The 72,089-nt window shown below is 41.7% G+C and overlaps 2 protein-coding genes across 7 annotated transcripts in view; one reads left to right on the forward strand and one right to left on the reverse strand.

The window, feature by feature from the left end:
* The first annotated feature begins 7,476 nt into the window (after nt 1–7,476).
* On the forward strand, nt 7,477–37,439 carry zgc:158270 (uncharacterized protein LOC791213 homolog). 6 transcript variants are annotated; one of them, XM_017721639.1, is made up of 14 exons: nt 7,477–7,561; nt 19,822–20,105; nt 27,400–27,534; nt 28,846–28,950; nt 29,059–29,109; nt 30,442–30,498; nt 30,707–30,799; nt 31,413–31,551; nt 31,872–31,999; nt 32,085–32,141; nt 32,234–32,305; nt 34,058–34,489; nt 36,958–36,972; nt 37,073–37,439. In XM_017721639.1, the coding sequence occupies exons 1-14, from the start codon at nt 7,501–7,503 to the stop codon at nt 37,181–37,183; spliced, it is 1,740 nt and encodes a 579-aa protein (XP_017577128.1). In that variant the 5' UTR covers nt 7,477–7,500; the 3' UTR covers nt 37,184–37,439. The 6 variants fall into 6 exon arrangements, with proteins under 6 accessions (XP_017577128.1, XP_017577130.1, XP_017577131.1 ...); XM_017721641.1 differs by having other exon boundaries at nt 19,825–20,105; XM_017721643.2 differs by lacking the exon at nt 7,477–7,561 and adding an exon at nt 9,625–9,776.
* A 7,676-nt stretch (nt 37,440–45,115) lies between these two features.
* LOC108441889 (lysyl oxidase homolog 4) overlaps nt 45,116–72,089 on the reverse strand; it is a 60,512-nt gene continuing 33,538 nt past the window's right edge. Inside the window, exons 8-15 of the mRNA XM_017721638.2 lie at nt 65,990–66,144; nt 64,134–64,301; nt 59,662–59,824; nt 59,332–59,575; nt 55,602–55,717; nt 53,878–54,014; nt 47,300–47,411; nt 45,116–45,860 (exon numbers count right to left, since the gene is read on the reverse strand). Of these exons, the coding sequence (XP_017577127.1) occupies nt 45,790–45,860; nt 47,300–47,411; nt 53,878–54,014; nt 55,602–55,717; nt 59,332–59,575; nt 59,662–59,824; nt 64,134–64,301; nt 65,990–66,144 (1,166 nt within the window). The 3' untranslated portion in view covers nt 45,116–45,789. The remainder of the gene's footprint in view (nt 45,861–47,299; nt 47,412–53,877; nt 54,015–55,601; nt 55,718–59,331; nt 59,576–59,661; nt 59,825–64,133; nt 64,302–65,989; nt 66,145–72,089) is intronic.

Consider the following 72,089-nt stretch of genomic DNA (forward strand, 5'->3'; position numbering starts at 1 on the left):
AACCATAAATGGATTTATCTCAGTCCTGAAAAACATTGTATGTGATAATTCACACTGTACGTTTAAAAGGATCCAGATACTCTCTCTACTTCAGAAATTCAGCTACTTTGAGTGCACTCATTGCTGACTCAGGCTAATACAACGGAACACTCTGGGGACACTCTAAGGCCACAATGAGCCTAAGGCCAGCTTGCTTCATGCCAAGCAGTGGTTAGAGTCAGACTTTGCTGCGATGTGAAAAAAAATCCTCCATGGTGTAATATCTCTCAACCCATGGCCCAGTCAAGCTACTCCACTATGGTGTAAAATCTCTCAACCTGTGGCCCAGTCAAACTCCTCCACGTAATGCAAAGCCTCTCAACCCATGGCATAGTCAAACTCCTCCACCATGGTGTAAAGTCTCTCAACACATGGCCCAGTGAAACTCCTCCACCATGGTGTGAAGTTTCTCAAGCTTTGGCCCAGTCAAATTCCTCCACCAAGCTGTGAAATCTATCAACTTGTGGCCCAGTCAAACTTCACCTAGTGCAAAGTTTCTCATCCCATGGCCCAGTGATACTCCTCCATCATAGTGTAAAGTCTTGCAACTCATGGCCCAGTTAAACTCCTCTATCATAGTGTAAAGTCTCTCGACTCATGGCCCAGTCAAATTCCTCCATCATAGTGTAAAGTCTTGCAACTCATGGCCCAGTCAAACCCCTCCACCACTGTATTATTCCTCTTGGTCAAATGGCTCAGTCAAACTCCTCCAGCATAGTGTGAATTCTTTCTTCAAATCTTTTGGTTCACAGCTCTGTCAAACTCTACCACTGCAGTGCAACATTGTCTTGATCCATGGCTGATTCAATCTCCTGTGCCATGGTGTAAAGTCTCTCAGGGAGTAGCCCAGTCAAACTCCTCCACCATGGCGTAAAGTCTCTCAGGGAGTAGCCCAGTCAAACTCCTCCACCATGGCGTAAATTCTCTCAGGGAGTAGCCCAGTCAAACTCCTCCACCATGGCGTAAAGTCTCTCAGGGAGTAGCCCAGTCAAACTCCTCCACCATGGCGTAAATTCTCTCAGGGAGTAGCCCAGTCAAACTCCTCCACCATGGCGTAAAGTCTCTCAGGGAGTAGCCCAGTCAAACTCCTCCACCATGGCGTAAAGTCTCTCAGGGAGTAGCCCAGTCAAACTCCTCCACCATGGCGTAAAGTCTCTCAGGGAGTAGCCCAGTCAAACTCCTCCACCATGGCGTAAAGTCTCTCAGGGAGTAGCCCAGTCAAACTCCTGTGCCGTGGTGTAAAGTCTCTCAGGGAGTAGCCCAGTCAAACTCCTGTGCCGTGGTGTAAAGTCTCTCAGGGAGTAGCCCAGTCAAACTCCTCCACCATGGCGTAAAGTCTCTCAGGGAGTAGCCCAGTCAAACTCCTCCACCATGGCGTAAAGTCTCTCAGGGAGTAGCCCAGTCAAACTCCTCCACCATGGCGTAAAGTCTCTCAGGGAGTAGCCCAGTCAAACTCCTGTGCCGTGGTGTAAAGTCTCTCAGGGAGTAGCCCAGTCAAACTCCTGTGCCGTGGTGTAAAGTCTCTCAGGGAGTAGCCCAGTCAAACTCCTCCACCATGGCGTAGCGTCTCTCAGGGAGTAGCCCAGTCAAACTCCTCCACCATGGCGTAAAGTCTCTCAGGGAGTAGCCCAGTCAAACTCCTCCACCATGGCGTAAAGTCTCTCAGGGAGTAGCCCAGTCAAACTCCTCCACCATGGCGTAACGTCTCTCAGGGAGAAGCCCAGTCAAACTCCTCCACCATGGCGTAGCGTCTCTCAGGGAGTAGCCTGGGTAGCAAGGAAAGTTTAAAACCCATCACAAACACCCCACAAACAATACAAAACAAAAGCCTGGTAAAAAATGGGCAGCTAAATGTGCACACAACACATGACCCCACACACAACAGTGTATTCAGCCACTAAAGAAGTATAAACAGTCACCTGGGTCTATAACTTTTTTTGAAGCTCTTGCCTCTGCCAAATGCAAATTTGGGCAATGATTGAAGGCAGTGTTCCTGCCATACGTGAGTGGTCATAAATGTGGGTTTAATCTTTATTTATTGGTTTCCTCTGAATTTCTTATGTCAGTATGTGTGAGGCAGAAAGTGCTCCAGGCCACTTAGCATTTCACAGTTTGATTGAATCTTCCATTTTACCCAATTCAGGCTGAGTCACATGATTCACATGGCTTAGTATCCTACATCCCCCAACAAGCACACACCATTGCCACCACTGAGATGGAAAAAAACCAAGCTGGCCAACTCAGCATCAGGTCAAATGGCCCCTTCCAGCATTTCTCTTTCCACAAAAAAGCCTGTAAAACACTGCACTCTTTTCTCGTGCTCTGAGCCTAAATAATGAAAAGCTAATAAGGTTGAAAAGAGACTAAAATGTTAAACACAACAGGCCAGTTTTAAAATGAGGTTAAGTTTAGTCTTGGACTGCAAAGGCCCACATCTTACCTATATCACCTTTAGTATATCTAACAAAATATCCTGTTTATTTCTAAGAAAAAGGGTCATGTTAAAATGAATGAAGGACAATAATAATGTAGGTCATGCATTATCAAGGTTCATAATAGATGATCAACGGATGCTCAAACCGTTTACAAACTATCTGGTTAAACTCAATAGTGTTAGCCATGGGATTAAGGGTTAAAGTTTTGGTTGGAAGATTTTATGTATTTATTTATTTTAGGTCAGATTTAAAGCCCCAGGAAAATAAGAATTAGTAGGTTAATATTGCTCTTGTGGGCACACATTATAAGGATGTCCTGTGAATGACTTTCCAGTGTCCACTAAATAGCTGATGTATTTTGCCCAAATTCTCCTCTTTCCATGTAAAACTGCACTGTCCTAATCTTGTGAAGGGCTTATACAAGCAATGTCCTCTCCAGTCACAAGGCTTAGAAGGTTTGTCCTGTTTTTCTACAGGATGATTCTGGAGCAATACCAGCCCGATTGCTGTGAAAATGTGTAGACAACATTGATATGGAAATACAAGATGACCAAGAGCGTGATCTGCTTTAAGAAACTATATTAAATGACCTTAAAACATTTTATCCCATGTTAGTTTGTGCCTTAAATCTGTTTAGACAATACCATAACCTCTGTTAAATTCTGTTCTGTCACTGTACATCGATCAAGCATAACATTCTGACCTCCTCCTTGTTTCTACGCTCGTTGTCCATCTGATCAGCTCCACTTACTGTATAGCTGCACTCTGTAGTTCTACAGTTACAGACTGTAGTCCATCTGTTTCTCTGATACTCTGTTACCCTGTTCTTCAGAGGACAGGACCCCCATGGACCCTCACAGAGCAGGTACTATTTGGGTGGTGGATCATTCTCAGCACTGCAGTAATACTGATGTGACAAATGACATTTTTGAGCAAAAAAAATATATATTTGTTTTCTGGGGGCCTTCATGCTTTATATGAAGTACTAGGACCTTAAAGTAAAAGACTGCGACCCCCTGGCCTAAACCTCACAGAGCCTTTGTTGGAGGAATACGTTTTAAATAACATGTTTAATCACACACACACACACACACACACACACACACACGTCGTTTAAACCACTTCTCCTCCTGGGTTACGGGGGGTGCTCGAGCCTGTCCCAGTGGTCATCTGACAGAAGGCAGGATACACCTTTGACAGGTCGCCAGTCCATCGCAGGGGAACATGATTAATAGATCCTTAAATATCATTCATGTATTTATTCTGTATTCTTAAATATGTCTTATATATATATATATATATATATATATACACCTTGTATCTCCAAAATTGTAACTAAACCTACTTTACTTTTAATGTAAGCCAGTGGAACCAAACTTTTTTCCAACTAATTCTGGGCCGTTTCTTTTGGTCCATTCATCATGAAATTTACAAACAATGTAAAGGCCAATGGGTATTTTTAACGGAGATACAAGGTTTTGTTGCGACAGCAGCGAAATTTGAACCAATCATTAAATTCTATGTTTAATCCATTCAGTGCTCCAATGCAAGACTAAAATGGCGAACTTCAGACACCAAACATGTCTTGGCTAATTAACTATGTTTGGTGATGAAGGACAACATGGTGTACATTCCATTTTTTGGTGCACCACTCCTTTAAAGAGCACTGGACAGCTTTCGGTAGGAGTCCAGACCTGTTTTGCAAGCACTTTTCATGAGGTCGCTACTTTCCATACAATCAAATGAACTATTACTAAACAGTCCAGACGCTGACCCCAGAGGAGAGGACCATTGAGGGGCAGTGTTGCTGAGCTGGAGGCCTGAAAAACAAGTTACAGCTCAGCTTGCTCTGCACCTCTCAGTGTGATCCGACTCAACAGATGTGATTACTGCGCTTGGATCAATAGCCTAAGCTGAGCAGGGTTGCACAGTTACAGAGTTAAAGGCAAAAACAGGGCGAACTGCAGTTCTCCTGGGCTCGGCTGGGCTGGGCCGGGCCTGTCTGCGTGCTCCGAGGAGCACTGAGGAGGAAACATGTTCTTTTAGATATTCGTGGTTTCTTGGTTTCTGTGCTTATATCACCATATGAAATATTCATGTGAAGTGTGAGTTGGAGACGTACAGAATAACATGCAGTCTAAAGCCTGAAAAAGTGCCCTGTCTTGCTTCACTTTCTCCTCCAACTACGTCTCTGCTTCATTCCCCAGAACATTATCCTCCCGCATAAACATCCTCCCCACGTCACTCTGCTGTACATTTTTAATGCACACATTGCAAAATGTCCAAAAGTTTGTAGACACCAGCTCATCCAAAGTTTCTTGTGAAATCAAGGGTTTTAAATATTGTACATTATGTTTGTGTATATATATATATATATATATATATATATATATATATATATATACATATATATATATATATATATATATATATATATATCAGATTTTCTTGTGATATTTGTGTGGATTTGTAGATGTCATCATTTTTGTTTCCATGACCATTTTCCAACCTCTTTTTGTCCCTAAGAATTAAGCAGGCTGCCTTTAAAGCTGAGAGTACTGATATCTGTTTACAGATCCCTTGTCCAATCAGTACTGATTTGTAATAGTACGTCCTGGTATAACCAAGAGTGAGTGCAGGATAGAGCGATCTGTCAACCAGGCAAGCAAAATAACTGGCACAAGGCAAACGCCGCTATGAGAACTGTTTAGAGTGGCTCTCAAGAGGAAAGAGGATGCTATAATACAGGATCCCACATCCCCTTTACTGCCCCTGTCAGTCAGTCCCATCAGGCCGTTGCTATAAATTTCCTCTGCACTCTAAAAAAAAAAGATGGTTCTTCAAGGGTTCTTTAGCAAAGAAAATGGTTCTATATAGAACCATGAACACTCAAAGAACCCTTTGCATGATTAAAGGGTTCTTTACATCAGGAAAGGTTTCTTCAGGTTGATGGAGAATGTGTTGTAGATGCTTCTAGCACCACAAAGGGTTCTTCTATTGTTACGATGTGAAGCTTCTTACAACACTTTTTGGCGCTATATAGAACCATATTCAAAAGGTTCTATGTGATATGGTTTTCCAGTTTTTGATAATATAATACATAATTTGAAAATACCCATTGGCCTTTACGTTGGGTGTAAATTTCATGATGAATGGACCAAAAGAAACGGCCCAGAAGGACGTGGGAAAAAATCTGGTTCCATTGACTCACATTAAAAGTAAAGTGGGTTTTTTTCCTTCTCCTGTAAAGTTACAACAACGATATACAACCATATATAACGTTCATCTGAACATCAATCTGAAGAACCGTTTCACAACGCAAAGAACTCTTTAATCAAACAAAGGTTTCTTTGAGTGTCCATAGGTACCATTTTCCTTACTAAAGAACCCTTGGAGAACCAGATTTTGGGAAGTTGTTTAATCCCAGTGGCTGCAAATCTTAATCAGTAAATAATGCACCACTATAAGTCAATACACATGGACTAATGCACACATTGTGCATGAAAACTTATGATGTGAAGGATATCACTGATTTTAGAGTATATGTTTTAGTATGCCACTGCATATCGCTGCTGTCGGATCAAAACCTTGTATCTCCAAAATGGTCACTTTACAAGAGAAGGAAAAAACCTACTTTACTTTTAATGTAAGTCAATGGAACCAGAATTTTTCCCAAGCCATTCTGGGTGATTTCTTTTGCTCCCTTCATTATGAAATTTACACACAATGTGAAGGGCGACAGGTAATTTCAAATTATGCCTAAAACTGAAAAACGTCAAAAATGGAGATACAAGGTTTTGTCCTGACAACAGCGATATGCACTTCTAAAGGAAGTTAAATCATCCTATTGCGCTCAGTGGATGGATAAGTGGATGAGTGCTGTGTGCATTGTTAGAAATGAAGGTTCCGTGCTGGTACATTTCTCTCATTCATCAAGGTATAAACAGTGTAAATGTTCCCTCAAAGGTTCCAAAACGCTCTTCATGTTCTTCATATCTTTCATATTCCATAAGCTCCATTCAGAAGCTGGGCGTCGTGTGAGGCTGTAGCTCTTCTCTCCAGTCTAATAGACGGTCATTTTAAACCCTTATAATAAAAGAAGCTGAACTTTGTTTTTCTACTGAAAGTCGACCCGTTTTTCCCCAAATCTGGGCTCTAAACTATAAACAGACGGCGTCTCTTCAGTGATCTGCTCTGGAAACATCACTTTTAGAAAATAACACAAAGAGCGGCGGAGATTTTTGGGCTTTCAGCAGTGAATTGTAAGCATGTAGGAATACGTGTAGATCATAAAACACAGTCTGTTTATTTGAGGGAGCTTTTACAAAATAAAATAAAATAAAAATGTACATTTATTTCATGCAGTTACTGACATAACCTGACTTTGGGGCAGTCGTGGGCTGGAGGTCAGGGAACCAGCCTAATGACTGGAAGGTCGCCGGTTTGATCCCCAGAGCCGAGAGAACATGACTGAGGTGTCCTTGAGCAAGACACCTAACCCCCAACTGCTCCCCGGGCGCTGCGGATTGGGCTGCCCACCTCTCTGGGCAAGTGTGCTCACTGCCCCCTAGTGTGTGTGTATTCACTAGAGTGCATGTGGTGTTTCACTTCACGGATGAGTTAAACGCGGAGGTGAAATTTCTCCGTTGGGGGACTAATAAGGGTCACTTAATCTTAATCTTATGATTTGGTCACGTGGATTCAGATGGAATGGACAAAGCCAAAAGACCAAAACGTACCCTGGAGATGTTACTGTAGTATGAGTCTCCTTCTGAGTTGATTGCTGCGGGTCTTTGAGTTATTGTTATTGTTCTAAGCTCTGAACTGTGAGCTTGTTTTATACGGTATAGAACAGTAAACAGTAGAAATCGCGCGGCTGTTATTTTGACTGCTGTTATGACCTGTCCGCTGCGCTGTCGGGCTTTAGGGCCGCGCGGAGCTCGACTCCGCCCCTCCACTGCATAAAGTGGCGTTGGTGGAACCGGAGCCGCCGTGACGTCAGTGCGGGGGGCGGGGAGCGAGAGACATGGCGGAGCGGCGCGCGCTGCAGCGGGACCAGGGCGAAAGGAGCTGCGGCACGAGCGACGGTGAGGGGCGTGAGGACGCAGGCAGGATAGCGGGGTTTTCATGGCGCAGACGGAGGCGAGCGCGTCGCGTTGTGCCGCAGTTTGTGCGGGAGCTGCCCTGATGATGCTCGCTAGCCCGGCTATTACCTAACGCTGAGCTAACGCTAAGCTAATGCTAAGCTAACGCTAGCTCCGCCACTGTTTCGGCTCTGCGGGCGAGCCTAGCGAAGGTCCGAACGGGCGTCCTAGGCGAGCGCAAGCGAGAACAGACGCTGGTTTGCGCGCAGTACGCGGACAGGCGAGGGGCAGGCTTAGCCGAGCCGAGCTACTGATTCACGAGTCGGGCTTTTCTGGAGTCGACTCTGACCTTCTACTCCTGACGCTGGAATGGAGGGAGTCGACTCTTCGACTCCGCTTCATTTCAGACCAGCACCGCTCCAGAGCTGGAGATCAGAGACAGAGCAGATACTAAACCACCCTGAACGTAGCTTGTCTGTTTTTCAGTGGCTGCAGACTATAGTGATATAAACCTTTGTATAGCCCAACTAATATAAGGTACACTGGTTCTTCCAGGAAAAGTCAGTGGTTCTACATAGAACCCACTGACGCTCAAAGAATCATGTGTATGGTGAAATGGTTCTTCAGATTGAGGGAGAGTCTTTGGTGAATGGGTCTGCTCAGACTCCTTTTGAAAATGCTTCTATGTAGCACCAAAAAAGGGAGTTCTTCTGTTGGTGTGATGGCAAGCTTGTAACAACAACAGAACCGTTTTCAAAAGGCTTCTGTATAGAACCATATATGCCATTCTTCATCAGTCCGAAGACCCATTTTCACTGGACCATTTAGCATGCAGATGGTTCTTTGAATGTTCAAGTCTCTATATAGAACCAGTGTCTGTACTAAAGAACCCTTGAAGAACCGTGTCTTAAAGGTGTAGCTTAACATATGATGACTGACTCCTTCAACGCATCTTCCTCAGAATTCAGGTTTCACGTGGTAACGCCGCTGAAGGAACGTTCGACCCGGAAACCCTGGAGTGATGTACTGAGAAGCTCCTCAACCTACAGCAGCCACGCCTCTGTTAAAATATACACCACTATTAGCCGCTTAATCCAAATTTCCATGGCAGAGTCTGAGTGCGGTCCGGCCCGTTGTAGAGTAGGGGTGGACAAGATGATATTGTCCCAATAATTATTGCAGTATGCCTTTCTGAGCAGGTCTGATCTCTTCAGTTCCTTAAAGAATACTGACCAACTGTATATTTCATTAGAGTGAGCATAATTAGATTTAGAGCTGTGCAGTTTGTAAGAGACTGAATAAAGATCACTACAGTTGGAGGCTTAATGTTGTTATTATTGTTGTTATAGTAGTTTTATAGGTTAAATTATTTTCTATTGTCATTTCCAACGTATTGAATTTCAGAAAAACTGAATATCGTCAAACGTGTGGCGTATCCTGGGAATGCTTTGAAGTGTCGTGATTTAATATTCTTCCCATGTCATCCACCCCGACTGTAGAGGCAGACGTTTGTCAGTGCCTGGTGGGTAGTGCTGGATTGTCTTGGTTGTTAAACACCTTAGCAACCACCTGGGACACCATAGCAAGCAGCTAAAATACCATAGCAACTGCTTGGACACACACTCGCAACAAAATCTGGGAATTAAGTTGTGCCGTCACTGCATTTTCTCCAGATAATTGACTTTTCTAGTTGGTGATCGTGGACTACAAAGCAATACTACTACTTAATAATAATAATAATAATAATAATAATAATAATAATGACGTGACACTACAGGTTCTAACTTTAAGTGTCAGGAAAAATATCGTGATGTGTCTCGGTCGTTTCTATCAGTGGCTGGTGATCATCATCAGTGATGGATCATCATAAAGGTTGTAAACAGACTCGCTGCTCAAACTCTCGACAGGCTTCCATCAGAATATCTCCTGAGCCGATTACAGGTCAAAGAATCGACTCCTAGCATTTTGGCTCTCTGAGTCGCTGGCCGCGAGTCCGCCCTGACTCCCAGACGTGCTGGAGTCAAAGATCCGACTCTTTGAATCGACTCCCCCATCTCTAAGCTAAGCCGAGCTACCCTGCGAGTGGCTAGCGCTAGCGCCACCGTTAGCTGGCGTTTGATCCGCTCCGGTCTACCTTAATAGTCTAACTGTTGTTCTGCTAACATGGACAGTGTTTCGTTCATTCCGGACGCTGGGCAGTGACAACGTTTGGCCTCCGGTGAGCGTAAATGTGAGGTGTGTTGACATCGCTGTGCTACCGCGCTAGCGCCGAGTCCGTTACGGTGACGATGCGTCAAACGGCGGTTCGGGATCTGCGTTGACTCGCGGTTTTGTTTATAGTCTGAAATGTGTGTTGGATTAAGCCTCGCCGCTGAGAATCAGTGCCGATGTCTGCTGTTTAGCGCTGATGGTCAAAGGCCAGGGCGAGGCGGCGGACGCGCACCTGTGTGGTCATTCGAGCTTGGGGGGCTTCATCATCGCTGCTGTTTATATGGTGCCTTTTCCTCGCGCAGGGGCGATTTACATCCCGAGAACACGAGCAGGTTAAGCAGAAAGCGTTAGTAGCAGAAGGAACTCACAGGTAGAACATTTCAGTACATAAGGAACAGCGAAGGCTTACGAGCAGCCTTTGGGAGAGTATGCCGTAATTAGGGGGCTGCTACATTAAATGAACGACCACCTATGGAGGTCCTTGGAACGTTGAGAGCCTAAATCGTGCAGTCTTAAGGTCTGGGGTGGGACGTATAGACGAAGCTCGACCAGGTGGTGAGGAGCCAGGCTGAGCCGAGTATTGTAGGCTGCGTTCACATTGCCAGGCTGAAGTGGCCCAAATCCGATTTCTCTGCCCTCATGTGACTCGGATCTGGTGTTTTCTGGGCCGTGTGGACGCAAATCTGATCCGACCTGAGCCACTTTCATATGTGGTCCTAGATCGGATGCGTGACCTTAATGCGAAGCTCAGATCGGAATTCGCATGCAGCATCGTTCAGCGTTACCGTGGCAACAGCGACGAACAGACGCCAAAGCCTGTGAACGGTGGAAAAGCAGCTCGTCTCACCTTTTTTGTCCGTCGTCTGGCTCCAGTGACGAAGCCGAGAGCCGATCAGAGTTGATCTTCTCAGCGAAGCTCGTTCTGCTCGTTAGTTTGGGCTGATGATGCAGTGATTCAGTCACGTGACGTTACCGAGCAGGATGAGCTCATGTGGGTCATTTCAGGAGGCCGGTTCGTTCGCGTTAACGACTGATTTGAATCGCTTACCTAGACGAGTGTGAACCGTCCCGGATTTGAGCCACGAGGCCTGCGGTGTGGATGTAGCTCTATGTAATAAGAACCTTGTACTGAAAGGGGCGTCATAGGTGACCAGTGAAGACCCGAGGAGCAGAGCGATATGATCAGCCTTCTTGGAGTAGGAGAGGCTTCTGGCAGCGGCGCTCTGTGCATACTGTAACCTACTGAGGGCTTTGATAGGGAGGCCAGATAGAAGTGTTCCTACGTCTGCTAGGCTGAGCGATCGTTAATATTATGTGAGTAGTATTAAGAACTGACACTAGTCATCGTCATCATGTTGAATTACATCAGTGTTTCACCGCATGCTTTTCTGAGCATGTTGTGAATAATGTCAGTACTTGGAAAGCACTTCCAGCTGCAGGATTTATTAAAGAGTGTAATTAGCCATGATTAAGTGGCTTTAGTGCAGCACGATGCATGAAATGATGATTAAAAACTTGTTTGGTAGTTTGTTTTTTCTCTTTGTCTGTTTTAACTAATCAGAGATCAGATAGATTTTGCTATATCGCCCGTGTCTGTTGTTCATATGCATCTTTTTTTTTTTTCTCCAGTTTTTTTTAACTCACTCATTCAGGATGGTTCTTAATCGTTAGATAAACGTAAATACACCTCTTTAAGCAGATGAGCGTGCTCATGTTAATGTAAGATGGAGTCTGACTTAAGCGCCTTTTTAAAACCTGATGTTTAGAGGCTCCTCAGACGTCTGGTTCCCATCACGACCACTGTGAACAGTTCCGCCTCGGGTTCTGTAGAGCGGAGCGTTTCACACCAAGCCGCGCTGAATGACTTCGTTTCCGTCTTACCTGTTTAATTCAAACATCTGTGGAATCCCTCTTTCAGTGATGGCCAGGCTGGACTGTTCCTCTAAACTTGTATCCAGCTTTGCTGAGATTTACAGGCTGTTCTGATTTTTCTTAGTTATTTTTAACGCATTTTTACTCTGGCGAGATTCTTCTGATTAGAAACTGCTTTGTAAGGCCAGTCAACCTCTCTTCTTACTCCATCCTACCCACCCAGAGAGCGAGACCAGTTGTCACCAGGGATCGAACTCGCCATCTCCTGATGATGGAGCCAACATTTAGATGGTTGCGCCCCTCAGGATTGCAGTGTTTTAAAAAAATAGAAAACATTTCCTTATTAGAGGCATTTTTCTGTGATCATTGCTGTAGTTTTATAGCCCCAAATCAACAGTTGGCAACATGCGGCTCTTTTACTGTCCTGTCGTGGCTCCACAGCTGAATCAGATCAGTAGGTAATAATAAAATAATCCTCCTCTACAGTAAAATAAAGCTCTGCTGATCCTTCAACACAGTTTAACAGTAAATGGTCTTAAACGCTGGAGTTAATGTAGAACTGCTGATTCACCCTTTAACCCTGAAGATCAGCGCAGACGGCTGGTCACCATAGCAACACAGACAACAGTATCGCCCAGCTAGTAACTAACGAAACAGCAAAGAGAGAGATTTAAGACGAACATCGATAATTTGGAGACGAATTGACTTGTTTGTGTTTAGTCACTCCAGCTGGTTTAATGATGCGTTTAATCTGCAACGAGAAGCTGACAAACACTAAAACGTCATGAGGCTGAAGTCGCTTCTCATTAGAACTGTCCCGTTCCGCCTTAAATGGTGCAGCGATTTAAAACCTGGTGCCTCAGGCACTATTTAAGGTGGAATGAGAAAATTGGACCAGAAACTGGCGAAAGAACGACTTGAGCCTAAAAAGTCAAATGTTTTGCAAGAAACTGTTTTACTTTTGAGGGAAAGTTTCCTGCCAGAGATGCGAGAAAAGTAGCTGAGCTAAAGATTAAGATTATATGTTTTAAGCTCTTATTAGCACATTAGCACATACTGAGACATATTTACAGCCACGGTGGCAAAATGAACAGAAAACATGGCCCTCACTTTTATTGAAAGGACAGAATGACTCGTCACATTTGAGATTGAGCTGAAATTGAGATTTTTTTCCAGTTGGCGAAACCACAGTGTGTTGTGGTCGCTTGTTCTTAGGAAGCTTATCTTCAGCATTTTTGGCATAACCTTAAAACACGTCTGTCACACGTATACAGAGCCGACCTTATAAAGAGTAACATGATATCCTCTTTCAGTATTCCTTCTCTTTTGTGTTCTGGAAGTCCCAGGTACAGACTCTACTCGAGTCGTGTTGGGTTTCCTGTTGTTCTGTTAGTCCTGGGTGATGGTTTTGAACGAGGATTTTGCGTTTTATTTCACTAATATTTGATTGGTAAAGTGCTTTATCGCCATGATTTGATGACCAAAAAAAGGTTGTTGCTCTTGCCAAGTGGCTTGTTTTTAGCGTTTTAATTCTGATTTGTGTGCTTTGCTCGTGGTGCCCAGGCCCTGACAGTCAACCGAGGGGTGTCGTACACTGAGTGCTTTGGATTAGAAGTTTATAACCTGTGACAATTGACTTTAAATAGCATGCTCCATGCTTTCCATGTGCTTAGATGTTGTAGAAGGCTTCATTTGGTCTAATTTAAAGAGAAGAAAACAACGAAGCAGACCAGTCAAAACAGGCTATGTCGAGTTTCTAAGCTTGGAGTAGCAGCACTGAGGAAACCCGGCTTCATTAACTTTATATCATGCTGCCTTAAGTGTAGTTTGTGTGGTTTGCTGAAAATGTAGTGCTTTAATCTGATCAGTTTCACTCAGCGTTGTCAGCTGGCGCTGCAGTTCCTCAGGCATTTAGCTCTCTGTACGTGTTCAGGTCGTGCCCTGTGCCTTGGACCTTGACCAAAGTCTGCATGAGCTGTAAGTAAAGGAGATTGGCACGGTCAGTCAAGACCTGTTTAAACTGAAACTAGATGGTTTTGCTTTTTTTTTAAAAATATTTTTGCTTGAATTTTTTTTGTATGTAGTTGCGTTGTTGGCTTTTGCTCTGAGAGCTCCTTTCTTGGTGAAGTTGTCACGCTCCTTTGAAGCACATAGAGAGGAACGTTGATTACATTCAAGAAGATGAGCGTAAAAAGAAGCTCAGACTTATTTCCTCTGTTATGGTTTGTTAACAGGAAACAAGCTTTTTGGGTTTTACCACTGCGGAGGCGCTCCTGCGTCCACGTGCTTCACCCTGCGTTGTCTGCTGGTTTAAAGCGAGCCTTTATGTCAGATCAGCATGCCCTTTAGACATGCTGACATCTTCCCTATTTGGGTTGCGTTTATCACCGTCATTATTGCGTTCTGGCTGATATCCAGCAGTGGTTGGAGTCTGATGACTTGACCATTCGCTGACGAAGCCTCTCAATTATGGCACATCACTAACCACGTTTAAAGCAGCCTGATAATCCGTTAATAATCCGACTGATGGCTCAATCGGAATAGAATATGTCCATGTAAACACCTCAATCAGAATAGACTAATCCGATTGAGGCCAATCGGAATATAATTTCCATCGGATTGAACGAGGTGGGTAAACCTCTAAATAATCAGTTAAATAGATGAATAATAGCCGTGTAAACGCCTGAATCTGATTACACTCCAACTTTCTGCGCATGCACGTCGCGTCACAGCGAAAGGTTTATAACTGGTCTGCAGAGGAGACGAGGTTTATACTCTGAGCTTTAAAAGACGGCGGTGGGACGGACGTCCAGCTTGTGTGCATCAGAGCACGACGTCTTCCTTTAAGTGCGCGTGAAGGTCGTTTTTCTGAGTCTGACGTCAGTTTAAAGCCATTAAAAACTCAAGCACTGCTCACTGCTGCTCATCTCACTCTGACTGGACCTCATGTGATGTTTGTTGTCATGGTAACGTTCACCATCAGCGCTGCTCCACGCATCCACGTCATTCCACATCGGATGACTTGTAGCGAGCATGTCATCGAAGATTTTCGGCAGATTGTTGAGTAGAGTGAGCATAAACACCTCAGTCTGAATCTGGAATCCCATTGTATTCAATCGGATTGGCAGAAATCTTTGCATGTGAACACAGCCAATGATGGAAGGTGTAACTTTACAAGAGCTGGAAAAGTCTTTTGGCATCGAAGGTGTTTTTGTCTGTTCATCATTAAATATTTGCACAGGTGGCATTCAGATTAATGCATTCATTATCTTTTTTTTAATAATCAGACGATGTAAAGGGCGTTTTCTGCTGTTCCTTTCTGAAGGAGTCTAGTTTCGGTTCCCAACCCCCAAACTGGTGCTTATCTGCTGTCTTTGACTTCATTGACTTTCATAGTGACTGTGCCATCTGTGCCACCTGTGCCACTGCGCCTGATGCCCCACCTTCCTCGTACAGATAGGGGCTTTTTAACTTTTGTGTTCGTTACATAATGAAACGTTACTGGTTGGTCTTCAGATGTGAAAAGATTCATCAGGTGTTTCTTCACGGTCTTAAAGATGCCACTTCAAGGGTTCTTTAGTATCTCTGTAGACCGATCTGCACCATGGACCACCATGGAATTTCATTTCGTGCAAACCTCATGTTTTCCTTTCCGGTGTCGACCAGAGGAGGATGGGTTTCCCCTTCTGAGTCTTGGTTCCTCGCAAGGTTTCTTCCTTTTGCTCTTAGGGAGTTTTTAATGGGGGCTTGGACCCTGATTTTTCTGTGAAGCTACATAAATGAACTTTGACTTGACTGAAGAAAGTGGTTCTACATGGAACCGTGGACACTCAAGGAACCCTTTGCGTGAATAAAGCGTTCTTCGCATGATTTGTGTTATTCAGATTGATGGAGAATGTGCTGTAGGTGGTTTTATAAAGCACTGAAAGGTGCCAAGCTTGACATCGTAATAATAGAGGAACCTGTATAGATTTGGTACTGTATAGAACCCTTTTCTGAATGGTTCTATATAGAACCATCTACAGTTTCCATCAGTCTGATGAACCCTTTCACCATGCAAAGAACTCTTTAATCATGTTCTTTGAGTTCTAAACAGAAACATTTTCTTTACCAAAGAACCGTTGAAGAGCCTTCTTTAAGAGAGAACGGTGGCAGAACTTGGGTGGTGCTTTTCCTTTTGGAAAATGGTTCTATATAGCACCCAAAAGGGTTCTTCTGTTGTTACGGTATCAAGCTTGTAACAATAAAGGAACCCTTTTTTGTGCCATTATAGAACCATTTTCCAAAAGGTTCTACATGGTACAGGCTGTAAGGAGTTTCATGCACATTTTACCTCTGTCTGAAGAACACTTTCATGATGCAACGAGCCCTTTGATGGGCAAAGGGTTCTTTTGGTGTTTCTGGTTGTATATAGAACCATTTTCTTTACTAAAGCATCCTTGAAGCACCGTGTTTTTTTAAGAATGCACCATCTGGTTATTTGAATATATTCAGCTATTTGTTTAACACTGTATACAATTACCAGTGACCAGAGTACATTATCCAGCGTTATCCATACTGATGTAATGTTTACTGTTTACACAGCGAGCTCGGTCTGATCCCAGAGTTGGACCCTGGACAAATGTACTTCTTCCTTGCTTGTGGTTCTCCGCAGGATGCCTCTGAAAGCTGGAATACTTTGCACAGGGAACATTTTCTCCACGTAAAATCTGATGAACCTGTTTAACTTGATCTGTTGTGCTTCCTATGTAATGTGTGAGTGTAATATCGTAGTGTCATCGTTTGCCCCTACAGGCGTAACTTCATATCTGTGCATCACTAACAAAGTAGGTTTTCCTTTTGGTTCTGTTTAAAGGTTTCCTGTCCTACGACTGAATTGGTGAAGAAATACTAAAGGTGTGCTGGTTATGAAGTTTCAACCAGTTCTAATTTCTTTCTAGTCAGATGTTCAGACTCTCTTGATGCATCAAAAACCAAATTCTTGGCCAAAACCAGAAAAACCTATTAAAATCATTACAGCTGGTTACAGAATGCGCCATGAAGTCCAGCATGTTGGCCGGCATCTGTTCACAATTCCCTTATCGGAGCATCCTCGGTAATTGGCCTGTATGTAACAGGACATGTGGTGTTCTTCTGATGTTTAAATGGTCCAACCATCAGGAATTCATATCAAGACTGTACCTCCTTTTGTTTTAGTCATTGGCCACAGACATCAGAGTAAATGCAGCAGATCTGTATTTAGCTCACTTCGTTTACGTTACAAAATTGACCAAAAATTAAGACTTTATCAGCAGTTCAAGTATCAGGAGCAGCTGATCCTGACTGATTTCGATCAAGCACACCCAGGAAGCAGCGCAAGAAGCCTTACGCGGTCACGTGAAGATCAGCTGAAGTGGTGCATCTCTCTCTGGGTGTTTTCACACATAACTGAGTTCTGTTAAAGTGAACCTGAAAAGGAACCGACTGCAGACGACCTCAGTTCTTTGTGTTCACAACCAGAGGTGGACGAAGTACACAAACCATGTACTGGAGTTAAAGTAGAGACACCCAAGGTAAAATATCACCCCAGTAAAAGTAGAAGTTCCTCCCTTTAGACCTCCACTTGAGTAAAAGTACTAAAGTATTTACCTTCAAATGTACTTAAGTATAAAGTAAAAGTACTAAAAGAGTAATTCTGGCTCTGATGCCCTGTTATCATTTTTATAACCAGACTGGCTTCATGAACTCATTTCAGGTGAAAGTCCTCCAGCGTCTCTCTTGGTAAACCAGTCTTTTAATAGAACGTCATTAATTAGTGACGCTGACGTCTATTAAAATGATCAGAAGCACAAAACACTGAAGGTAAACAGTTTCCATCAGGGAGAACCGAGTGGCTCTGAAATCACTTTTTACACACAAGCAAAGTTTCAGTTTCAGATTTATTTACAACTTAGTTCCAAGTTTAAGTTGAATGAAAACTGGCTTTAAACTCAGGATCACAGATGAATACTCAGACTTACTTTGCCCTCACGGTGTGCGCGGTGCTCATAAAGTGGGCAGCGTTCTCTGATAAATCTGACCTTTCAGGTGGTGAGAGGGGCTCCCAGGCCCTGCTGCTGCTCTCCTATTGGCCGCGTTGAAACAATTGGCCGACGTGCATCACGCAAAACTGGTAAAATCACCAGCTTCGGGCCGCGGTGGGCTCCGTTTTCGGCCGTGCTCCTCACTGAGCTCCAAATCCGCGTCTGCAGTGAAATGATGTATTAGGAAGAGCGGCGGTGTGTTTTCATTCATTCAGCGTTCAGTTTGAAAGCAGCTCAAAGCTCAGCATTGCATGCGCACACAGCAACAGACTTAAGCACGTTTAAATCACCCAGGCTCTCACGTCTTATCGCCATAAGACTTGTTGCAGACCACGCACAGGCTTTATCTTGTAGATCCTTATGAATGAGATTTGGTGGTCTGTTTATACCTGCTGAAGTGCTGAAGACTGACTGGACTGGCAAAAAGCAGAGCGAGGCCGTTTTATTCACACAATGCACAGATCAATCAAACCACAGGATGAACTACAAACGATCCGGGTTGAGACCACCGCGAGGTGTTGTCAGTTCGGTTTGTTTTTGGGGCAGTTTAGAGGGCTCTGAGTTTGGCGTGTTCACATGTGCGCAGAAAACCATGCCTCCACTTCAGACGCTGAAACGCCCACGTGTGAAAACGGCCTTTCTCTGAGCTGCTCATGCAGTCACACTTCGCTACGTCTCTACCCATCGCTTCCTTTTCAGCTCATTGGGGTTTGGTTGAGCGTTTTTGTGCATCAGCAACACCGTCTAAATAATGGAGCAACCTCAGCTCCATTGGCGCAGGCAGCTGTGCTCATATGTTTGTGTATTCTGGTCCATGTGTACAAGTGCCAACAGTCAGTGGACGTAATCTGAAGCTGGTCAGCTTGTCCTCCTTATTATGCCAGGCTTGATGTCCTTGGTCAGGGCAGAGAGCAGCAGGGATCTTATTAATGGAGAAGGAGATGGTGGGACGCGTTCACGCTGCAGTGAATGATGCCTTGTTGGCCAAGAACCAGCAAGTCAGAGAGAGGCCAGCATGATGCTGTGAAGAAGGGGTCTGGGGGGAGGGGGGAGGGGGTGACTGGGATTCTCTTTGGGATATAAATCAGGTTTGATTTTTCATTCCTGAGGTCAAGAATTGATTAGATTTTTGAGATTGTAAACTACAGATTGACAATTATGGTGGTCATATAAAACTGAGTGCAGCTAAACTATAAACGCTGCAAAAAACCTGAACTGCCTCATAAAGTGACACGATCGCAGTTAAAATATGTGCAGAATTTGTGTTGCGTGTAAAATGTGTATCGCTGCTGCTGGAAGAAAACCTCGTATTTCCAGAATAACTTTACATTAAAAGCAGGTTTTTTGTTTCTCCTGTAATGTAAGCAGTCTTCTGCCCCCCCCCCCCCCCCCCCCCCCCCAGTCATCCATTCATAATCGTCAGATTAAGAGTGTAATGGGCAGAAAGCATTTTCAAATGGTCAAAAACTGGAAAAGGACACATGTTGCTGATGTTGGAAGAAAACCTTGTATCTCCAAAATATTAACTTTACCGGAGAAGAGAAAAAAATGATTTAATTTTAATGCAAGTCAATGGAACCAGATGTTATTTTACTCCTGAAATCTATGAAAAATCCAGATCTGATGTGCCTGTGATACTCTTGTCTTTTTAAATGCTTTTTTTTTACTTAAAATCTGTTTAGCTCTATAAAACATGGTTCATGCCATTTATTTGAATAGATTTGGTAATATTTGCAGATGTGTGTCATCTTTGAAACAGCAAGGAGACTTCAGACCCCCCCCCATGAGCATACAACAAAGTCTGTGGCTCATTTTTCAGTAGCTCTGCAGTCCTGAATCTGTAACCGAAGCATCCTAACCAAAACAAGCAGCTATTTTTGCAACTTTTTTTGGCAAGCAGGTATTCTAAGCAGAATGATGGTCTGTATTGTACTCAAAAATATCCCCGAAGGCACAGTGTGAAGTGCTGAGCTTTGTGCGTGATGCCAGCTCGACTAGAATTATTTGAATTACAGATGCAAGCCAAACGTAAGGGCTGCGTAGCTCTGATGGAATTTTCATTGTTTTTACTAACACATCTGTATCTCTCTGTGTGTGTGTGTGTGTGTGTCATCGCAGTAGGTGTCAGCAGGGCGGAGGACGCGTTCAGTAAAATGAGTTACGACGAGGTGGTTGACGAGCTCCTGCTGGAGGAGGAGGAGGAGGCAGCAGTGGGTCCTGTGCAGATCGTGGTGGCGGATGAGGACGAGCATGCGTTCTCGTTAGATGAGGAAGCTCTGGAGCGAATCCTCCTGCAGGAACACATCCGGGACCTCAATGTGGTGGTGGTCTCTGTCGCTGGAGCTTTCCGCAAGGGCAAGTCCTTTCTGCTGGACTTCATGCTCCGATACATGTACCAACAGGTGAGAGGCGACACAGGGGGTGATGGTTAAACTAGGAGTGTGTGTGAGTGCTTGAGTACTCGGCTACAGGTGGCAGTATCCAAATACTGAATCACTAAACCGGTATTTGACTCTTTATGGCCGATTCTGACGTCTTTATAGCCCTTTTTTTTTGTTTTTCACTAAATGGGCACGTGAAAAAAAAAAAACGCTACCACTACTTTTTCCAGTATTTTCTAATAGAAAAGGTATTATTTATTTTTTGCAGTATAAAAAATAATAATTTGCTTTTTAATGAGCCAAATTGGTATTTTGGATTCAGAAGAAAATTGGCACCACAGCTTTAAGGAATTTTTTTTTTTTTAATTTAAAATTGGCCAAATGTTGATTGTATGTTTGTCGGGGGTGGCGAGGGGTTGGGGTGGGATCTGTCTGTTCTGATCCCTAGTATCAAGACCATTTTGAAACATTGAAACATGGTTAACTATGGGTTGTTTATGGGTGTTCAGTAATGAATATTCAAATTTTAAAATTAAGCCATCAGTGATGGTATTGATGTCATTGCCCAGCCCTAAGCATGAGAGTATTAACGTGGGTGTGTTAAGGATGTAATTGTAAAGGCAGAGATTAATCTAGCTGGCGTTTACTACAACCAAAACTGGGAAGACGTCCCTTTATCTGTTACGTTGACAATCTAACGTGTTCTCACATGAAATCATGTAGAAGCCCCTGAGTCGGCTACTGCTGCACTGGGTAGTTCTAGTTTTGGCCTGAACTCATTAGCCAGTTTGGGGGGGGCAAACTTTGTCGGGGGTGTCAAACTCAACCACTAATAGGAACATATTAAATAATCTCAACAAATCAATGGGCCAGAGAACATTTTAAATAATGAATTTTATTTCTTTTTTTTGCTGAACCGAACTGACCATTGTTTATGAAAACTATGCAAAAACAGTAAAATATAAGCACTTGTAGTAGATTTTGAAATATTACAGGATCTTGGTCTTTTAAACCTTCCTATTTGCTTGAACTAGACACCTGGGATCCTTTCTTTGCTCCAAGTTCATTAATACTTGGGCTTAAGTTCTGAGCTGCTGAGCTGCCGTTGGTGTGTTTGGTGATGTGACTGGTGTGGAACTGTGTAATGCTGTGTAGAACTGGGGCGTAACTGCTGTACCATAGATTGTTGTCAGGGTATGAGAGTTGGAGTGCGTGTTACGTTGCAGTGCATGCTGGGGACTGTAGTGCATTGAGAAATGATATTAATAGGAAATTAAAACACTTTTGCGGGCTTTTTGCGAATAGGTTCTGTCGTGGACCTAATTTGGTTCACAGGCCTTGTTTTGCACATGGGCTTTATATGATCCAAAAAACCTGCCAGTTTTATCTACAGGGGCCAAAATAATTCTTGGCCTTTTGAAATATAAATCATAATTTTAAATATGTGCCACTGCTTGCTGCAGATTTTCCATCATGACTTTTTTTTTTTATGCATGTTAATATCAGCTGCTCCTGACGAAATGTACGTTCATCAGTCTTGAAGATTGTCGAATATAAAAATGACTTTGAATGCACATTTGTTATTTAAACATTTAGAGGCTAAAGATGTTGCGTTTGTCTTGCTGAGTGAAAGGCTGCTTCATTAGCAGCGTCATCAGTATGGAAACCAGTGCTTGCTTCCCCCAAACCCCCCCCGCCGCATGACCAGTTGCATGTTTTGCCCCGTCCTCCCCACAGCGCTTCCCATTTAGGTCAGGTGTCTTGGGAGAGGCTATTTTCTGCATGTGTGCTAATGGTGTGAAATGAGCCAGTATCTGCTCATTAGGCCATTGCCAATCCTGCCCTTCCACTCTGAGCCTTCCTTGTGATCAGGGGTCTGACAATTGGGGCATCTGTGTGGGTTTTTGGCTCCAGTGGTTGTTGGGAGTACAGAGAGATGCTGTGGCTCTGTGTCTGATGTGACAGACTGATTAGGGTGCTGTGGTGTGCCCCTCACATGTTGCAGTACATCCAAGTCGATGTTCTGTCTTCAGAATTCACAGGCTGTGAATCATCAAGCGCTCCTAAAAGAAAATCGCACAGATTTTAAACCATCATCCTCATCATCACTTATTTACATAGTCCCTTTCCCATGCTCAGGGATGCTTTACAATCAGTACATAACATAGAACACACACACACACCGCAACCATTATCGTGCATCACACAGGAAACTGGCCCTGGAGTCTTTGAAGGCTGAAGATGTTCTTCGCCATGAAAGGGTAGCAGTTCCTGCAGTCAAACGCTCAAACTGCTTTCATTTCAGATGAAAATGGTCAGAGCAGATACATTCAAACAGTTTGAGCTGCAAAAAATAAAGGAGATGTGGAGGGGGGCAGGCTGGCTATATGGGAACTTCTTGGTTTATAGTGGGATATTAGACAAGAGATTTATGATCACTGTTCATGTTGAGTATCCAGAGGATGTATAGCATCTAGGAACATCTCCATAACAGTTATGAGGCCTCACTTTATATGCAAAATATATTGGTGTATATACAACAAATTGCCAAGTTTTCACTCACCCATCCAAATCACTGAGTTCAGATGTTCCAATCACTTCCATGGCCACAGGTGTATAAAGCCGAGCCCCTCGGCCTGCAGACTGCTTCTACAGACATTAGTGAAAGAATGGGTGGCTCTCAGGAGCTCAGTGAATTCCAGCAACAAGGACTTGGTGCGCAGAGGTCACCAACTTTCTGCAGAGTCAATCACTACAGACCTCCAAACTTCATGTGGCCTTCAGATCAGCTCAAGAACAGCGTAGAGAGCTTCATGGAATGGGTTTCCATGGCCGAGCAGCTGCATCCAAGCCCCGAACTAAATCGCATTTACATATTTGGCTGGAGTGCCTATCAGGACGGAATGCTTACTCTCTGGTGCACAGGGGCAGTCGTGGGCTGGAGGATAGGATATCTGGCCCTGTGACCGGAAGGTTGCCGGTTGGATCCCCATTGCCGACAGTCCATGACCTGAGGTGTCCTTGAGCAAGACACCTCACCCCCAACTGCTCCCCGGGCGCCATGGATAGGGCTGCCCACCGCTCCGGGCAAGTGTGCTCACTGCCCCCTAGTGTGTGTGTTCACTAGTGTGTATGTGGTTTCACTTCACGGATGGGTTAAATGTGGAGGTGGAATTTCCCCGGTTGTGGGATCAAAAAAGTATCACTTATCTTAACTTAAAACTTAATTTACTAGTAAGGTTATTTTTATGGTAGACTAGATCAGTAAGTGTCCTGGGCCTTGGTATAGCATGCATACCATATATATAGCTTTTCTGAGCCCCCGTAAGTGCTTTCAATGCCTGTTAATTAGGGCTGGTACAGGGAAAAAAGGGAAGTTAAGGGAAAGCTATAGTGGCACAACATGTGACCACCACAAATGTAAACCTACATTTCTGCCTCATGTCTTGTAGCTGAACTTTTGCAGCATGTCTTCCACTTTTCTTTCCAAAACCATTCAAAGCATCCAAATGCTGATTGCCTTCCATAACTCTCTTTAATCCGGTTTAGCTGATTTGCCTGTTACAGTGCTTGGTCTGAGCTCTGTGGCCTGTGGCCTGCTTTTGTTGCAACACTGCCTTTCATTTGCCACAGAGACTGCTTTTGTTTCTTCCTCCTGGCATAATGTCTAAAATAACACTCGAGTATGTTAACGAACAAGAGGCACTCATCCCTGTCATGTTATATATGTCCAGATCGTTTGTGAACTGACTAGTAATCTTGTTTTAGGGTGTATATACTCCCTAGTTTACAGCACTGAGAAATCTGATTACTGAGCTAAAATCCAGCCTCTTTATCAGATTTCTAGACCTTAGTCTGATCTAAGAAATCAGAGTGAGAGTTTACAGCACTGAGAAATCTGATTACTGAGCTAAAATCCAGCCTCTTTATCAGATTTCTAGACCTTAGTCTGATCTAAGAAATCAGAGTGAGAGTTTACAGCACTGAGAAATCTGATTACTGAGCTAAAATCCAGCCTCTTTATCAGATTTCTAGACCTTAGTCTGATCTAAGAAATCAGAGTGAGAGTTTAAAGCACTGAGAAATCTGATTACTGAGCTAAAATCCAGCCTCTTTATCAGATTTCTAGACCTTAGTCTGATCTAAGAAATCAGAGTGAGAGTTTACAGCACTGAGAAATCTGATTACTGAGCTAAAATCCAGCCTCTTTATCAGATTTCTAGACCTTAGTCTGATCTAAGAAATCAGAGTGAGAGTTTACAGCACTGAGAAATCTGATTACTGATCTAAAATCCAGCCTCTTTATCAGATTTCTAGACCTTAGTCTGATCTAAGAAATCAGAGTGAGAGTTTACAGCACTGAGAAATCTGATTACTGAGAAAATCCAGCCTCTTTATCAGATTTCTAGACCTTAGTCTGCTCTAAGAAATCAGAGTGAGAGTTTACAGCACTGAGAAATCTGATTACTGAGCTAAAATCCAGCCTCTTTATCAGATTTCTAGACCTTAGTCTGATCTAAGAAATCAGAGTGAGAGTTTACAGCACTGAGAAATCTGATTACTGAGAAAATCCAGCCTCTTTATCAGATTTCTAGACCTTAGTCTGCTCTAAGAAATCAGAGTGAGAGTTTACAGCACTGAGAAATCTGATTACTGAGCTAAAATCCAGCCTCTTTATCAGATTTCTAGACCTTAGTCTGATCTAAGAAATCAGAGTGAGAGTTTACAGCACTGAGAAATCTGATTACTGAGCTAAAATCCAGCCTCTTTATCAGATTTCTAGACCTTAGTCTGATCTAAGAAATCAGAGTGAGAGTTTACAGCACTGAGAAATCTGATTACTGAGCTAAAATCCAGCCTCTTTATCAGATTTCTAGACCTTAGTCTGATCTAAGAAATCAGAGTGAGAGTTTACAGCACTGAGAAATCTGATCACTGAGCTAAAACCCAGCCTCTTTATCAGGTTTCTAGACCTTAGTCTGATCTAAGAAATCAGAGTGAGAGTTTACAGCACTGAGAAATCTGATCACTGAGCTAAAACCCAGCCTCTTTATCAGGTTTCTAGACCTTAGTCTGATCTAAGAAATCAGAGTGAGAGTTTACAGCACTGAGAAATCTGATTACTGAGCTAAAATCCAGCCTCTTTATCAGATTTCTAGACCTTAGTCTGATCTAAGAAATCAGAGTTAGAGTTTACAGCACTGAGAAATCTGATTACTGAGAAAATCCAGCCTCTTTATCAGATTTCTAGACCTTAGTCTGCTCTAAGAAATCAGAGTGAGAGTTTACAGCACTGAGAAATCTGATTACTGAGCTAAAATCCAGCCTCTTTATCAGATTTCTAGACCTTAGTCTGATCTAAGAAATCAGAGTGAGAGTTTACAGCACTGAGAAATCTGATTACTGAGCTAAAATCCAGCCTCTTTATCAGATTTCTAGACCTTAGTCTGATCTAAGAAATCAGAGTGAGAGTTTACAGCACTGAGAAATCTGATTACTGAGCTAAAACCCAGCCTCTTTATCAGATTTCTAGACCTTAGTCTGATCTAAGAAATCAGAGTGAGAGTTTACAGCACTGAGAAATCTGATTACTGAGCTAAAATCCAGCCTCTTTATCAGATTTCTAGACCTTAGTCTGATCTAAGAAATCAGAGTGAGAGTTTACAGCACTGAGAAATCTGATTACTGAGCTAAAATCCAGCCTCTTTATCAGATTTCTAGACCTTAGTCTGATCTAAGAAATCAGAGTGAGAGTTTACAGCACTGAGAAATCTGATTACTGAGAAAATCCAGCCTCTTTATCAGATTTCTAGACCTTAGTCTGCTCTAAGAAATCAGAGTGAGAGTTTACAGCACTGAGAAATCTGATTACTGAGCTAAAATCCAGCCTCTTTATCAGATTTCTAGACCTTAGTCTGATCTAAGAAATCAGAGTGAGAGTTTACAGCACTGAGAAATCTGATTACTGAGCTAAAATCCAGCCTCTTTATCAGATTTCTAGACCTTAGTCTGATCTAAGAAATCAGAGTGAGAGTTTACAGCACTGAGAAATCTGATTACTGAGCTAAAATCCAGCCTCTTTATCAGATTTCTAGACCTTAGTCTGATCTAAGAAATCAGAGTGAGAGTTTACAGCACTGAGAAATCTGATCACTGAGCTAAAACCCAGCCTCTTTATCAGGTTTCTAGACCTTAGTCTGATCTAAGAAATCAGAGTGAGAGTTTACAGCACTGAGAAATCTGATCACTGAGCTAAAACCCAGCCTCTTTATCAGGTTTCTAGACCTTAGTCTGATCTAAGAAATCAGAGTGAGAGTTTACAGCACTGAGAAATCTGATTACTGAGCTAAAATCCAGCCTCTTTATCAGATTTCTAGACCTTAGTCTGATCTAAGAAATCAGAGTTAGAGTTTACAGCACTGAGAAATCTGATTACTGAGAAAATCCAGCCTCTTTATCAGATTTCTAGACCTTAGTCTGCTCTAAGAAATCAGAGTGAGAGTTTACAGCACTGAGAAATCTGATTACTGAGCTAAAATCCAGCCTCTTTATCAGATTTCTAGACCTTAGTCTGATCTAAGAAATCAGAGTGAGAGTTTACAGCACTGAGAAATCTGATTACTGAGCTAAAATCCAGCCTCTTTATCAGATTTCTAGACCTTAGTCTGATCTAAGAAATCAGAGTGAGAGTTTACAGCACTGAGAAATCTGATTACTGAGCTAAAACCCAGCCTCTTTATCAGATTTCTAGACCTTAGTCTGATCTAAGAAATCAGAGTGAGAGTTTACAGCACTGAGAAATCTGATTACTGAGCTAAAATCCAGCCTCTTTATCAGATTTCTAGACCTTAGTCTGATCTAAGAAATCAGAGTGAGAGTTTACAGCACTGAGAAATCTGATTACTGAGCTAAAATCCAGCCTCTTTATCAGATTTCTAGACCTTAGTCTGATCTAAGAAATCAGAGTGAGAGTTTACAGCACTGAGAAATCTGATTACTGAGCTAAAATCCAGCCTCTTTATCAGATTTCTTATTCAGATTTCTAGATCGGAGTATGGTGTTTACATGACCATTTGAATTATCTGGTAGCTGCAGAAATCTGATTATGATTGGATTATTGAGTGCGTGTTTATGCACTCTGTGTTCCGTATCAGGTAGTGTGGTGTTAAATGTCTAGGTTTCTCTAAAGGGATGGGTCTCACGTCAGCCCTCTGTGAATGACTGTTTACCTTGTAATGACTGAATTAATCATGAATTCAGAAAAATAAAGACTGAAAGCTACACGGTCACTCTTACACCTGTTATGCTACTGCAGACATCTGACACGTGGATGGGTGGAAACGAGGAGCCTTTGACCGGCTTCACCTGGAGGGGCGGCTGCGAGAGGGAGACCACGGGCATCCTGGCATGGAGTGAAGTGTTTGTGGTTGAGAAACCGGACGGGAGCAAGGTAGTACTCCATGCAGGTTTATCTCTGCTTCTGGACGTTCAACCGCCGCACATTCTCTCTTCCTTCATCTTGTAACAGGCTTTTACCTTTGAGCCTCTCTGTATTCTGCTTCCCAAGGCTACGTCTTCATTTTACCACACAGTCGAAAGTCTTTAGTCGGGTTTTAGAATGAAGTAAGGAATTTAGGCGGTAGTGTTACCTGCTAATCTACATACCAGAGTGAGTAGAATGGACCTGGAACCATTGATGGTAAATACAGGGTTCAGTTACCTTACTACTTCTAGCATAACTTTCAGTAAAAAAGTAGAATCTTTTAATTATTTGCATAAATCGCTCAATTTTATTTATTTTCTCTGACTGGCACAGACTCCACTAAGGCCTCTGAGTCTCACCTGAACACCAGCTTCACTGAAAGACATTTCGAAGGCCTTAACACTTTAACATGCTCAGTTTCTCAAATGTGCTTATTTTTGTGCCACAAATTTGAATATTGACCTAGAAATAATGCAGGTTTTTTTTTTTTTTTTTTTTTTTTTTTTTGAAACTCAAACTTTTCTAGTTTAAATGAAATAATAAATCCTAGAATTTGAAAGGGATCATGGCCTTTTTGGACCAAATGCAGCTCAATGTGCTGCGCAGGGTGTTATTGCTATTTTTACCACTATTAATCATTTTTTATTTATTTTTTTTTAAATAAATATAATGAACACGAGAGTGGCCAACAAATTGTTTGGCGTGGGTTTCCAGTCATTACGGTAAAACCTCACAGACAAGACGTTTAGTTGGCCTTATTTAGTTGTCATGCGAACCACATGTAGGCAGTGAAACCAAAATGTGTCTTTTAGTTCCATAACATGGTAGCATAGCACAACACGGTACATAAGAATAAGTATACGATGTTCATTTCTGTAGTGATTGTCAAGCTTGTGGGTCAAGTCCACTCTAAGACGCATCAGCAGAGTTCAGAGTTAGTGTCTCAGATTCTCTTTTCTTGTGTAAAATGAAAACACCCCAAAACGAACGCCTGTGAAATATTCAGCTTTACTAAAATGGTCCCTTCTTGCCTGAGAAGCTCACTTCTGGTTGCATGTTAGAAAGCGAAATCCTGATGGCCTGGAAATGCCCAGTGACCACAGTGTAACCTTTAATAATTTGTTGCATGGAACTAAATGACTTGATGGGTCATAAATCAGGGTTTTAGAATATGTATTGCACACAGCTGAGTTTGCCAGGTTGCTTGTGTTTTGGATGAGATTTCAGGCCTCCGTTCTCCTTCAGCCCAGTCAGTCATGACCATCTGTGTCTCCACAGGTGGCTGTGCTTCTCATAGACACACAGGGAGCCTTCGACAGTCAGTCCACCATCAAAGACTGCGCCACGCTCTTCGCCCTCAGCACCATGACCAGCTCAGTGCAGGTCTGCCTTTTAAACTGCTTTTAAACGTTGAATATTCTACCTTACTCGGACAGACGGAAGATTAAAGTCACGGTTCTTCCTCTTTCTGCTTGTTTGTTGTATGTGTAGGTATACAATTTGTCTCAGAATGTGCAAGAGGATGATCTTCAGCATCTTCAGGTATGACCTCACTGTGTAACCCTTTAAACTGCAGACATGTTTAAGAAGTAATAATCTGTGGTTCCTCCCAAGGTTTCTTCCTCAGTTCTGAGGCAGTTTTTCCTTGCCACTGTTGTCACTGGCTTGCCCACTCTGTAAAGCTGCTTTGTGACAACACCCGTTGTAAAAAGCGCTATACAAATAAATTTGATTTGATTTATCTCTAGATGTCTTCTGATTTCTGACACACGGGCGTTCAGATTTCTCACGGTGCACCAGCCTGTGGGAGGAAAAATACATTAATGTGCTTCGCCTCAGACGCTTTTTCTAATAGTTTCACTCAATGCAGAAGGACTTTTTAGTAATGACTATACGTTATTTGGTTGTAGTTTGAGAGAGGAACTGATTTTATCACAGTGTAGAGCCCATATCTTGTAAAACTGTATTTGAAACTTAATTCCATTCTTTATGAAATTTAAGGACAATGTAAAGGGCAACAGGCGATTTCAAATGATGTCAAAAACTGAAAATGACAAATGGAGATGTGAGATTTTCTTCCGACAGCAGTGATGTGTAAACCAAGCTGCAAAATGTTCTGAATTAACTGTTTATACTAATGTATTTATAAATATCCACCTATTTGCCGTGCAGCAGTTTAGCCCCTCCCGCTAATCCTGGCGTTATAAAGAGTGTTTCAGCTTGGAGTACAGTATGAGCAGGCGCAATACAGGGCAGCCAATCAGAAACAAGATGATTTGGATGGATCAAAAGCACCAGCCTGTGTAATTTCAAGGGATAAAAAGAAATTTGAAAACAGTCACGGAAAAATGCATTATGTCTTTTTAGTTCATAAAACCATGCAAATGTCATCTTCCCCCTGATGTCCACTTATATGAAATGCAAGAAACATGTTTTAAGGGATTGGTACAGGTTTTGATCATCTAAAAATGTCTTTATAATCTATGTAATTTATTAAATGTTTCATATTTGTTCTTTTAAATAATCATAATTAAAAATAATTTAAAAATAATTCATAAACAAAATTAAATGCTTTCGTGTTTTTTTCAGGAGCATCACTGTCCGTCCAGACAGGAAAAATGATGCACCAGAAACCCTTAATCCTAGCTTTAATCCTAGACCGAGTAGTTAGAGTTGATTAAAGTTGATGGACCTCAGCAAGTCTTTCTCGGAAGTGTGTTGGCAGCATTTCCTGATTTGGCATCAGCTTGCATTTGATTGCCATGTGATTAATAATGAATGGCCAAAGTGCCAAACATGCAGTGCAAGCACGTTTCATGAGGTGCTTCATATCGTTTTACATGGTGTTTGCCAACATGGTTTTGTGTCTTGTAGCTCTTCACAGAGTACGGAAGGCTCGCCATGGAGGAAATCTACCGGAAACCATTCCAGGTATGTTGTACTGCTTAGTTTTGAGTTGCATGTGTGTGGGTTTTTTTTTTTTTTTTTTTTTTCTTGCCAGTGAGTCCAAAACAGCTCAATACATCGTAATATAAGAATCTGTTGGTGTGCACGAAACTTTATAGTACTTTGTGTTTAAATAATATACTATATTTCTACTCACTTTAAATCTGGATTTTTTTTTTTCTGCTCTTTCTAGTCACTAATGTTTCTCATAAGAGACTGGAGTTACCCGTATGAGCATGCATATGGCCTAGAAGGAGGGAAGAAGTTCCTTGAGAAAAGATTGCAGGTGAGTCTTTTGTTCTAGTAGCAACAACAAGGTGCTGAATGTGGTAATGCAACTTAGAGGCCACTTCTCAGTTTGTCTGAATGGAGCAATGTAGCAACAGCCATGCTGATCAGTATGTGCATTACTACGTGTGTGGGTTTATTTAATTATTTATTTATTTTTGAGGGGGAGTTCCACCTTTTTCCAAAAATTATAACCTTTTCATATATGCTCCAAAATGACTGCTGAACCTAAATGCATGTGTATTTTTATGTAGTGTAACTCTAAAGTGTTTTTCTTTGGGTACTCATTTCCCTTACAACGCCCTGCGTGTCCCTGCTTGCTATGAACACACTGTAATAAATACATTTTAGGCTAAAATCTCATCTCCAACAATCATGAATCAATGTCTCTGCCATCAGACTCCATATTATAACTATTTCATGTAGTCCTCTCCTGTGCTGTAGCCTTTAGGCAGGGGTCTGGTTACGGTCATCACTGTTGTGAACGATTCTGACTCTTAATTTTAAAAGGACTCTTAAAAAGGGCTCATTTCACATAAAACCTATTTTATTCACATCAAATTTTAAAAATTTGGATGGATTCCCCCTTGACCCGGTTAATGTGCTCCCAGGTGAAACAAAACCAGCATGAGGAGTTGCAGAATGTCCGAAAGCACATCCACTCCTGCTTCTCCAACATTAGCTGCTTTCTGCTTCCTCACCCAGGCCTCAGAGTGGCCACCAACCCCCACTTCGATGGCAGATTGAAAGGTAAGCTTTGCCTGCCCCCTAGAGGCTGAGATGGCAATGCCTACTGATAACTGCACTTGGAGACAAATGTGAAACAAGCCTCGTCAGCATGTGTTTTGAGAACTTGCCAAAGCCACTGACCAACCACTGTGACGAAGGTGTTACTTCACAGGCCTGGTTCCTAACATTTTCCAGAATAAACGGGAGCTTCCTGTGACTTGTATAGTATTTAGAACACAAGCAGCTGAAGCTGTTAAACTTTATTTCTGGGATATTGGGATAGGTTTGAGTCGTGGTTTACATTGAATACATCGTCCCTCCTACTCCACCTCTTACCACAGACATTGACGACGAATTCAAAAAGGAGCTCGTGAATCTCATCCCTTTGCTGCTGGCACCGGAGAACTTGGTGGAGAAAGAAATTGGAGGCTCCAAAGTGACGTGTAGAGATCTTGTACAGTATTTCAAAGTAAGTTTTTAAACCTCGTGGTTTATCTGTTGATTTGCCCTGTGAGGATTTAGATCTGCATGTCCTTTCGCTCCTCTGACCGCAGGCCTACATGAAAATCTATCAAGGTGAAGAGCTGCCACACCCAAAGTCCATGTTACAGGTATTTGTCATGACCTACAAAACGTGTAGCCAGTTTTACAACCACATTATTGTTTATCTTTAATTTTTATTTTTAATTTTTTTTATGCTTAGGCAACAGCTGAGGCCAACAATCTTGCAGCAGTTGCTGGAGCAAAAGACATTTACAACAAAAGCATGGAAGAGGTAAGTGGGAAAACTTTATCAAATTAAGGTCATCTCCTACCTACAGCGGCATTTTAGGGTCACGGTTAGTAAAAATAAAAATAGACTTTGAGAAAAAAGTTGATATTTGCAGGATAAATTGGGCTGACTGTAGGGGGCTGGCATAATGCATTGGGGTCTCAGTTGCTGTACTGGCGCCGGAGCTCCACTCACTCCCGTCTCTCTGGATCATTTTGATCATCGTTCTCACCGTCTGTGAAACTTCATGCCCTCTGAATGGGGGGAGATGAAGCCCCCAATAGCCGTGTAGACGACCTTGCCTGCGATTCTCCTTCAACAACATGGACAGTTTCCTCCGAGTCCGTCTGGCTCTTTATTCTAAATAAAGTTTCCTGCTCAGCCGGTTCTTATACTAATAACAGGCTGGTGCTGATGTGCAGGAGAGACGGGGAGGCTGAGTGTTTCTTTGTGTGAAATCGATACCCTCGCCAGCGCCTCACCAGCGCCTCACCAGCGCCTCGCCAGCGCCTCGCCACACAATATTGTGACCTTTCCTGGTCTTAATGCCACTTCAGTGTCGTAATTCTGAGAATTTTTATTTTTTTTCTCAAAATAGACTTTATTCTCGAAGTCTACGATCTTTATTTTTGTTAAGTGGCTCTAAATGTCGTACCTGCCACATTGGAAGCTGTTTTAATGGGTTTTTGGTACACGATCACTCAACGTTGGATATAGATTATGTGGGACATTTTGGTCTACAGGCTTTTCCTTAAATACTTGATAAGTTATTACTTGAAGGTGAATTAATGTCCGAAATCCTCCCCAAAAAAAGGATGACCCCATGTTGGCCACTATCACAGTCTATCACGACCACCTTATAAAAGAAGACAAAAACAATTTTTATTTTGTAATTTTTAGTGTAATTGAAAAGATGGAATGTGTAGTGTTGAGTGACGATATAGCTTCTTATGGAGCTGCTTGAAAGACCACCAAGAATGCATGAAGATGCACTTTTTTTGAATCCCTGTATGGTTCTGTGTCATTTCATAATTTAATCTTTTATTCTAAAATGAGGAAAAATAGTATGGTATGAATATGAGCAGCCCTTCTATGAATAGATGTGTCTAATCCTTTGATGGGTAGTGTACCTCCCTCAAGTCTCTCCTCAGGTGAAATGAAATTTGCTGAAAAATGAACAATAATTAAGTAATGCGAACTCTTTATTGTGCCACCTGATCATGTTTAAATCTCCAAAACCTTCAAAATTTTAGTCTCTAACCACCGTCACACGCCTGCGACTGCTTTAGTTGGTTTTACTGAACTTTTAAAGATTTTTGGTTTGTTTTATCGGTGTCTTGGCTATTGTTCTAATTTTTCTGTGCTTTTTATTTCTTTAATTTTATCATTATTGTCTTCTGTTTTTTTTATTTCATTCATTTGTTTTTATTTATTTTATCCTTATCTGAGCTGTTAATTACTATAAATTACTATAATTGTAATTTTAATTCTTAGTTGATTTAATGGTTTATTGGTACCTTATTATCTTTTATTATTATTATTATTATTTTTATTGTTTAATTATAACTATTGATTTATTTTTACTCTACAACTTCTCAATCCCAGATTCCTGCATTATGATATTGGTATTGATATTGGGAAGTTACTAACAGCGACTGAATCCCATTGCTGTGTAGGGTTCTTGCCTATTGCAAATTATAAGCCCATGTTATGTGTTTGAGCTGTTTCACTGAAGAGACCTGCTCTGTGCTGCAGGTGTGTGGGGGAGACAAGCCGTACATCGCCCCCGCTGACCTGGAGCGCATCCACAAGGACCTGAAGCAAAAGTCTATACAACATTTTCGGGCAGTTAAGAAGATGGGTGGCGAGGAGTTCTGCCGCCGCTACCAGGAGCAGCTGGAGGCGGAGCTGGACGAAGCTTACGCCAACTTCGTCAAGCACAACGACGGAAAGAACATTTTCTATGCGGCGCGGACGCCCGCCACGCTTTTCGCCATAATGTTCGCCATGTACGTAATCTCACTGGTGACGGGCTTCGTCGGCATAAACTCTGTGGCGACGCTGTGTAATCTGATTATGGGCGTAGCCTTGGTGTCGTTGTGCACCTGGGCGTATGTAAAATACTCAGGGGAGTTCCGCGAGGTGGGGAGTGTCATCGACCAGGTGGCAGAAACCCTCTGGGAACAGGTACGTGTTCTAGAGCCTCCAGGTCCCTCCCTTCCTTTTGTTCTTTTTCCTTTGTGTTTGTATTTTCTTCTCTCCTTTGTCCTCTTACTCTTTTTTTGCTCCGTGCATGAAGTAGCTTGTATAATGTCTGACTGTCCCATCTTTCCCCGCACTTGCTATTTTCCTCTTCTCGCGTCTGGATTAACGCAGATTTGCCACGTAGGAGTGCTGATTTCGGAATTGGATCACTCCCCTGTTTATGATGGCATTAGTCACCGAAGCTGATCCTGCGTCAGATTTTATTACAAAAACTCGCCCTGACCTTTCTCCATTTCCTGCCTGTCCACTTTAATAAACATACACCCAACAAACAGCCCTCTAAAGTTGACGAATGACTTTAATATCCTGAAATAATCTTAAAAAAAAAAAAAAAAACTATTTCAGCGACAGTGCATTACTTTTTACTGGGATGCATCACCAGAGCCACTTAACACTCCATGTCTAACCTAAATTCAAGTCTAACCAAAGCAGGTTCGGTTCAGTCTTTGGAATCATACACAGCTCTCGGACCAATCAGGGTGAGCTTCTGACCAATCAGGGACGGAGGTGGACAATCTTTGTTGTCATGTGAATGTTTTTTTAAATAAATTTTTTATTTATTTATTTATTTATTTTAATTAATTTTTTTCATAGATGTTTTAAGCAGATATTACTGTAGTTACTAATGCAGTGACAGTGGAGGCTTTTTACTGTTAGAAGTGCTGTACTTTTATGTAGGTTTCTGTAGGTAACCTGGGTTAGGGAAGAAAATTTATCGTCTTTGTGGAACGAGTTGGCCGTGATTTTCATTTGTTAGGTTCTGTGAAGCTGAAACTTGGTCACTAACTGTCTCTGTTCATGAGACGGGCACCAGATCCATCACTGGTCTGTGCAATGTGACTATATTACAGCTACAGAGTCATTCTACAGAAACGCCAATTTATGCAGCCCTAGTGGTGTCTTCTACTTTAAAAACCTGTTAGGGTTACGATTTATTTATATTTTAAAAGTTATTTTAAGTTACAACTTCTTTGGCTTCAATTCAGTAATATTAGTTTTTAAAATCAATTTTATAGAATTTCAGGCACCACAGAAGAGCTCATCGTCACAGTCGCATGTAAAGGCTGAGACCATATTTAGAAGTAAACAATTTTCTGCTATTTTAACTACAATAACCTATACATGACAATGGGATATATAAATGACATAAAGGAAACAAACTTCAAATGAATATTATAAAATACACCATTTCCAAACTTATTCACTCACCCATCCAAATCACTGAGTTCAGGTGTTCCAGTCACTTCCATGGCCACAGGTGTATAAAGCATTTCGATTGGGCAGATTCTTTCCAGGAGTACGCTGGATTGTAGCCAGCTTCAAACACGCAATCACAAAAGCTTCTAAAGTGTGGATGGGGACATTCAGGTCAGCTAAGTGGAGGAGACCTCAAAGTCTGCCTTTGCTGCTCGGTGCTGACTTGACTCTGTTTAACTGAATACAGTGGCGAGGCAAATAGTAATACAGTGATTTTACTTGTTTGGTTTTTTTTTGTAAAGTAAAGCTGTAGAGAGACCGTATTGTCCTTAGTTGTCCTTCGGTTTTCTCTAAGCTCAGTCCTCGGTGCGCAGCGTGCCGTGTTTTAATGGAACCGTCCATAGGCAGAGCTGTTTGTAGAGGCTGCGTTTCATATAGAAAGCTTAAGCTTCGTCTGTACATGGCGGTCTCTTCAAACCTGCAGCGAGAGTCTCCAAAGAACAAGATTTCTGAAAGTCTGGTTCCATTGACTTCCATTAAAAGCAAAGTGGGCCCCCCTTCTCCTGTAAACAGATGTTATTATAGTGATACGTGCTTATGTACATATATAATTATACTCTGTCTACTTATTATACTAATAAGTGATATTGATGCATCCCTAGAAATCTTAGTAAACATGACCCTGCATACGAACGTGGTTTTAACAGCCGCCTTGCCTTGCTGACTCTTTTGATTTTAGATTACACTTTGCCTGACCATCTAATAAAACTAGACTATTCAGATTCAACTAAGCGCTCACTGCTTGTTTGGATGGGCACAGGAATTGTATGCATGCCATAAAAATAAAACAAATTAAGATGCATTAAGAATTTTGTCATTGCATCTTGCTTTCCTGAGCTGAAGTGTAATCATGAGATTCCCACCGCTAATGATGATGCCTAATTGGAGTAAATGCAGCTCAGTATGTGACGACGAATGATCATTATGTTCATCGCTTTGTATTTTTTGTTTGTAACCCTACTGGGACCGTCTGGTTTGTTGCAGCTTAAATCTTGGAGAATAACTAGTAGGAACACATTGGTATCGCCCATCTTTAGTCCTTCATATTAACGTTTGAAGTTTAAAGGCTTTTCTCACCTTTTCTCTTTCTTCCTGCTGATATCTTTGTTCTCTTCTCACTTCATGCTAAACAGAGGACTCCGAGAAAGGTGAGAGGTCCTTTTGAGAACACTGCCCTCTTGTGGCTGCCTCTTGTTTTACCATTCGCTCATCTGCGGCCTGCTCACTAACTGACGTTCCCTGTTTCAGGTGTTTTCCAAGCTTTTTGAGGTTGCCCGGAGCAAAGTGACGTTGGGTGCCCTTCTGCCCGCCCAGCGAAAGAGACTGTCCTCAAACAACAATGTGAAGAAGAAAAACTAGCCGTGACGTTCTCGGCTCCGTTTCACAGAGCCCTTTTTAGGACTTCTCCTTTCTGCTGAGCGCGCATCCCGGCCGCCCAGCTGGGTTAGGATAAAACGAGAAACAGAACAAACTGCTATGTATACCTGGTTCACTACATTTGTAGAATGCAGGTTGGCACTTTCATCAAGATACTTTGTTGGTCTTTGCCATGTGTGTGCTGATGTGTGTTATGGGGGGAATGGAGGATAAAGTCTTAGAGTTTTTCACGTTTTTACACGCATCGTCCTTTATATGCTTCTCATGTGCTTTTTTTCTGTTTTCGACTGTCCTGCTTTCTGTGTGCGCGATCGTTGGTCATTCCCTCGTTTTCGGCTCTTTACGTTCATTTCCATTCCTTTTTTCTCGTCCTTCTTTTTTCTTCTTTCATCTATCTCCTCAGGTGTTGAAGCCTCAGAGTGATCAGTACGTGGAGGAGAGTGTTGGGCGAACTCTGTCGAAGCTTAAGTGATCATGCCAAGTTACAGACAAACTGACACTGCAGTAGCGCTCCACGCTGCGCGATCATAGAGCCAAAGTTTACGTCATTTTTACTGCAGACTTTGCAGTGCGTACTCTCTCCTGAACACTTGAGCTGCTGACATCGGTGGTGGCGGCGGCTTTGCCGCTAGTGAAAAGCACTGGCCCTGGCTTTGTGATTCAAGAAAAGTTACCTTAAACTTAAGTACATCGATCAGGCATCACATTCTGACCACCTTGTTTCTCCACACACTGTCCATCTTATCAGCTCCACTTACTGTATAGCTGCACTCTGTAGTTCTACAGTTACAGACTGTAGTCCATCTGTTTCTCTGATACTCTGTTACCCTGTTCTTCAGTGGTCAGGACCCCCATGGACCCTCACAGAGCAGGTACTATTTGGGTGGTGGATCATTCTCAGCACTGCAGTAATGCTGATGTAGTGGCGGTAGTATGTTTAGTGTGTGTTGTGCTGGTCTGAGTGGATCAGACACAGCAGTGCTGCTAGAGTTTTTAAACTGTGTCCACTCACTGTCCACTATATTAGACACTCCTACCTTGTCAGTCCACCTTGTAGGTGTGAAGTCAGAGACGACAGCTCATCTGCTGCTGCACAGTTTGTGTTGGTCATCCTCTAGTCCTTCGTCTGTGCCCACAGGACGCTGCCCACAGGACGCTGTTGGCTGGATATTTTTGGTTGGTGGACTATTCAGTCCAGCAGCGACACTGAGGTGTTTAAAACCTCCAGCAGCACTGCTGTCTGATCTGCTCAGACCAGCGCAACACACTAACACACCCTCACGTCAGTGTCACTGCAGTGCTGAGAATGATCCACCACCCAAGGTAGTACCTGCTCTTTGAGGGTCCATGGGGATCCTGACCACTGAAGAACAGGGTAACAGAGTATCAGAGAAACAGATGGACTACAGTCTGTAACTGTAGAACTACAAAGGGCAGTTATACAGTAAGTGGAGCTGATCAGATGGACAGTGAGTGGAGAAACAAGATCATAATGTTTCGCCTGATCAGTGTGTATTAGTGAGGCAGGCCCATTTTAACAGGTTACTCTGTCACTGAATAAAACAAAGCTCTTATGTTCACTAATGGTTATTAGGTGATGCAGGAACTGTGGGCTGTTTGTCTCAAATTGGAGCCCAAAGGTTTTAAATCACGTTTTTTTTGCCCATCGCACTTGGTTTGAACGTGTGTTTAAGAGAGTACCGCTGCGTTTTATCATGACGTGTGATGCGTCTCATGTCCCGCAGTATTATAAAGATTGTGAGTACAGATCACGGTGGGAAAGGTTGACCAATGACGGTAGTGAAGCGAAATTTCCTGGTACACGGTTTCTTCTTTAGGCCTACCCAATCACATTTGCTATCTCCCTGCTGTATAATAGAATAATTACATTTATCCTTCTTGATAATTCCATCCACAAGGTGACAGCCAACATATGCTATCCTGTACAGTTTAGATTTTTTTAAACTTGTCACAAATAGGGCATGTGTATGGAAAATAAATGTATAAATCAATTTTCTATACCTCCTTTTTTTTTTTTTTTTTTTTCCCCCTAGCTGGAAGAACAATGGTTTTGTGGTAGGCCAATGTGCGGTTAATTTAAAGGAATGCTTTTGTGATTTGTGTAAATGTTGGAAGAATAAAGTTTTCTTTTTTTTTTTTTTTTTTTTTAAATATATATACATTAAATTTGCCTTGAGCACCACAATTCCAGTCTTGCTGATGAGCATTGGAATATTTATAATCTTTCACTGTTTTGTTTCATTTTAAAGTTATTTTTCTTTAATTTATTTTTCAATACAAGATTAAAATGAACCACTGTATATCAAAGACTCTGTCCTGTGTGCTGATTTGTTAATGCACTTTATTTACTTATTTTACCTGTTTTAAGTATTTTAAGAGTTGAATCATTTGTGTTCATGTAAGCACTGTCTCCTCACAGCAGGGACGGCCTGGTGACCTGTACAGGGTGTATCCTGCCTTCCACCCTAGGACAGCTGGGATAGGCTCCAGCTCCCCTGGAAGGATAAGTGTGTGTGTGTGTGTGTGTGTGTGTGTGTGTGCATTTCCAAAACTATTCGCTCGTCTGGCTTCACACGCATATGAACTTGAGTGACATCCCATCCTTAATCCATAGGGTTTAATATTTCTGCCCACCCTTTGCAGCTACAGCGGCTTCAACTCTTCTGGGAAGGCTTTCCACAAGGGTTAGGAGTGTTTATGGGAATTTGACCGTTCTTCAAGAAGCACATTTGTGAGGTCAGACACTGATGCTGGACGAGAAGGCCTGGCTCACAGTCTCCGCTCTAATTCATCCCAAAGGTGTTCTATGGGGTTGAGGTCAGGACTCTGTGCAGGCCAGTCAAGTTCTTCCACACCAAACTGGCTCATCCACATCTTTATGGACCTGCTTTGTGCACTGGTGTGCAGTCATGTTGGAACAGGAAGGGGCCAAACTCCCCAAACTGTTCCCACAAATTTGGGAGCGTGAAATTGTCCAAAATCTCTTGGTGCTGAAGCTTTGAGTTCCTTTCACTGGAACTAAGGGGCCGAGCCCAACTCCTGAAAAACAACCCCACCCCATGATTCCCCCTCCACCAAACTTTACGCTCGGCACAACGCAGTCAGACAAGTACCGTCTCCTGGCAACCGCCAAACCCAGACTCGTCCATCAGATTGCCAGACGGAGAAGCATGATTGGTCACTCCAGAGAACACGTCTCCACTGCTCTAGAGTCCAGTGGCGGCGCTTTACTCCACTGCATTCCACCCTTTGCACTGCGCTTGGTGATGTAAGGCTTGGATGCAGCTGCTCGGCCATGGAAACCCATTCCATGAAGCTCTCTACGCTGTTCTTGAGCTGATCTGAAGGCCACATGAAGTTTAGAGGTCTGTAGTGATTGACTCTGCAGAAAGTCGGTGACCTCTGGGCACTATGTCCCTCAGCATCCGCTGACCCTGCTCTGTCATTTTACGTGGCCGACCACTTTGTGGCTGAGCTGCTGTCGTTCCCAATCGCTTCCACTTTATAATCCCACTGACAGTCGACTGTGGAATATTTATAAGAAAACCTGGTCTCTCCAAAATTCAGGAGAAAGAAACAAAACCTACTTTACTTTTAATGTAAGTCAATGGAACCAGACTTTTTCATTTTGGGCTGTTTCTTTTTGTCCATTCATCACAAAATTTACACAGAATGTAAAGCGTGACAGGCGTTTTCAAATTGTCAAAAACTGAAAAATTACAAAAATGGAGAAGGTTTTCTTCTGACTGCACCGATATGTGAACTGGGATTGGCTGTATTGTATTGTGTGAATGGGTGGAGCTAAACCGCTGTAGGCTGGCAGATATATGCAAATTTTCATGACATCACAAAAACCTCTTCAAAGCAGGCTGTTTTTGGAGCTTAGTTTCCATATAAACTGTAAACTCAAACTAGAAGTGGACTGGAAAAAGATGTGAATTGGCTGTTAAAGCTAATTTAACCCATTATTAAAATGTGCTCTATTACAGTTGAACAAAACAATTAGCCCAGGCATTAAAACTGCCAAAGTCAATCTAATAAAGAATAACGTTTGTTCAGGTCTAATGGGAAGCAAACGCAAATAAATTCTGTTGTAATTAAATTAGGATTCATCCCACATTGCTCAAGTATTTAGAATAACTTTTTTCTTGTTTCATGTATTCAAATTAAGCGACTTCCACACAGGGAGGGTGTTAACTCGAAATAACGTCCCGCCTGTGATCTGGTGGCTGTAGATCATCACAGCCGTGATCTTATAGTGATAACTCCCTCCTCAAGTGTCTCTACTGCTTTAATACAGCAGTTAAATAAATACAGTAAGAAATGAATAAACTGGCCGTGAACGCGGCGTTTAATATGTTTTAATGTTCAGTTCCTTCCTCCTAATTATAGCTCCTTAACGAGCAGCTCGCTGTTACGTCAGAGTAACGAGCTCCGCCCACTCGCTGCACAGCCGGCAGTTCGTTCTCCAGCTCCTTACACTAAATTCCCAAACTGTCATCACCATTTTTGGGTCAGTTTTTATTGGGTCAGTTTTACGGCTCAGTCTGATTTGGTCCGACTCTGAAGATCAGACGACAGGTTTAGCCAAAGGGAATTTAGTCTAGTCTGATCTTCAGGGTCGGACCAAATCGGCTGTCGGTCAGATGTGATCTTAACAGTGTCCGTTTTCTGTTTGTGGCAAAGTAAGAAGTAAAAACGTTCAAATGGCTCGAGCGTCTCCTGCAGAACGCCTGCGTGGCCGGAACTAACTTGTATAATGTTCATCAACTAACTGAAGTTCAGTCTGTTGCTTTAAACCACTGGAGAGATCTCCAGTGCATCTAGTGCATCTAGCGTCTATCTGCATGTTGAGTGTATCTTTCTCCTCATTTTGCTTATGGTCTCTGTCTTTCCGCCAAGGCCGTCTTCCCTTGGGCGTATGCTCATATTCTATGTTCTAGTTAATCGTGACCACTTCTGTCCGAGTTAAATAAATCGGCGCTAGTAAATCGAGCTCAAAAAGCTTTAATGGGTTGAGTTGGACGTGTCAAAGCAGATTCAGGTTAGCCAATTTCAGTAAATTATGCTGGATCAACAAAATTGCCTTATTTTGAAAGAAAACCACTGAATTGTGTGTAAATCCTTTCCATAATTCAGTTAAGTGGGTGAAGAATTGTTGAACTTATTTGATAAACTGAGTTTTTGTGATACTGGCCCTTTAAATATAGTATACATGTTTTCTAGTAAAAGTCTTTCAGTCTTGGGCGTCACTGTGGCGCAGTGGGTTCGACTGCCTCACAGCAAGAAGGGCCTGGGTTCGATTCCCCGGCCGGGTGACCAGAGTCCAATCTGTGAGGGGTTTGCATGTTCTCCCCATGTCTGTGTGGGTTTCCTCCTCCCACAGTCCAAAGACATGCAGTCAGGCCAATTGGACTTGCTGAATTGCCTCTAGGTGTGAATTGTCCTCTGTGTGTGTGAGTGTGAATGTCTGTATGTCTGCCCGCCCTGCAATGGACTGGCAACCTGTCCAGGGTGTTTCCTGCCTTCCCCCAATGACTGCTGGGATAGGCTCCAGCTCCCCTCGCGACCCAGAAGGATAAGCGACTTAGAAAGTGTGTGCATGTGTATTTCAGTCTTCATTAAGACGTCTGAATAAAGAAACATTAAACTCTGATGTCATAACTGTTAAAATCCAGATACATATTATACATAAATAATATACACAGATCAGGCATCACATCATGACCACCTCCTTGTTTCTATGCTCATTGTCCAGTTTATCAGGTAGTGTGTTAGTGTGTGTTGTGCTGGTGCGAGTGGATCAGACACAGCAGTGTCACTGCTGGCCTAAGAATAGTTCACCACCCAAAAATACCCAGCCAACAGAGTCCTGATGGCAGCGACCTGTGACCACTGATGAAGGACTAGAGGATGACCAACACAAACTGTGCAGCAGCAGATGAGCTGTCATCTCTGACTTTACATCTACAAGGTGGACCGACCAGGTAGGAGTGTCTAATAGAGTGGACAGTCTAATAGAGTGTCCACAGCACTGGTGTGTCTGATCCACTCGTACCAGCACAATACACCAGCACCGTGTCAGTGTTACTGCAGTGCTGAGAATGATCCACCACCCAAACAGTACTCTGTGAGGGTCCATGGGGGTCCTGACCACTGAAGAACAGGGTAACAGAGTATCAGAGAAACAGATGGACTACAGTCTGTAACTGTAGAACTACAGAGTGCAGCTATACAGTAAGTGGAGCTGATCAAATGGACAATGAGTGTAGAAACGAGGAGGTGGTCAGAACGTCACGCCTGATTGTTGTATGTTAAACTGGTACGAGCCGTGTTTGTTCCCAAATTCACCAACCTCTGCGTTTTAGTTGCATGAAATCATTTGTTCCCCAAGTATGAGATATTTGACGTAACACACGTTTATTTTCAAGTATGAGTGAAAAAAAAACATCTCAAAAACTGACCCGTTGTTTTTCAGAGATAAAATTTTCAATAACAAAAACAAAAGAACCAAAAAGGTGAGAGGTCAGTTTGTCATAAATTACAGACCAACCAGAATATATATATTTATATATAAATCTGTACATGGCAAGGCATCTATGATGAAGCACATACACATTTATCAAAGGATCAAACATAGCACCAACACAGCTGCAGGTCAGGATCCAGAGTGTTTGGATTCTAAACCTCCTCGTGTTCATTAAATAGCACCAGCGTCTGTTGGGTAGGATGATGAAAGCCGTCCACTGGTCATGAGGCACGTTTGTTCTCATTTTTCTCTTTTTTTTTTTCGACTGTCAGGGCAACTGATTGGGGTGGTAATTTGACCGAACACTACTGAGTGGCCTTCGTGAAAATGAGATCTTGTTTATGGGTCAAAAGGTCAAACTTTTGGTATCAACCACTACAGTACTGAGCAAAGCTCTTGGTCCCGGGTTGAGCCGCATATCTGTCTTTTGGCAACCGACATTTTGGACCCGGACGTCCTAATAATCTTGAAATGGGTTTGTTTGTTGAGCTGAGGGTAAAGGAGCGAAACGAGTGCTGCCGGGTTAATCTGGGACATTCCGTGATTCGTGGATTTGAAGCAAAACAAATGCCTTCATGTGCAGGTAACAGATGCTTTACTTTTGAAATCTGTTTTAATTTTTCAGCCAGTAACACAGAACTGCAGCCCCACTGGTCAATGAAATGAAAACGTTCACTGCAGACAGAATGCAAACAGCACAAGGGATCTAAAGGGAGGGAGAAACTACAGAAAGCAAGCCATGGACGTGGAAAAGATCTCAACTTGGGTAAGAGCCAAAACAATATGCGGAAATTGGATGTATGTGTTATTCTATCACTTTAAATCTGATGAAAGTAATTAAAGGGCGGTTCCACCATTTGTTCAACATTCATGCATAATTCAGTGGTTGAGATGTAAACAGAATCATTCAGAGGGTTTTGAATGTGAAATGACTGAAGAGAAACTTACTGGCTCAGAAGTCTTTATAGTGGTGGTGATGGGAACCAGGGATCACAGCCGTTTTATTTAGTATCCAAAACCACCAATGATCCAGTGAGTTTTCATATGTATTGCTGATGATAAAATGGCATTAAATTGGAAAACAGACAAAACTCTGGGGTCTATTTTGCCTCACAATGCCATGTGTGTACATCTCTGCCATGAAAGCTTTAAAGCTTCAGACGTCTGGTTCCTACCGGAAGGTCGCCGGTTTGATCCCCAGAGCCGACAGTACAAGACTGAGGTGCCCTCGAGCAAGGCACCCAACCCCCAACTGCTCATTGGGTGCTGTGGATAGGGCTGCCCACTGCTCTGGGCAAGTGTGCTCACTGCCCCCTAGTGTGTGTCTTCACTAGTGTGTATGTGGTGTTCCACTGCACGGATGGGTTAGGTGAAATTTCCGCATTGCGGGACTAATAAGGGTCAGTTAACAATAATAATCACCAGTTCTGACTCAGCAAGTGTGTAGAACAGGGCGTTTCACACTGAACCACTCCTGAATGGTTTTGTTTACATCTTAGCCATTTGATCATGTAGAAATTTTGAAAAATCAGTGGAATTCCTCTGTTGTTGCCTACACTGGTAATGGCAATGCCTCTAAAGTCTCACTTGCAGTAAATCCTCATTCACTGCCACTCTCTCTTCTACTATGAGGTTGGCGATGACCAGATGTGTACTAAGATTCCCCTTCTATCTATTTTCAATGCGTTCTCTTATTCCCTCCCTCTGGCCCTGTCTAATACTCTACCATGCTTCCCCCTTTTTGGCCAACCATTAACGCTGCTCTTAGGAACAGGTGGTTAGATCCATCTATACTGCTGCATTCTGTTCACTCTGTTAAAGGGTCAGTTATACTGAGGGGAAAAAGCCCAAAGTAAACTTGGTCCTCTGCTTAAACCTAATCAAAAGTCCAGAATCCCCACAGCCTGTAATCTGTTTGTCTTTGCCTTGTTCACTCCTTCCCCGTCCCCTCTGTCCCCATACAGGGTGAGAGGATGATGAAGGAGCGAAAGTCCTGGTTTTGTTTTATTTTTTTGCTGTCCAGTTCTTCTGATGTCCACTAGAGGAAATTGTTAGAAATCTGGCGCTGGTGCTCAAACAGGTCCTCCACCTCTGCGCTGTAGGCATCACCTGTAGGAGCAGAAGAGGAGCAGACGTGAAGACAAAGTAATTCTGAATCGAATTATAGATCCTTAAACCTCGTATCGAGGTTTTCTTCTGACAGTATATATATATATAATATCGCTGTTGTTGGAACAAAACCTCATATCTCCAAAATGGTCACTTTACAGGAGAAGGAAAAAATATACTTTGCTTTCAATGTAAGTCAATGGAACCAGAATTTTGTCCAAGTAATTTTGGGCCATTTCTTTTGGTCCATTCATCATGAAATTTACATACAATGTAAAGGGCGATAGGTAGTTTTAAATTAGGTCAAAAACTGAAAAACAACAAAAATGGTTATATTTACAACAGCTATATATGTGTATATATATATATATATATATATATATATATATATATATATATATATATACTGTATATACAGTACTGTGTGGAAGTCTTAGGCACCCAAGACACATTTTCAAAATCTATTTATTTGTGTAGTTTGTGTTTATTTGCTGAGAAAAGTGTTAAAATTTGAATAAACAAAATTTATAGAATATTAATTTATAATGATTTTATATATATATATATATATATATATATATATATATATATATATATATATATTTCCTCGAGGAAGTCCAGTATTATATGTAGTTAAAAAGCAGCTCCTGGTTTGACCAATCAGTGCTCAGTAAATTGAGCTCATGATGTAATTGATGATATTAACGAGTCTCTGTGGCGGCTGTGAAGGTGTCAAGGAAAAATATGGACCCGAGAAATTCTCGTAACTTTTTATTGTTTTTCTGTTTATTTGAATTATGAATACGACTTTATTCTAATGTATATTATGATAAACTCACTGCTGAGGTCAACTGTTAAAACATTTGCTTAGATGCCTAAAACTTTCACACAGTACTGTATATGTGTGTGTATGTGTGTGAATGAATAGTTCAGCAACACACAACCTCCCATCCTGTCCCAGACGTAGTTGATCAGCCATTTGCTGTGCAAATAGCACTAAATAGTAACACTCACCTAAAAACTGTATACCCTGCTGATAAAAACCCATAGAAACCATTACGTGTGTCTGTTGGTTCCTGATATATCCTGGTTTTGTAATGTGTTTTGGGTTCTTTAATAGCTTGACATTACAGTGTACTACCCCAGAGCAGCCAAGCTAAGTTAGCTCTGACCTTGGAAGTCCTAGAATTAGAGAATGTTCCTCTGCCCCTCTCTACAGCCAGGAAACACAAAGCGCTAACAAACAATATTAAATCATATGTTTTATTTACCTTCACTGTTAAAGGACTGGGCTTGTGTGGGGCCTTTAAAAGCCATGAAAAAGCTCCTTACTCCTTCCATAACTTGCTATTACTGTTGTTTATTAGTGAAGGAACACTTCACTCATTCACTCATTCACAATTAGTCCTTTAAAGAAAATGGTTTAATCAGCCACTTACCTACATGACATCCGTACAGATAGACTCTCCCTCCGTCATACTTGCACCTGCATCGCATTACATTGTTCTCAAAGTCTGACTCAGCCATGTCCAGCGAGGGGTTAACTTCGACCTACAGAAACCAAAGAACAAGTACTGACCACAACATCTTGGAGGGAAAACATTCGTCATCAAGCACCCCCTTCCAGACTACAAAGACTGGTCACTCCATTTAGCGTGAACTGTGCTGAAAGAGGGCCACGTTAGAGCGCGCGGTGTTAGTACTGCGAGCCTATCATTAAGAGGCCTGCCATTGTTTTTCCATCCTCTCCGTCTCAGCATATACAGTACGGTTCTGAAAGAGAAAGTGAGCCAAGATGACTTTTCCATCTTTTCAGCATGAAAGTTTAACAGTGTATATTTAATAACACATTGACTCCCACTTTTCCATGTGGAGACGGCCACTCGTATCCACATAAAAACAACCAAATTACAAAGTACAAATAGTCTGATGAAAGATTTTCATTATATTTTCAGGCTAATTTGAACCATTTTTTAATTTATTGCAGGTTTATTACGCGTATAATGTCTGCGACTATTTAACCCTGTTACTGCAACACAGTCGCAGCTTCATCTGTTTTTAATGATTCCCAGGTAGTAAAATGAGGGGAAACAAGTATTCAGATTCTTCTGGTTCTGTTGAGTTTGCTTTGAGTCTGTTTATCCGCTATCCAAATAATGTCTTTTGACTTTGTGCTCATTCATTGCTTTGAGACTTGAGACCGTATTGGCTTTTGCAGCATTGTGGTTCAATTTTGGCCCAATTCTCTTTGCAAGCCATCATCAAATCCCTAAAGGTTACGAGGGTCACTCTGATGGCCTCGCACGTTCAGAATCCTCCATAAATTTTTAATGGAATTCAAGCTGGAGGACCAGCTAGGTCAGTGGTTCCCATCCTGATCCTTAGAGCCCCCCTCAGAGCCAGCGTCCTGTGACCACTGATGAAGGACTAGAGGATGACCAACACAAACTGTGCAGCAGCAGATGAGCTGTCGTCTCTGACTTTACATCTACAAGGTGAACCGACAAGGTAGGAGGGTCTAATAGAGTGGACAGTGAGTGGACACAGTGTTTAAAAACTCCAGCAGCACTTGCTGTGTCTGATCCACTCAGACCAGCACAACATATAATGTTATAATACATGATAAAGAACTGGAACACGTCTCTTTCATATGTTCAAATGGCAAGACTCCCTAAATGTAATCAATCAAATCTAATTTGTAAGTGAGTCTTTTGGAACAGGTCAAATGCAGAAAGAATGTAATGCTAACTCCCTTTCTGCTTGGAGTTAGGAGGTTCTGATCTGGCAGAACCTGAAAAGAACCAGTGGTTTTCAAAGACAACAAACTGTTTCTATGCATAATTAATTTTAAAACATAACGTTAGTGTAACAGAGTGTGCACGTGTCTCAGAATGTTACACTGAATGGATTCTGTGACATTTAATATCAAACCACCTACAGACAGACTGTACCTGTTTTACTTAATCATATTTATGCATATTTTTAGGTTAGTTCTCCTTAGTTTCTTATCTCTTTTTATTTATTTATTTATTTCCTCTCATTTTATTTTTGTTTTTTTTTTATCATTACTTTTTTAATTTGTGATATTGTACCATTACCTTACTAATTTCTTATCTGTTTTTGATCTTAATTTCTTACCATTTAAATCTCAAGTTCTATTTTTATCTACTTTTATCTTTTATTCACTGTTATTTTAAACTTTCTTTTAATTTAAAATGATTAAATGTAGTTATTATTTTCTTTGCCATGTCAATCCCTGTTTTTGTAAATGCTCGGCTACATTGAAAATGAGGGTTGCCCTCAATGTACTTCCGAGTCAAACTAAAGGTTGATTGATTGATTGATTTATGGCCTTTACTTTATTATTTATTTGTTGTTTTAGGACGGATCATCTTTTCATTATTCAAAAAAACCTTGCAGGTAAAGTATAAAGGTCAGTGCTAAATGATTGGTCCGGTGCAGAGGTCAGTTTTAGGTAGGAACCTCTGGTTTCCTTTAACCAGACAGAAACCAGCTGCATTAATAAACTGTCCCAGTGAGTCAGTGGAGCAGGTCAGTCTGAAGGCAGCATGAGGTTTTGTTTTATATCCGAAATGTGACTCTAATGAGCCAAAATGACTTCTTTTGGGAGAAAGAAGGAAAAAAGATGGAGGAATCAATGAAATGAATGTTTATGTTCTAATTAAGGCCTCATCTATCCAAATAAACACTATTTAATGAACTTTAAGGCTTAATATTTATCATATTTTTTAGAAAATTAGACTTCATAAAGAATTTCAAAATAACGGGCAGAGTTTCAGCAACATGTTTTCATGTTTCATAAAGTTTTATAAACTTTTCCCGCAGTCGCTGAGCAGAGCGGCAGTGAAACGGAACCTGATTGGTCCTCTTGTGTGTATTCAAAGTGCTGATTGGCTCACAAATAAAACCTTATGGAATTGGTAGTATTTGACTTCGGAGATGGAACTAAAACCTTTTTTTTTCTAGATAAAGAGTCCAAAAATGGACACAGCTTGAAAAACACCTCACATAGTGATAAGTTGTCACACATTAAGAATATGTGAATAACATATTAATAACGAGAGGGAATGCATAATCACAAAATAACATCCCGGCTGTGGTTTGGTCGCCGTAGATCATGATGTTGTTGGTGATAACTCACTCCCCTCGAGTGTCTCTACCGCTTTAATACAGCAGTACAGTAAGAAATGAATAAACTGGCCGTGAACGCTGTGTTTAATGTTTTAATGTTCAGTTCCTTCCTCCTAATTATAGCTCCTTAACGAGCAGCTTGGTGCTACGTCAGAGTAACGAGCTCCGCCCACTCGCTTCACAATCTGCTGTAAGCCCCGCCTTCTGAAGTACAGAGTGAGGAATAAAACCTCCGCAATATCAGGTTCAGCTCAGTTTGGTCAGTTTCTCCAGATCAGTATTAATGTTGTTTTGTTCCAGCCGGTCTGTAAAGCTTCTTACAGCCCGTTTAGTTTGGTAAATGGTGTTGGGTTCATTTCTGGCTGATTCCAGGTTGTTCAGCTGATCTTCTGTCACAGCTGCCGACTGAAAAGCTGCTCAGTGGAGACGACAGTTTGGGAATTTAATGTCGTCTCATCTTCAGAGTTGGACCAAATCAGACTGAGCCATAAAACTGACCCAATATCAGGTTCAGCTCAGTTTGGTCAGTTTGTCCAGATCAGTATTAATGTTGTTTTCCTCCAGCCGGTCTGTAAAGCTTCTTACAGCCCGTTTAGTTTGGTGAAGAAGTAAAAACGTTCAGATGGCTTGAGCGTCTCCTACAGCTGTCAGAGTTGTTGCTTAGCAACGCCGTCTCAGCAGAGTGATACAGTGTTTGTGAAAAAGCCGTGATGTCATGGCGAAATAACAGCACCGTTAGAACGTGGCTGGAACTAACCGTTGTATTATATGATATATATATATAACCTTATAATTCCAAAGGATTGATTGAGGATGCGTACAGAGTCAAAACACATTGTTTGTAAATCTGAATGGGATCTATGCTCTGGAAGTATATTAACTAACAAAAACAAAAGCGTCTGAAAACCTGTTTCCCTTCACCGTCTTCTTCCTCTGATGTCTGATCCGTCTAATAAGAGTTAGAGTGGCGGAAGATTGCGGAGCTGATTCCTAAATGACTGTGCAATCATGGAGACTGAGCTAGAGGTAGTCATGAGTAATGCTCTTAAATGTATGCTTTCTAAAACAGGCACACCACAGCTTGGGCCACTTTTCAGGGAGAACGCCCAGCGCTCTCACTAACTCGCTTTATAGTAGGGTTTCTTGGCAACCTAAAGCGAAGTGCCAGCGTATCCTAAGACACATCTGAGTAAGCAGGCTTTGATCTCCACTGTAAACTTTATCATAAAGATGGTATTGCCATTGTCCCGCTGAGTTTTAATGCTATGTTTGCCACCATCCTGCTATACTGGGAAAACATAGGCAGAGAATATAGTGACTCAGTGGAGGGGTATAATGGAAAAAACGTCCATTTTTATCTCATCTGCTCACAAAAAAAGAAGCACTGATGTTTTTTTTTTTGCCACCTCATAAAACTGCATCACCTTCATTTGTCCCATTACATTCTCCTCCTTTAAAAGGATTTCCATTGTTGTTTTATTGTAGTGGTCGGGTTTACGGGTTTCGATTGAACGTAGTGATGAGAATAGACCCCTGTTAAAAACCCTCCTTTAGGTTCACAGGAGCAGACAAGGTGCAGCGCTTTCACACAGCAGTAAAAGCGCTGAGTCATGCCCTTTTTCACCGCCAACCGTTTCTCTCAACCATTACAATAATAGCAGGCCTGGAGAGCCTTAAACTGGGGCTGAATCCCTCCATTTTTAACACCACACTCCAACACGTGGAAGCATGCAAGCCACGCCAGAGCCAACTACAGTCCCTATCTGCGCTCCATCGCTGGCCAGGAGCTACGCTCCCACTGCCAGCAGGATGTTCTTCCAAGAAAACAAGAAGAAAAGAGCGTTTTAGAACAATTAAACCAAAAAATGGTGCATGAGGTTCAGAGCGATTTTAACAAAGCTTCTGTACAGTACTCTGCTAATTTTAAAACATCTTTATTTTCTCTGGTAACAAGGTTATTTCGCTTAATTGAGATTGGCCAAAAGCTTTGCATGCTGATTCATTCTTGCCCTCCTTTGAGGTTTAAAAGTGGAACGTCACATGACCGAAGTGTGGAGGGACTCTGAAGGGGCCCAAAGCCATAATAGGAGTGGGCAGTAGGAACCAGAATGGCTGCAAAGTAATGTATTTATGATAAACGTGACAGACTGACAACCTATAAGTTACACTCACCAGCCACTTTATTAAGTAGACCTTGCTAGTAAAAGGCTGGACCCCCTTTTGCCTTCAGAACTGCCTTAAATCTTCGTGGCAGACTTTCAACAAGGTGTTGGAAACGTCCCTCAGAGATTTTGGTTGGTTATTTGAGTTCCTGTTGTCTTTCTATCATCTGGAACCACACAACTGACTGCTCACTGGATATTTCCTCTTTTTCGGACCGTTCTCTGTAAACCCTAGAGATGGTTGTGCGTGAAAATCCCAGTAGATCAGCAGTTTCTGAAATACTCAGACCAGCCCGTCTGGCACCAACAACCACGCCACGTTCAAAGCCCCTTAAATCCCCTTTCTTCCCCGTTCTGATGCTCGGTCTGCACTTCAGCAAGTTGTCTTGACCACCTCTACAGGCCTAAATGCACTGAGTTGCGGCCGTGTGATTGGCTGATTAGACATTTTTGTTAACAAGCAACTGAACAGGTGTACCTAATGAAATGGCCAGTGAGTGTATATTACAAATTAAAATTACGCACACTGGCCCATCAGACTGTGCCCTTAATTTTAAATGCTTGATTTTCACTTCCAGTTAATTCCACAAATTCCACAGATTTTTCAAAATGTCTGCATAATTAAATGGTTCAAATGTAAGCAAAGTCATTCAGAGTGGTTTGGTGTGAAATCCTCCATTCTAGAGAAACTTACCGAGCCAGTGGTGGTGATAGGAACCAGACGTCGGAACAGTTTAATGCCTCTAAAGCAAAATATAAGGCATATTCATAACCATTTCACATATCAACCTTCTGTGAAATGGGCATGAATATGCTGCCTGGTGCCTTATTGTTTGCTTTACATTGATTTTGAGATCATTTTCAGCTTAAAACTACTTAAAAATATGTGCAGGACGTATTTGGATGGTGTTATGAAGCAAGATAGCCCTCAGAGAATATTTTTCTATTAGATTTACCATTATTTTACCATTATTAACATCATATATAAAACGTGTAGGTTCACTGGTTGTTTTGCATAGTAAATAAACCAGAATAAGATTCGCTATAAAGCACTGAATGACTTTGGTGGCATCTCAGTGACTGAAGTCTGTAGAACATTTGAAAAATCTGAGGAATTTCTCTTTAAATAATTATAAAAAAATACACAGATTTTATATGTGTATATATAGATAGATAGATAGATAGATAGATAGATAGATAGATAGATAGATAGATAGATAGATAGATAGATACATGTATATATGTATATTTATCCTCAAACCTCAGCTTCATGTTCATAAAAGTGTCTTCTTTGGTTTGAACAGCAGGCTTTAAATGATGACTTGACTCTTCTTTTCCAAATTATGGTACCACTTTATTTAGAGAGTCCACTTTAGATACTTTGTACTTAGTTTACATTCAACTAAATATCTACTAATCCTGCTACAATCCTAACCTTAACCTTAAACCAAACCCTAAACCCAACCTTCACCCCGACCCTAGTCTGAATCCCAACCCTAACCCCACCACTGTTTAGAGTAGTATAGTTTATAGTAGTATAGGGGACTATAGTGGGCTTTCTAAATAAAGTTGCACCCAAATTATTGCTACAAGCAATAAAACTGGCCCAAAAGTGGCAAAAGACGAAGAAAATCTGCTCATTTATATTAAATGTATTTGTATATATATATTGTATATAACTGGGGTCAGGTGTGTGTTCTCACCTGGAAGATGTAGTCTCCTGGCCTGACGTCAGTCACGTCGACCCACTGGCAGTCGATGTCGTGGCGGTAGGTATCCCAGCAGCCCACAGAAATGCCCTGATCCCCCATGTTATAACAGGCATAGCGCTTCGACAGGCCTGTAGCCAAGGAAACAAGAACGTGTTTGGTGTTTCTTGTGACCACATCATATGGCTCTGGCGTAACCTCAGGTCGTTTTCTTTTAATTCCTTTAACTGTAAAAGCCCAGAGCTAATGAATTCTCCTCACGCGCGGTTAGTTTGAGTTCACGCTTTTAAACTCACTGAACTTCACCTATCAAGTATTTAAATTAAAGGCTGCCAGTTACTGGAGTTTCAAAAAAGAGACATAATTTAGTTGCAAAGCGAAGTCTGTACGAGTCAGAGCATTTTAACATTTTAATGAAAAATACCACATACAGAACCCAACCGAAGTCAGAGACCACCCTTCGTTCATTTCATTACGCAGGCACAAGTAAACAAAAGTACACAGTGGCCTCAACAACTAAATATATCAAACTTCTTCAGTGAAGTCTGTCGACTTTCCAGCTTCCACTTATTTCAGGAGTTCCTCAAAGAATCTGCAGACAAAGTTCAGTCTCAGAAGCTGGTTGATGATTTTCTAATCAATCAAACACATTCAGTGGTGTTGAGGTCAGGACTCTGGGGTGGTCAGTCCACTGTTCAGCTTCTTTGTTTGATGTGTCCGTCTCCTTTTCTCAGTGAGGTTCTTCTTGATCAGCTACACGTCCTTTCAGACCCACCGCGCTGAGTGGTCTTCTCACAGTGGAAGGATGGACAGAAACACCTGTGGATGTTTTCAGATCTGAAGCAGCTTGATTTTCTCCTCTCTCTCAGAGATCAAAGCTTTCAGTGCTGTTTATCTGATGGGGGCAGTTCCAGCATCTACCAGGTCTTCCAGGTGGTTGTTAGGAGTCTCTGTAGCTTTTAATGACTATTTGAACTTCTTTTTTGTAAACTCATTCTTTTTTTCTCTTTTGACTTTCTCCTTCTTTACGCAAGTGGATTATCTTCTATCTCCTCACAAATATCTTCTTTAGTCCTTGCAGATGCACATGAGAATGAAATTTTGAGATTTTATATTATTTTTAGTTTTGAGGCTTTTATATAATTTTCTGTTAAATATATGTTTCTTGCTTTTTTCCTGATGCTACATCTGAAGTATTTATTGGCTGTTGTGACTGAAAATGAAATCAATGGAAGGGTGGTCTCTGACTTTTGCACAGTGCTGTGTAGAAGAATAAGTCTTCACCTAAAATCCTGTAGAGCTTTTGACTTTAACCCTGTTCAGGTCTGTGGGACACATTTTCAATGTTTATCAAAAGAGGAAATGTTGTGATTTATTATGATTTCAACCTCAGATTTTTGGCCTTTGCTTATTTTCTGTGAAGAGCTTATAAAGTGTGGAGGTGCTGTGTCCTTCACTCTGTTCTCCTCCTACATGGCCTGCTGTTAGTGTGTGTGTGTGTGTGTATGTGTGAAGGTGGACAACATGGACAGGCTGCTGACTGGCTACAGCTGCTAAAGGACGCTGCCCCACGCTGGCCACTTGTGATATTTTACACATCTCATATTTTTACAAAAATTGTTATGGCTGATTTAAAAAAACTAATAATATGGTGGGTCCATCAGACCACTGACTGACAAACACACCAAAATTTATTCAAATGAATGCAAATGACCCACCTTCAGGGCAGTATGTGTCCTCCAGACAGAAGCTGGCTTTGTGACCCTCTGCAACCTTCGTTCCATTCATGGTCAGGAGGTCGTAGTGCGTGAACACCTCGATGCTGTGGTAGTGTCTGCTCAGAATAAGAGGAGCACAAAGAAAAGAGATTTGGAGACTTCTGGTATCTGAGTTTTCTGACAATGACCAGTGTTCTATTTCCTGTGTTCTTGGTCACTCTGCTGAAGTGGTCACTCCTGGTTCCCATGCTTCCCGATCTGCCCACATCAGCTTAAAATCCCTGATGTTTGCCTAAAAAGCGAAAAATGGACCAGTCCCCTCAATAATTTAAGACCAAGGTCAGATCCTCTCTTACTGAAATTTCGTGGAATTGCAACTTCAATTCAGGTGTCCTGCAATCTCGGTCTGCTGGTTATCACTGTAGGTATCATCACTGTGTCCTGTATTAGTTTGGAGGCATGGAATCAAGAGTATTGGATTGACTTAAAGGGCGGCTATGGCCACAATTGAAAATGTAACCATTACTTTATCTCTTCTAAAAATGCCTACTTTCCTCCTACACTGTTAGAAATGAAGGTTTCGTGCTGGTACATTTTTCGTTCATCAAGGTACAAACAATGTAAATGTTCCCTCAAAGGTTCTTCAGTGGTTTTAAGGTCTGATTGTGAACCTTAGATCAGTTTTTCCTGGTGAAAAGTTGGTATTTGTACCTTTTCATAACCGAATGTTTTAAAACAGAGCAGTAGAATAAAAGCCTGGAGGTGAGGCGAGGCAGGGTGTGTGGAGTCAGTCCAGCTTAGAACAGATCGTTTCAGTGGATTATGGTTCAGTCATGTTCCCTGACTAAAGACACTGAGATGCACCCTTTAGGGAACCACCCCAGTGACACTTTCATACCTTTCTTTATGCGATTGTGAAAGGGTGCCACAGGAGTCTCTGGGGTAACAGTTTACGGTTCAAAGACGAGACAAAACAAATTCTGATGAAATATTTTGAAGTTGGAAGGAATTACAAGGTCTTTGGGGAGAATATGTGAGGGTGAGCTGATGAAATGTTTTTTCCGTTAGCTGGCTCAAGCAGAAGAAGGCCAGATAAACAATGTAATGTAGGAATTTGATAGCCTTTACAGCAATGACTGTGCTGCCAGTCAGGATTTCTTTATTCACCATGAGGGGTTCCCAGTGGTTGTTGATGTAACGCACACTGGGGTTGGTCAGTGAGAGAAGCACAAAAGGACTCAAAACTGTGAATTCCGTCAAACGGATGAGGCTGACGGATGTAATTCTGTACACTACACCAAGCACTAATGGAAACGAATCAAATAACTATTTATTTCTCATGTTCCTAAGATGAAAACAGAAAAGCCTTAATGTATTCAGATCTTATGTTGGAGGTATGACAGTCCCCTAAATGATTGGTGGTCATATGTTCAAGGTGCTGCTGTTTGCTCTGATTTTTTATACTACACTACATCTAGATCTCCCTTTCATACATGCTTAAAAAGATGGTTCTTCCAGGGTTCTTTAGTAAAGAAAATGGTTCTATAAAGAACCATGAACACTCAAAGAACGCTTTGCATGACTAAAAGTTTCTTTGCATCATTAAAAGGTTCTTCAGACTGATGGAGAATGTGCTATATATGGCTCTATATAGTTCTATAGGTTCTATATAGTTCTATATAGCACAAAAAAGGGTTCTTCTATTGTTACAATGTCAAGCTTGTATACAATAGAAGAACCCTTTTGGGTGCTACATAGAACCTTTTCCAAAAAGATTCTATATAGTACCTAGTACCATCTACAGCACATTTTCTATCAGTTTGAAGAACCTTTTAATGACTCAAAATCATGCAAAGGGTTCTTTGAGTATTCATGGTTCTTTATAGAACCCTTTTCTTTACTAAAGAACCCTTGAGGAACCTTGTTTTTTTTAAGAGTGCAGGAAGGGAGATCTAGAAGAAACGAGCGAAGATGGAAGATCAGAACAAAGAAATTAGAAAAGCCTGAGCAACAGCAGCCTTTAGAGCAGAGGAGCTGCCTCTGTTACTCAACGCTGTTATATCACTGTGTTATTTAACAGAGAGAAAAGGGAGGAAACTGCGCAGATCTTTTTGTCTCCATCTCTGCTGAGTGGCAGGGAAAAGGACCAGGTTGTCCTTCCAGCTGACCACAGTATCCTGACCACAGCTATAAAGAAACCGGACCGTGTCGGATCAGAGCCACGAGAAACCAACCCATCTGAATGAGGCCCAGGGGGGCGTTCCCAGGGTGGTCACGTGATTTTTTTTTTCTCTCTTTGTTTTTATGTTGTGCATGTATGCCTGTGAGTGGACAGTGTTATTTAAATAAGGCAGCAGAACAATAACAAAACACTAAGAATGAGAAACAGAAAGTGGTGGTTAGTGCCAATGTAGGACTGATTCTACTGCAGGGAGAATAAATATTGTACCCACTGATCAGCCACTGGTCAGATCAGCCATGGACAAATATTATAAACAAAGACTGTATATTATGGAGACAAAACAAGAAATAGGCTTTAAACCTAAATGATCTAACCTAAAACTAAAATGATCATGGAGAACCATTTACAAACACATTCCCTATAGAAAGCTATTTAAAACAGCACTCCCACATGAAGCCATCTTCAAATAAAATCCCAATTGAAGACAATTTACAACAAAAAGCTTTAGGATACATTCATAAACAAAACCGCCACAGAAAACCATCTACATCTAAAATTCCAATAGGAAACTATATGCAGCCAAATCCATACGGAAATCAATTTACAACCAAAAACCTCATGGAAACACATTCACAACTGAAAACCCCATAGAAGACCATTTGTAAGCAAACGCCAGAGAAAATCATTTATAGCCAAAATCCAATTTGGAACAAAATGGAAAACCATTTGGAAGAAAAAGCTCTATAGTAAACTGTTTAGAACCAAAATGCAGCCAAAATCCCCACAGAAATCCTTTCACAACCAAAAACCCCATAGCAAAGTATACACAACCAAAATAATTAAATAAATAGAAAACAATTTACAGCCAAAAACCCACAGATAACCAGTTACAACTAAAACCCAACAGAAAACCACGCACAAACACAACCCCATAGAAAACCGAAAACTATGTAGTGAACTATTTAGAATCAAAAATTCCATGGAAAACGGAATACAGCCAAAATGCCTATAGAAATCCATTTATACCCAAAAACCCCGTAGAAAACCATCACATCCAAGAATCTTATAGAAACGTGTTCAGAACAAAAAAAACCCCAAAACAACAACACAAAAACATAAACAATAAAAAAAAGCCCACAAAAAACATGTACAGCCAAAAATCCCACAGAAATCCTTTTACAGCTAAAATCACCTCCGTTGTGGTGACAGATGGCCAAAAGTCTAGCAGACTCACACATTCCATCCTCTTCTACCAACACAGTGAAGTTGACATGTGGACCTTATAAGACTATAAAATGCTATTGGTATGATCACTGATCACTGATAACTTTGTCTAGTCATGTAACACAAACACACATAACAGGTCTGCAGTCCAGCAATATTCATCTGCTGAATTTCTGCTACGGTGACTATCGATGCTCCGCCCACAAAATCTCATTAAACCCAACAAGAAATGACAGTGATTTTTGTCTCTACATTAAACGTCCCTTTTAAAGTGCTACAGTACAGAGCTGATGCACTACAGGTGACCTGGCTGTACTGTCTTACCTGTGGCACTGATGCCAGACCCAGGATTCCCGGGACGCTCTCGGGCGGAAGTCGGCACGGCCCAGGTTCATGATTCTGGAGGAGAAGCGCAGCAGGCGGCGGCTGCCGTAGGGCCAGCGCATGCGATGGGCAGAGGATGCCAGGCAGTTCTCCTCATGGGCGCAGGTGAGCAGATGAAGTGGGCGGTCCTCCAGGTAAGCTGTCTCCTGGACCAGTTGAGCGTCCAGCACCAGGTCTGGCGCCGCTGAGCAAAATAAATGATCATTTCAATACTGGTGGCCCAAAGCTGAATGGTTGTGTCTGACTGCAGTTCTTATTTAAAACACTCACTCTCCACACAGGTGACACCGGCGGCCTTCGATCCGCCCCCACGAGGACAGTACACCTGTCCGTTCCTCCGGCACTGCTGGATGGACATCTCTGTCCCAATACAGTGAGTTCCACTCAGTATAATCTCCGCAGAGTCTGAGTTCCCTGACCAGTACCACGTCTCCTGATTAGCAGAGCACAGACAACACTTATGAATAGGAACTTGTACTTAAGCTATGTTACTGTAATAAGGTGATGAAGGATAGACATCAAAAGAATGATATCCGTGAGGAAAAATCTGTGACAGAAGTTGATAAGACCACAGAGACCAGCGACACTCATATCCGATAAATTCATGGGTAACTTGACTAATTAGCTGTCTGATATATCAGAGATGTACTGTAGTGTTTATCAGTCATATCTGGTATAACTTCACAGTTACACCCTCATCACCATACAGTGATATTAGTAATCTGCTCAAATAACTGGGAATGTTTCTTTGATTTACATTTATGGCATTTAGCAGACACTCTTATCCAGAGTGACCTACAATGTGATCATTTTACAGAGGAAGGTGAAGGTAGTGTTAGGAGTGTTGCCCAAGGGCTCTTATTGGTATAGTATAGGGTGCTGACCCACTTGGGGATTGAACCCCAGTCTACAGTATAGAAGGCAGAGGTGTAATGCACTACACTAACCAACCACGAGTGTCTTTGTGTCTTCTGGAAACATGTCTGATGTGTTGTGTCTCATTTCCACTGTTTTGACTGGCTTTGCGGCGTTTCTGAAGCTGCATGTGTTTCCTTTCCTTGCTTTTTTCACAAACGTTTGTGGAATGTGGTTCAGCTGTAGTCGATTAAAGTGTTTTCTAAGTTTCCAAGAATTTGCAGTGTGTTTTATTCATCTGCAGACCGTTTGTACAATGCAGTGCATATGTTTTCATTTTAATGGAAGTGTTTTCTGTGTTTGCAGCTCATTTTCTATTTTGCAGTGCGTTGGCCACCATATGCACAGCAGTGGATCTGCATTCTCTGGAGTGATGGAGCTCCATCCAGCACCTTTGGGATACGTTGGAGTGACCCAGAACTGACCATCTAACATCAGCACCTGACCTCACTAATGTGATCATTATATATATATATATATATATGATAGTGTGATAATTTTGATGGTGATTTATTCTGTTTGGTTATTGCAGTATGAGCAAAACTCAGCAAGAAAGTCTGTATTTATGATTACAAACTGAGCTGCATATTTAATTTCATATATTTTAATAATCAAAATCAATGTAAACTGAAAGCCCTTTGTTTATGATATGAAGGCTAAGAGCAGAGACGTAGTTTAACAGTAGTGAGTGGGTTTGGGTGAAGTTGGAGCTGGATTTCTGGCCGATGGTCTGTCACAGGTGGATGAAATCACTCTGAATTGTAAGGTCAGAGTCTAAGGAGTGATCTGATTATGAATCATGTAGCTGTTTTAACCCTTTATTGGAACATGAAGGCCAAACAATGATATCGGGATTTTAGGTGATTTTCCGAGCCGAATTGCTCAGCGATGCTGATGTCACAGCTTGATGACGTTATGCTTGCTAGTTTGGGGCAGGTCTGCTGCATGTCCTGATATGTGGATCATGTTTGTGCTATTCTGAAGTTATGGAGGCTAGAAGTGACCTACCGTTTTGCCCGCAAATTGCGGTCTCCGGTTAAGTAGCAAATTAATGCTAAGATTCCAACTATTGCATTTCTACCTTGTTAGCCTCCTCTATCGTGGTCAGTGTATCTAGGTTATGAATTTCCTCTTCTCTTGACATAAAATGATACAAGGATGCAAGTGTAGGCTAAATAACGCAGGGCAGATGATTTTATATAGCCAGAATGATGTGGGACATGAAAATATATTAACTAATATCTTGCTACCCAGTGGAATAATCAAACGAGTTGCATGCAACTTAGATCACTTTGAATGTGGCATGCAGTTCGCAACCTGCAGCTGGTTGAATGAAACGTTTACAATATAAAGCCAGCTTAAGGCTTATCATACAGTTACTACATTGCAATAAGACTAAGTTATTACTGGGTTGCAAGGGTAAGGAGTGGAAGTATGCAGATGCTGACGTGTCTTTGAAGGTTGTGGAGCAGCTTTCTCAGATGCAATGTACACAACAACAACAACAACGGCACAACTGCCCTGCAGCAAAGACATTTAAAACGTTCCAGATCCAAACACGCCTGAGCCGGATAATCAGGGGTTATGGAAGGACAATTACCTGGATCAGCTGTGTTAGGAACACACAACAAAACTGAGGCCTGGCTGAGGGTCCCTGAGGCTTTAAAAGCTCCTGCCCTAGAAGCATGGAAAGAACTAACATAACTACAGACCTACGTGAACTGGAGCTTGTTTCTGGAATTTATAGAACAGCATGTTGTCTAATGGAAGGCTATGATTAGCAGAATTCAATGGACATTATCACCTTTTTCCAGTTTCCACTTCTGCAGGCCGCTATAAATCCAGTTTTATAAGAATGCTAATGGCGTCCACGTCCAATGCAAACAACAAAGAGCTATTTAGAGTTTGCTTTCTTCCCACATTTCCTACTGTTCTCTCTCTTTTCCCTGAAAGTGTGGAGACTTTTCATGGGAAGCCTGCAATTACCTTCTGCATGGGAAATAACGGAGTGCTGAAAAACAAATGCACGAAGGACATAAACAAAGTTAGCGCAGGCTGCTGCACTAGGGCGAGAGGAAATGTCACAAATCAAACTAAATAAATCAAAGGAAAGTCAAAGGAAACAATTCTCACAGAGAGATTTAGGAAGGATTCATAGACTGCACCTTCATTAAAAACTGGGCAGAATAATCAACTAATCCACATATCAATGTCTCAAAAGATAAAAAAGGATATAATCAAAAGTAACGGAGGACCATTTCAACTGGTCAATTTATCATGAAGTTCTGATACAAGTTCATATATATATATATATATATATATATATATATATATATATATATATATATATACACAAACACTGAGTCTTACCAATATCCAGTAAACACTACAAACCTATGTAATGTTTCTAATAGTGTCTTTTCTTGGAGGTTCAGGAGTTGATTTACAACCCAATTTCCAAAAACATTGTGTGAAAGACTGCACAAGCAAATAGTGCAACAATTCAAGAATAATGTTTCTCAACATAAAATAGCAAAGAACCTTTGCTTTTCATCGTCTACAGTACATAAAATCATTATAAGATTCAGAGAATCTGGAGAAATCTCTGTATGCAAGGAACAAGGCCAGAAAGCAGTATTTGCTGGCTGTGGTCTTTGAACTCTCAGACGGTGCTGCATTATAAACAGACACGATTCTTACATTTACGGCATTTGGCCGACGCTCTTATCCAGAGTGACTTACAATTTGATCATTTTTACACAGGTAGGCCAAGGTAGTGTTAGGAGTCTTGCCCAAGGACTCTTATTGGCATAGTGTAGGGTGCTTGCCCTGGTGGGGGATTGAACCCCAGTCTACAGCGTAGAAGGCAGAGTTGTTAACCACTACACTATCCAACCACTGATGACTCATGGAAATCACTGCATGGGCTCAAAAACACTTCTGAAAACCATAGTCTGTAAGATCCAGAAACGCTGCCTCCTTCTCTGGGCCCAAGCTCATTTGAAATGGACTGGGGGGGGAGTAGAAAAATGTCCTGATCCACAATTCCACCATTGAAATTCTTTTTGGAAATCATGGACACTGCGTCCTCCAGGCTAAAGACCGCTCAGCTTGTTATCAGTGCAAAGTTCAAAATCCAGTATTCATGATGGTATAAGGGTGCATTAGTGCACATGGCGTGGGTGACGTGCACATCAGTGAAAGCACCATTAATGCTGAACGATATATGCAGTTTTGGGAACATCTGCTGCTAATCAGGGACAACGTCTGACAGAGGTGGACCCTTCTGGTCCATTTCAGGTCATCGTTTTCTTTGTGACGTTTGTGTCATAAATCACATCAAAAATATGACTTTTCAGCAGAAGAAAGAAATCAAGCTATAGAGATTTTAAGAATGTAAAGCAGTTATTACTCTAGTTAGCACTGTTTCCATGGTAGTGTTGCTGATCACTATTAGAAATATTTTATTTTCGACATATTTATAAACGATTTCTTTTTCCCTCTTTAAAAAATAAGCTGTTTAACTCATTTTTAAAGCAAACTATTTGTCATACATGTCGTGTTTACCACAGCCTGAAAATCTAACATTGAGTTAAACCAAGAAAGTTATTTAATACCATCATAAATCATAAATAATGAGTCATAAGATGGATATGCCTTGTGTGGCAGAGCCCAGGTCTAAATCTATAATATTTTGGGATGACCGATTAGTGGAAGCAGTTTGTGCTGTGCAGAATTTACAGTTTGTTCTGGAGGTCAGTATCTTATCGACAAGCATCTCTGGGGAAAGACAGAGCTGTGGTATGAACGGTCATTGTGGTCCATACCTGGTAGGCTCTGGAGGCGAAACCGAAGCCCAGCTGTCTGCACACCACCATGGCTTCATTAATGCCCCAGTTCTCACTGCACACAGCCCCCCAGCGCTGAACTCCGCCCACCTCCATCAACACCTCCACCTTGCCCTCTGCAGCCTCCCGCCCTCCTGCAAGCCGCACCTGAGAGAGAGAGAGAGACAATATTATACGAGTCTATAAGTGAGTACTGGCTGAAGGGTTTAAATCAAATGCATCCAAACGTTTTGTGTCATATTTGGTGGAAACCAAAGATAAAACAGTTTATAAATACAGAAGAAATTGGTTTTAAATCTTCTTATTTTTTCATGGTTCATTTAAAGGGCACCCTGCGATGGACTGATGACCTGTCCAGGGTGTGTGTCTGTGTGTGTGTGTGTGTGTGTGTGTGTGTGTGTGTGTGTGTGTGTGTGTGTATTTATTTAATGGGCCTATATCCTAAATGTTCTCGTATTTTATTTTTCCCATTGAGAGCTGAGGTCCACTTTTTTGTGTGGTTTTATGTTTATAATTAAATTTTACATGACCATTTTGAAACATCTTTTTATCCCTTAGAAGTAATCAGACTGTTTGTTGTTACTTTGCCTTTAAGACTGACTGATATATGTAAATGAGCACTGTTCTGATTGGTGGCCCTGTATAACATCTCATTCAAAAGCACTTCTTCATAGATCTGAAACACTCCTTATAATTCAACATCAGTGGGTGGGGCTAAACTGATATAGGCTGAATAGGCAGATATATGTAAATGAGCTGGTTTGTGTGACATCACAGAATTGAAAACAGGCTGTTTTTGGAGCTTAGTTTGCATATATGGACTGAATAGGTCGGGGAGTGAATGGAGTGAACGGTTTTGACAGTGTTTACTTCAGCTGCTCTATTAAAAAAGCGAGGGAAATTTGTTTTTCCCTTATAAGGGCTCTTTAATGAATGTCATTATTAGTTGGTGCAGTGGTTAAAAGGGTTACAGCAGCCAAATCACACGTCTACTTTGTGCTGCCTTGGTTTACGTGTATTTTCTTTGGCCAAGCTTTCACCCTCTCATTGAGAGATTGCGAGTTAGAAAAGACGCGGCGGTGCTTCACGTGTCGTAGAAAACAGGTGCTGACCTTCACCATCTCAGCTTGGCAGCATCTTGTGGGGGAAACCAAGCTAGTGAGTGGAATTGTTTGTCTAAACTGGAGAGAAAAGTGGGTAAAAAAAATCCCCCAAATGTTTAACTTGGGTGTCTCAACACAATCTTCAATTAAATCTACATTTCCTGAATATTACTGTCTACAGAAGTAGCTTGAAATATACATATCGCTTGTGTCAGAACAAAACCTTGTATGTCCATTTTTGTCATTTTTCAGTCTTTGATATAATTTGAAAATGCCTCTTATTCTTTACATTGTGTGTAAATTTCATGATGAAGTACCAAAAATAAAAACGGCCCAAAATTACTCGGAAAACATTCTGGTTCCATTGACTTACATTAAAAGTAAAGTATGTTTTTCCCTTCTCCTGTAAAATTACCATTTTTGGAGGTTTTGTTTAGAGATAAATAACAATTTACATCTGTGTGTGTGTGTGTGTATGTGTGTGTGTGTGTGTATGTGTTTGTGCGTGTGTGTGTATATGTGTATGTGTGTGTGTGCGTGTGTGTGTGTATGTATGTGTGTGTGTATGTGTGTGTGTGTATGTGTATGTGTGTGTGTGTGTGTGTGTGTGTGCGTGTGTGTGTGTATGTGTGTGTGTGTGTGTGTGTGTAGGTGTGTGTGTGTGTGTGTGTGTGTGTGTGTGTGTGTGTGTGTGTGTGTGTGTGCGTGCGTGTGTGTGTGCGTGTGTCTCACCGTGGCTCCAAGGCCAGTTTTGGGGACGTTGCAGCGAACAGAAACATCCTGAGTGTGCTTGCAGGTCCTGAGAGGAACCTGCTGATACTGACACTGTGTGATAGACCTCTCCCGACCTGTACACTGCACTGAGTTCATATGGATCGGACCGGTACCTGCAGAACACAAACACACAGGACAGATGCACTCCCACATGAGAATACGGCCATGTACATGACTGCAATTACACACAACTACATGGTGAAGAGGTGAGGATGTTGACTGTCATTTGTAGACACTGTGCCCATGTCTAAGTTGGCTACACACAGTGGAACCTTAGAACCTGCTATTGATTTCTGGGAATACAAATCTGTAATTAAATTTTTATTTAACAAAATCATAATGCTTGTTCCCCCGCGACCCTGACGGAGAAGCGGCTTAGAAAATGGATGGATGGATGGATAATGCTTGTTGTATATTTACTGTATTTAATGTGTACTGTAGTTATACTCTTATTTCATTGCTAAGTTTTGGGTTATATCTTGAAATGCCCAACGTCAAGGTGTCCAGTCTGGTCTGTTTTATCTGTGTTATCTAGGTAGATACTGCCAAGCCAACTCTCCCATTGGTTAGAGTTCAGGAACTGGAAAGAAGGCCTTACATGTTAGATTAACTACCAACACAATAATGGGTAGGAACCAATTTTGAAAGAAACAAATGACTTTAAGCCCTCTGGGACTTCTAGATAACTGACTGAGCCATTTTCGGTCAGTTATTAGGAGTGGAAAACAGACACGGCAGCTCTGCGCCAGGACACTGTAACAAAAGAGTCCGTGTAAAATGTCTGTGTTTAGTCTAGAATGGACTAAACATGTTTCTGTGTCATCACAGTTTAGTAGGTTAGCTTATCACTTAATATTAGAAATGCCATAGGGGCATTGCGGACATTAGGATTATTACATTTTTAAATATATACTGTTTAATAAATACAGTATCTCACAAAAGTGAGTACACCCCTCACATTCCTGCAAATATTATATCACTCACTTTAGACATTAATGTCTGTGTGTTGAGTTTTTTTCAGAGGACAGTAAATCTGCACTGTTATACAAGCTGCACACTGACCCCTTTAAGTTATATCCAAGGTTCATTTCTACAGTGTCGTCCCATCAAAAGATAGAATAAAATATTTGCAGAAATGTGAGGGGTGTGCTCACTTTTCGAGATACTGTATATTGTTTCATCCAATAATGCATTTCAAACACCATAAACAATAAACATTGAGCAAAAACAACATTACAAATGTATTTTTGTACATTTTTCAAAAGCATTTTTGGAAATACACTTTACATATTATTGCTGTCCAAAAACTCTTTTTTAATGTTTCATTTTTCCACATCATTTGAGCGCAGCAGCTGCCTTTTACACTGTGTAAACATGAATCAACTAATATATACAGTATATATATATATATATATATATATTTTCCTTCCATAGAAATTTTAGTGGTTGGGATACGTTTTGGAATGACGTAATGTACTTGAAATGCATCTCATGTATAAAAATACATGCACATTTCAACTGTAGGGCGGCATGGTGGCACGGTGGGTAGCACTGTTGCCTCACAGCAAGGAGGGCCTGGGTTTGATTCCCCGACTGGGTGACCGGGGTCCTCTCTGTGTGGAGTTTCCCCCTGTCTGCATGGGTTTCCTCCAAGTTTTCCGATTTCCCCCCACAGTCCAAATACATGCGGTCAGGCCAATTGGGCATGCTAAATTGCCCCTGGGTGTGAGTGACTGTCTGTGTGTCTGGCGACCTGTCCAGGGTGTATCCTGCCTTCTGCCCTATGACTGCTGGGATAGGCTCCAGGACCCCCCCGCGACCCTGAATGAGAAGCGGCTTAGAAAATGGATGGATAGACGGATTTCAACTGTCTGGGTGTCCTACACTGAAAGTAAAGGAAGTTTGTGCCTCCTTTGGCAAAGTTTTGATGTTTATGTCCCAAACTGAAGGCCTAGCCCTAACAGCCAATGGTCCGACACCGATGCACATTATCACGTTAACACATCAACACGACTGTGGTGTGCAGTCTTACTTCTGTTGGCGAGAACCGATACAGGCTATTTTACTAGTGCGGACACCTTTGACTCATACCAGTTCAAAGCAACGTTTCTTCAGTGTGTCATTTGAAAAAGCGAGTGAGTGAGAGAGAAAGCAGGCCTCTGTTTGTGTGTGTATTCCGCACGATCACGTGTAGCGTCTAATGACATGGAACCGCATTCCCCAGACTCAGACAAGTGCCCAGTTAAGGCCCCTTTCCTCTCTGGGCATTAGGCCCCTCTTTAACAGCTAGAAATAGCCATTAGCGCGTTGTGCTTGGCCCGGCCGGCTGCTGGCCAGGTCACAAGAGAAACAGATCAAAAACCAGGAGTGGTAAGCAAAGCAGCTGTGATGTGGATATGGAGGAAGTGTGTGTGTGCATTCAGCCTGACGAAATTACACACCAAAACCCAGCGCATCGTTTAATACATCAAAATAGAAACACCGGGCAGGGCAGCGAGACGGGAAACAGTGTATGTGAAGAAAGGAATCCCTGTAATTTAGTGCACAATTAGGTCATCGAGATGAGCCAGCCGTAAACGTGGGCCTTTTTTTTTCTACTCTTTTACACGACTTTGCCATCTGTCTCCATTGCATGAATGCAGGGTCTTCTTAGCCTGTCATTTAAACACATATAATCCACCGTCTTCCAAACGGCAGCACAGTGATGCAGGTACACGCGTACAAAAGTAGCATATGCCCAGCACAAAAGCAGAGAAGAGGGAGCTCAGAAGCAGCTGGCCAAAAAAAAACCTCTCAATATGACACATTCCAGCAGTTTCTCTCTCTCCCAGCGTGCAGTGTGCACAATTTATCAACGCAAAATCCCTGAAATGAGCCAAAGTTTAAGTAAAAAGAGTTCACATCAAATGGACCCTTTCAAATAAAATGGTGCTTGTAAAATTATGCCAAAAAAGAAATAAAGAAAAGGCTAAACGTACAGCCGTGTGGGGACGTGGCATTTTTTCCCATTTATTTATTTATTTTTTTAAGGGTTTGACTTTGATCCTAATTGGACTTCCAGTTCAGCGCAGAGAGCAGGAAACATCACGTCACCCAGAAACAACTGCAGGATGCCATGCACTTCATTACTGCCCACAGAAAGACACACAGCCAGCTTTGCAACAGCAATAGCGCTTTAGATCTCCCTGGGTCAAAGATAATGGGAAGATTTTGAGCTATAAATGTACTATATCATCGTCCAGTGAAACCAATGTATCTCCATTATTGTTGATTTTTAGTTTTCTACATCATTTCAATACTCCAGCTGTCCTTTACATTGCATAAAGGTTTCATGATAAATGGACCAATAGAAATGCTTTAAAATCACTTAGAACAAAATCTCTTTACACTGACTTACATTGAAAGGTAAGAGTTTTTTGCCTTCTCCTGTAAAGTTAACATTTTGGAGATACTTGTTTTTCATTGGACAGCGGCGATATACACCATACTTATCCAGACAGCTCTTCTAACTAGTACTGTTAGTCATTAGAATTCATTTAAGGTGCTGAGACGGGTGTTCAATTGCACTCCGATATGATCTCCATGGAAAAGCATACATGCAGGATGTTATAGGTCAAAATAGTCCCAAAAGACTTTTTTCTTCAAGTTCTCTATTAATTCAATATAATTAATATTCCATGTGAAAGCTCAGAAGACTCGTGTGGGTTCTCTGGTGGTTCTGGATAGCAGATAAAATGTCTATATTTGTGTTGTAGTCATGGCAACCCCTGGTTCCCATCACCACCACTGTCAAGAAATCAGAGTCTCTACAATGAACCGTTTCACACCAAACCACTCTGAATGACTCTGTTTAGAGTTTAATTATGTTGAATTTTTGGAAAAATGGTGGAATTTCACCAGAAGAAATGCTGGCTAAGCAGGTGTCTATAAACATTTGTATGGTGTAACATAATATTTTTCTTTTTCCATTTCAAATCTAAGAGAAATATAATATGTTTCATTTTGATTTAAGAATATATTGATAAGATATTGCAACACGTTCCACAGTGTATTGCATATTGATCATCCACAATCAACCAAAGACCACTGAGTCTGGGGTGACGTCATTTTGACAGTTCATTGTGTACGATGTGTAGATTAAGAGAGACACTTTTTAATCCCACCAATGGGGAAATTCCACCTCCACATTTAACCCATCCGTGAAGTAGAACACCACATACACACACTAGTGAGGACACACATACACTAGGGGGCAGTGAGCACACTTGCCTGGAATGGTGGGCAGCTCTATCCACAGCACTCAGGAAGCAATTGGGGGTTAGGTGTCTTGCTCAAGGACACCTCAGTCATGGACTGTCAGCACTGGGCAACCTTCCGGGGCTTCACAGGGCCAGTTCCCTAACCTCCAGCCCACGACTGCCCTCATGTAGAGACATGTGTTGTTTTGACGTGACCTAAATAGCTATTTACAACACTCTAAAAGGGAATTCCATCATTAAGATGTAAAGAGAGTCATTCAGAGTGCCTTGGTGTGAAATGCTCAGCTGTAGAGAAACGAGTATTCACAGTGGTGGTGATAGGAACCAGACGTCCACCTCTAAAAGCTCCCTCACAGAAAGTTCCTACATGAAATGGTTTTGAATATGTTACTTGATGCCTGAGACATTATTTTATGATATTTCTGAAAAAAGATTTCGGTCTAAGGCGTATTTATTGAGAAGTACATGCAGGATGTTGTAAGATAAAACAGTCCCCAACAAAAGCCTAATTTTTCCGATTTGACACTATTTTACCATCAGCAACATTCCATATAAAACTCAGAGGACACATGCAGGTTCACTGGTGGTTTTTTGTGTTAAAGACAGGGTGAGCCCTGGTTCCTATCACCACCAAAGAAATCTGAGTGAGTAAGTTTCTCCACAGTGAACCATTTCATTACAAAACGAATGACTCTGAATGACTTAGTTTACATTTAAACATCTGAATTATGCAGGAATGTCAAAAGATGATGGAAATTTTTTCTAAACCCAACAGGAAATCACTGCTTATTTAGTTAATAATATGGGCTTTCTTGCAAAGTGAAACTAAGTTGGTTGATTCTCCCCTTTGAGACTCAACTCAAAGTAATCCACTGACGTACTGTAGTGCAGTAAGTACAGTGTAAAGTAAGAATGCAGAATCAACAAGTCAAATTTAGACGGTCCACAACGGTCATCCGGAGCACTGTTCAGCATTAGCATGGTCCAAGCCTACATGGTCATGGGTAATGTTCTCCAGAACAGTAGAAGCCACGTGATAAACAACCTCAGCCGATTGGCTCGATTGCCTGCTTTGTCTATTTGCCCAAGTCAGTGTTGTTGTGTGCTAAAGTGCTGTTTAGGCTGGTCTAAAATGCCCTTATATTGAACCCTGAACATTTGCGTTGTCATTTTATGGCTGAATGAGAAGCTGCAGGACCGCCTACTTGCTGCAGGATGTGGTAATGGACCATGCTGTATCACATCTGCATGATCCGTTTATTCCCCACACAGCACTGATGAAGCATCTGGGTAATTCTGACTTTGGATCAATGAGGATCAATCGCAGGAGTTACAGTGCAGTGCAAAAGTCAGAGACCACTCTTTATTTATTCATTTCCAGCCATTAGGTGGAAATTTCACAATTACACAATTTATTATAATATGACCAGTTTCAGTATTGAGTGTTTTTAACACGCTTTCAGTTTTTCAAAGAAATCTGCAGGGATGTTTTTCAATCTTAGAAGTTGGTTGCACCTTCTACTTCTCATGATCCAAGTAATCCCAGTTAAAGGCTCCATAAAATCTCCGCATCCAGCGTTTTTGTGCAAATGTTCATTTTGCCTGTTGGCTTCTTGATCAGCTACACGTCCTTTCAGACCCACAGCGCTGTCCACTGTCTTCTCACAGTGGAAGGATGGACAGAAACACCTGTGGATGTTTTCAGATCTGAAGCAGCTTGATTTTCTCCTCTTTCTCAGAGATGGAAGGTTTAAGTGCTGTTTATCTGATGGGGGCAGTTTTGGTGTCTAGCAGGTATT

Source organism: Pygocentrus nattereri, chromosome 25 (assembly GCF_015220715.1).
Source record: "Pygocentrus nattereri isolate fPygNat1 chromosome 25, fPygNat1.pri, whole genome shotgun sequence".
NCBI lineage: Eukaryota > Metazoa > Chordata > Actinopteri > Characiformes > Serrasalmidae > Pygocentrus > Pygocentrus nattereri.

Bases quoted from the DNA above. Each gene is read 5' to 3' on its own strand.
- zgc:158270 (XM_017721639.1), top strand. From the start codon at position 7,501: ATGGCGGAGCGGCGCGCGCTGCAGCGGGACCAGGGCGAAAGGAGCTGC. The intron at 27,535-28,845 runs GTAGTACTCCAT...GTGTCTCCACAG, and splicing joins AGAAACCGGACGGGAGCAAG to GTGGCTGTGCTTCTCATAGA. The intron at 32,306-34,057 runs GTAAGTGGGAAA...TCTGTGCTGCAG, and splicing joins ACAACAAAAGCATGGAAGAG to GTGTGTGGGGGAGACAAGCC.